The 54,828-nt window shown below is 45.2% G+C and overlaps 1 protein-coding gene and 1 long non-coding RNA gene across 2 annotated transcripts; one reads left to right on the plus strand and one right to left on the minus strand.

Annotated features, from left to right (window-relative positions):
* Positions 1–488: 488 nt before the first annotated feature.
* LOC137853927 (uncharacterized) lies at positions 489–10,958 on the minus strand. Its single transcript, XR_011094837.1, has 2 exons — positions 7,939–10,958; positions 489–6,859 (listed from the first exon to the last, which is right to left on the minus strand). It is a non-coding gene; the product is annotated as an uncharacterized lncRNA (long non-coding RNA).
* A 130-nt stretch (positions 10,959–11,088) lies between these two features.
* EGLN1 (egl-9 family hypoxia inducible factor 1) lies at positions 11,089–45,123 on the plus strand. Its single transcript, XM_068676791.1, has 5 exons — positions 11,089–12,347; positions 36,978–37,097; positions 38,773–38,909; positions 40,420–40,487; positions 42,395–45,123. Exons 1-5 carry the CDS (start codon positions 11,415–11,417, stop codon positions 42,457–42,459), a joined length of 1,323 nt encoding a protein of 440 aa, XP_068532892.1. The 5' UTR covers positions 11,089–11,414; the 3' UTR covers positions 42,460–45,123.
* The last annotated feature ends 9,705 nt before the right edge of the window (positions 45,124–54,828 follow it).

The raw sequence follows: 54,828 nt of genomic DNA on the forward strand, positions 1-54,828 counted from the left end.
GGAAGGAGTTGTTTCGATGCTGCTTTAAATGCTGGGATGTTGACTGCCGGGCGTTGGCAATGGAAAGGAGAAATCCTCTCCTCACTCACGTAGTAGTGTCCTGCGGTACGGACTGGTTTGGGTTTGAGTTAATGAGAGCAAACATCTGAATTGGTAGGTTCTCGCCTCTTCCTTCCTTCTCGAGCACTCTCAAACCAGGATGCCACACGCTCAAACCAAACCGCTTCCTTGCGAGCATCTGCGCTACAGCAGCTTATGAAATTCAGATGTGCAGAATCACTTTCTCCAGGTACCCTGGTGCACAGCAGCAAGGTACTCTGACAAGGGATCTGAGGGAATCCAGTGTTTGCTTCTTTGGACAGGCAAGAACCTTATTCTTAAATCCCGAATAAGATGATTATCAAGGGGGTGTTTGTGCCCATTCTTGTTTGGGGGGACTCTCCTTTCCCTTTGCTGCCATGACTCATTAAACTCGTTAAACCAGAGTATGCTAAGCAGGAGAAGATTTAATTACACAGCAGTTGCAGGACAGTGATGGAATTTCTGTTTGACAGGCAAGGACGGCTCGATCTCCGGAGCTGTTTAGGTGTCAGCGTAGCCAACTCCATCTGTAAGGCTGGGCAAGCTGTACCAGGCACTGAACCAGCAAGGAAGAAGGTGAAATACGTGCCAGGAACAGGCTCAGGACACCGGTGGTTTGCATAAACAGACCGAAAATGTGCCTGTCGTGGCTGCGTCTGGGTCGCCGCGAGGAAACATTATCTGGTGAACCAACAGCCTCACGCTGCACGGTGACCTAGATAGGAAATACGATGCAGGGAGGGAGCCGGTGAGCCGGTGCGCTGCTGTAACACACGTATCAGGTTATTTGCTGTTGCTTTTATCTGGCCATAAGAGTTTAATAGTCAATAAACCACTTGGAAGCAAGTCCTGGCCGCTCCCTTCCTTCTCAGGCACTCTCCTGATGACAGAGTGTGCAGCCAGACAAACTTCTGAGCAGCGCGCTGCAGCGCTGAGCAAAGCAGTAACAAAATATTCTGACAACCACGCACGGTGCACATGGCAGCTACGTGTGTACCGCTTAAAAAGTACAGCCTTAAGGTTGCTGTGAAGCTGCTCGGAGGGATTACACCAACCTGAGGGCGACTGCTCTTCTGTGCATGTAAGCAGGTTTGTTTATGTAAACTCTTCCCACTCTGGCATCTGAGATCCCAGCAGACAAGGAACCACACATCTTGAGAAAGGCAGAAAACCGGGACTCAGAGGCTGTGTCCTGGAACACCTCCTCTCACAAGACGCGTGGGCTCACCCGAACCCCTCAGTATGCATAATCCAGACGTTTGTTAAGATGTAGGCCTTCAGCAGTGCCAAGTGTTCCCAGAAAAAGCAGCCTAGCTTCAGGTAAGCAGGCTAGGGTCGTTTTGAATCAAAAAGCAAAGGGAATGGGTTTGGAGCTCATGCACACTACTACATGAAATCCCTTCCACTTTTTTGTTTTATCGCGGTGTATTTAAAAGCCACAAACACAACCAACTTTTCTGTGATCAGTTGTTTTTTTCCCTTTGTGATTTACCATTTAATTAGTATACATCATACACTCCAGCACATGTAAGATCAGATGGTTCTGCTCTCAAAACTCCACCATAAAACCTTAGCACACCGAGAGAAGTACAGTTCTCACACAGACAGCACATCTCCCATGCCTGTAGAGAAGCTGTATCTGGATGATGCTCTGAGGAAGGCAGAAGGATGACAATCTTGCAGGGCAATGGCTCAGTGCTCCTACATTACCATTTCAATTTTATAACAACAGAATAAAGATCTCCTTTAATGCTGACACTCTGCTGGCAGGAAGAAAAAAGGTTTAAAGATTGTGGATCAAAGGTTTTTGGGCTCAAATACTAATTTACCTACAGCCTAATTTGCTCAATATGCAGTCTGTGAGCAGGCAAATGATTTTTCATTTTTCATTCTTCTGTAGCCAGCACATTGTCTCCCAAATTAGCGATGTTGGTTCCAAAATATGCATTTTCTCAAAGTCAACCCTCTTTCCTACATGTATATTTTCAGATTTTCCCCCCACATAATTGAACAGATAATAGAGAATTCCTCTTTCAATTGCATAACAGAGATATTGATATTTCCATGATGCAGAGGTGTCAGAAGTCAGACTCAAGTTTTATTTTTCAATCACATTTTTAAAGTTACTTCTTTTGAAAATACTACGTGAAGCTTGACCCCAACCAATTTTTGTCCCCACTGAAGCTGTAGATAAATCTTGGAAGACGTAGTGTGACTAACTTGTGTAAGACAACACTTTTTAATCTGCTGTCCCAGTAAAGAAACCTATGTCGATGAAAACGGGTAGGACCTTTTTTTTTTTTTCTTGTTTCTGTAGCAGTCAGCTGGTAGCTTTTGATATTTACATATTTTTTAGACACAAAGCTTCAAGTGTTTTGCTCTTAGAACTTACTCTAGAGTTACATTTGTGGTTAGCCTGTCGCAGTATTATCACACACACGTGACAGTCCATCTGAGCAATTAAAAAAAATCTACATGGTAATTAACGCAGTAGGGAAAGCTACATAACTCTTGCAGCATTTATTGCTATTTTCATTGACCCCAGTGAAAGCAGTCCTCTGTTTATTCTGAATAGTGAAAGATGCCTTCTCCTCTTCAGGAGGGCTTCTTGACCACTGGATCCGTATGAGAGGAAAGGAACTGCTGGTTCTGAACTCCCCCTGCACAGGACAAGCCAGTCTTGCCCTACCTATGCCCATGGTGTAAAATTGCCTTCAGTGCCAAGAAGGTTCACACAGGGAGAAATCATCGGTGCAGCAGCTTCTGTGTAGGACCTAAGGGAATTTCTCTCCTTTTTGAAAGGCTTTTGGGAAGAGCCTTCTGATCCCAATGATTCCCAGTTCTCCTCCCCACCTGCCAGCAGACCTCATCTTTGACATGAAGAGGGCCTGCTCCCGGCGCCAGTTCCACCACAAGGCTCTGTAACACCCCGTCTGCTGCCTCCATGGGAGCGCAGCGCTGAGCCGCGGCACGGCGTTGCAAAACCTCCTTGGGGATGAAGACCTCCTCTATTTATAGACCGCTGATGAGGCTAGATGAGTGTTTCCAGAGAGCGTTCTGGAAGGGCTCCCGTCTGGCTGTGCTGAAGGCTGACCAAGGGAAACTAGTTTGCTACCTTGCTTCACAGCTTTGCCCTGCAAGGAGCATTCGCTAGACCTCTGCAGTGAAATATTCAGTGCATGAGGCAAGCATTCGGTGTTACGCATTGGCATTTATGAACCTTCAAAGATGTTTTCTTCCTTACATGCCTCTTCCGTATCTGGATCACAAATGCAAAATCGTACCCTCTAACACGACCCCACATTTGCAATTAATTTTTATTTTAGGTCTGTGATTCAGTGCTGTCTTAAGATAATATAGAGCGAGAATTTTTAGCTTCCTACTGTAGCTTTTTCTGAAAAAGATTCAGTCTCTTGAGGCTGATATTTTTAAATCAAATATAAAGTTCAATTAAAAAAAAATGCAGTGCAAAATGTTGCTCTACAAAGATATGATTTAGCGTTTCTTTTACTCGTGACATATGAAATGAGGAATATTGCTTAAAATAGGGGAGAAATGGTCACCCTAGTTAAAATAAGGTGAGGAGCAGGCTGGATGTGCAGAGCAGGCATATCCACAGACACAGAAGCCTTTGTGTGTATATGAGCTGGCCACGTTTGGCCTCCCACATTGATAAGTTGCTGTTTGTTTAAAAGAAAAAATGAAAATGAAAGCCCTTAACTACTCCTGCCCACAGCACGTGGCTTTTATTGGAGGCTCTGTTTGCACAAGGGAGGTGTTTTGCCTCCCACCCAAATTTTGACAATGCTTACGATTTGGTAAATAGGTGAGGACAGTCGCTATCTATTCTTTGCCTGTTCCCTCCAGTCCAATCTCCATCTATATCCTAGAGCGAGGAAACTGTAATCAGAGGAACCCTTCTAGGAATCTCATTTAATGAAAACTCCTAAACGAGGCCCTAGCACTGGACGTGGCCTGAAATTAAAAACAAAGCAAAACAAACTTAAAATATAAACCAACCCAACAACCAGAAGAAAGAATAATGCCTGGGAGAAAACGTAAGCCTGATAAAACAGTAAGGAAAAAAGTGAAACCTGCCCCCTGCAAAGATAAGCATTATCGTCTTCCATTGCGCTGTGGGTGGATGAAGAATGTGCAAATTGCTTGCTGACCTGTTTTTAGCTTCTGCATGAAAATAAAAGGCCATTTCTTCTACTACCAATAAATGCCACCTTATCTCCAGGTCACTAATTAGCTAGCTGGGTGAGCAAGGAACAGGTTCAGGGGTAATACTTCTGGCAGTGACAAAACAATGCAGCGTGATAGAAAGGCTCAGACGCGCCCCAGCCCTAATTACGGCTCTGTAACACACACTACTGCTCCAAGAGAAAACCCAAGATGTTAATAATTCATATTCAGCCGTGTGTTTGCAGGAACTCCTGTTAAGTTTAATGTTCCGGGACCTGGTATTTAGGTAGCACTTTGTATAAATACACACAATTTCAACGTCATGTTTTCCTAGTCACTAACAGCACCATGACCATTGACAGAGATGAAATGAATAGTGCCAATTTAGATTGTGCAGGGGGAGAGCAACATATGTTCATAGAAATATATGAATTTAAATTACTACACATCCACTGTACTCTTGTTTTAGTAAATACCTGTTCTTGTTATAAGTTAAGTTGCTCGGGAAGTACTTTAAAACATGCTGAAATTTCCTACCTTGATATTGGACTTGGAGTATGTGCACCGAGGGTTGTGCTTGTTAGCAGAGGAGACAAGGAGATGTCGAAGCACCAACATATTCAGTATTTATCAGGATCACAATTTTTAATACCGTATTTGTTCAGTTCTAAAATCTTAAGAACTATTTTAATCAACAGACAGAACCTCTCAACTGCTAAAATCTGAAGGATAACCTGTAAAATGACCTGTAAAAGTCCTTGGCACACTGTTCACAGAGCCAAAAGCACAAGGCACCTCTCCCCACATCCTCAGACAGACGAATGGGCCAATGCCAGCCATTGCCATGTCCTAGTATATCACAACACCCTGCAATTTGGGCCCGCTGATTCTCTCCGTACAGTTTGAACAGGTCACCTGGAAAGCCTTCCCTCTGTTAGGGACGGAGTGGAAATGGGTCAAGTTATATAATACGAAGTAAATAAGGGTGAAGTTTCATGACACGGCTGAGTCAGCTTACTGTTCTGACTTGGGTGGTCCTGCTTTTCCCTCCCTGACTCCTGGCCCTGCTGGTCCACACCCTCTCTTGCACCACATCAAACCACACGGTAAGCCGATCCAACTTGTTAATCCAACAGAAAACTATTCTCTTGAACTGACTCACCAAAGGGCTAGACAAGCGTGGTGCTAAAGTAAGGCAGGGTGAAGGAAGATGCTGCTGGAAGCAGCCTCTTTTGGTGGGCAGCTGCTCAACACCATGACTTAAATTTGCCCAAACTAAAGACGATGTTGCAGGAGGGCACAGGAGGAGCACTGACAGCAAATGGAATGGCAAGTCTGTGTCTTTGGAAAGGGTGGAAAGCAAGAAAAGGCATCAGTAAGCCCTTGGGATAGGGGGAACAGCGAGGAGGGCAATGTGGGAGAGCAATAGGACATCCTGACAATGCATCAGAGAGGCCCCAGGCAGTCCTGGGACAAGGGGAAACAGAGTGCAGGAGAACAAAGTCTGAGCTGTGCTGAGTTCACCTACATTGGGAGGACTCTTCAGGGTTCAGGCTCGCAATGCTCATGCACGTGAACACGTATGTAGGCAGCCCTGGCAAAGGTGAGCTCTTCAGGACAGATGTGCAAGCCTGATAGTTTTAACAAAACATCAACTATTATATCATATTCCCATTGTTCGAGACAAGGGGGAGGACACCATTGTTCACTTAGAAAACAAACAAAAATGAAGCTTGCCCCCGTTCTTCTCACTAAATTGCCTCATAAAAAGAAAAAAATCAGAACCCAAAGTCTGTTGAGGAATAACACTTCAATAGTTGGCGTTATCAGTTCAAGAACTCCCTCACTATTGTCTTTTCCTTCCTCTCTTAAATTGCCGAGGCAGGTTTCTCCTCTCAGAGCAGCAAGTGTCCTAAGCTTTTTCTTGGAATCTCTCTTGCTAGTACAACTGCCTTCACAAGAAAAAGACATCGAGGATATCAAAAATTGTGCTAGCCAGCTGGAGAAAGGGAAAAGAACCTGCATCTCCACCCAGAGATAAAATGTCCAGTCCTTTAATAAACCACATCTTTGTAGCTCCAGGGACAGTTCTTGAGGTCCTCTGTTGTGCTCTGGATAATAGTTTCTAGGCAATCTGGAGAAAAATATGGAGACTGTAATAGCAGGATATATCGTAACCCACGAGCTGAGGCTCCCTGGGTCTCCCCAGGTGCACAAAGCCAACTGCCCTTCTTGCCCACACCCCAGGGCGTCCCTGTTCCCTTTCCCAAGTACAAGGCAAGGCTCTGGCAGAAGAGAGAACTACGTGCCTGGCAGCTGGAAGAGGAGGAAAGAGAAAATATGATGTGCAATAAATCAGGTACACACACAAAATAAGCAGGGCAGGCCGCCACACCATCCAAATGCTGCTCTGCATTGTTTCCACCGTGATGATCTTTCAGCATGTCACGATGCTGAGCCGTGATGACACGGGGCCAGGAAGCACAGATCAGCTGCACAGTAAAAAGGTCATGTAATGGCTGTGGCCCTCTGAAACACCGAAGAGACTTTCTTTACCTCCGAGCCCCTTGTTCCAAGCTAGAAGACGTGTCTGTGTCAAAATAGAGAACAACTTGTGGAGCAGTTAAGATAAATATGACCTACATGAGCTCTGTTTTCAAAACAGCTTATCGCTGTATCAGAGCCTAGATTTCAAATAGCGTTTAAAAAATGTTCTTTAGAAGTAACTTTCTGTCCATAACAGGGCTTTAAGCACCCCGAGGGCCTGCTGGCTTGCTTAAGTTAGAGGCCAAAAATGTACATAATTGTCAATCTTTAGCAAGACAGGGAGTTCTTTTCTAACCAGAGCCAGAAATACTCCCTCTGGAGAAACCTCACAAACAATGTGGAAAAAGCTTTTGAACTTCTCATGGTACAAATTTTAAAATGAAGACAAGACTGGAATAAGTCAGTCTTGAGCCTTTCCTAAGCTCTGCTGCACTGCCGTAGCTTTACAGAAATAGATGTCTCGTAGCAGCATCTCCAGAAGAAAAAAAAAGAGAGAAAAGAACATTGTCTTATACTGTAACTCACTACTGTAACTCTCTTTTATTTAAATATGAATACAATTATTAAAGCAGTCAACCATCTTAATCTGCATAAATCTCTCTTGATCAACCCCAACTGTATTTTTGGTGTAATAAACAGGCTACATTCCCAGAGAAGCAAATGCATATCATTTCAGACAGATTCAGGGACAGCAAAAACAATTTCGGCTGAAGAGCCTGGAGGAATCCCGCAGCATTAAACACTGAGCTATTCAAGTTTACACAAAGTAATTGAGAATACTTCTCCTTATAATTTAGCCCAACCCTTATAATCTCAGATTATAATGAAAGGTGTTTTTTTTTCCTTTCAACATTACAACATTATGATATTCAGTGATAAACAACCAAATTATTTCATTAATTTCAGAAAAAAAAAAATAATTGAGGGAGACTCTGCGATGGTGTCAACAAGCAAAAGGCAGGGTGCAACGTGGCCCAGAGTACTGAGGATTAATCCCAGGGCTGTGAGCCCGACCTTGTGTTGTCCTAGAGGCCGTGTGCCACCTTACACGGTGCTGAGCAGCGTGTGTACGGTGCAGGACAGTGCAGGAGTACCTGGTACTCCGCGTGTAGGGGACAGTACCTGCAAGAGCAGAGCATCGAGCCCTCGGTGTATCAGAGCCTGGGTTGGCCACAGAGCGCCTTGACGTGTCCCAGCTGTCACAGAAGGAAACCAGGTGTGCTCTTCTGCAGGGGTCAGAGCCAGGCAGCAGCCTGTGTGCTCCGCATCAGCACGACTGGATGAACCCTTCCCGGCTCTGCAGAAACGGGGGCAATGTTTGAGAGGTGAATAAACCACGCTAACCCTTTGAGTGCCTCGGAAAAAGAGCGTGCGTTCAGCAGAGGAGCACCTGCATGGCCTCGTGGATGTTCTTTGTACAGCGTGTCCTGATTAGAAAGGAAGCGAGCTTAGCGGAGAATCCAACTGAGACAAACAGTTCTCTGGTTTTATTTGGAAAAGCTGCAAACCTGTTACAGTTCACTTGCTAGTATGAAAGCTAGCCTGAAAAATGCCACTGCCGAGATCAATGAATAATGGCTTACGTGGAATAAGGGCAGCCAGGCTGAAGAACACAGTGGAGTGGTCTGGGGGGGGGGAAAGAGCAAATGCTATAGGTCCACCAGTCCTAAATACGAACTGTGACACCGTCACAGCAAAACTATCTGAAAATGGGATGTATTTTACTTTATTTCTAAGCTGCTTTTGTTCTGTGAATCCAACGCCTGTAATCTTGCTGTTTTGCATTCCCCCCTTCCCCTGGGCTTCAAAGATTCTTTTTGGTTGCTTGTACAACCTTACCACTGCAGTACTCCAACTATATAAAACACATGTAAGGATAGATAAATGCACCTATTATTACTACTTAACGAAAACAGGAAAGTTATTCATTGACCAGCCTATTTTTTTTAGGCATTTCTAATAAACACATCAGATCTGTATCTAAGTGGTGATAAAAAAAAATAATAAAAAAAAACAACTCTGACCTTGCAATAAGTTTATCCCACATCCTCCTCCTCATGACTGGTACAACTTTAGAGACTTTTTATCTGCATTCTCTGTGAATCGATCATGTCTCATCACTGCCCGGTAACCCTTCAAGCTCATTTCCAGCACCCACTGGCACACACAAGAAATTAGCTCTCTTGGAAACGCCAAGCTAGGGAGCCAGTGGAGAGCAACTCACAGGAAAGAGAGGAGGCAGTACCCTCCCCCTCCGTTTTGGCAACCATCGTGTTGGTCATTTTGCTTTGTATACTGTATGTTCCTTTCTGTCATGCTCTGCCCTTATGCTGTCTTTTAAGGAACAAGCTCTCTGGCAATGAATAGAGTCTTTATATGCTTGGAAAACATTTCTAGCACGTTGTAGACACAATTGTGATATAAATAGTCATTGTTTTCAGAATTTCCCTACCACCGCTCTTTTCTTCAGTTTTGTCACTGGAGCACAACCTCTATGGAATTGTTTTGTGCCCCTGGTGAAGTGCTATAACCATAAAATACGGCAAATGTTTTGTGTATTTGAAAATGGATTTTGTTGATCTTGTTTTGTTTTTTTCTGTTGACCACGCTGGGAACACAGTAGTACATCAAGACAGCCTGAAGTAGTTCAGCACATTAGTAACCGTAAAAATTAAGACCAAGACCTTTAATTGCATCCCAAAAGACATGTGGGAAAGAGGGAAAGAACAAAGGAGTTTTTAAGTCAAATTTGCCCACGAATTAATAACTATCATTTGGTTTTAGCCAGACACCATATTCGTACCTTGGTCCTTTTCTTATTTGTTTCATGGTTGGACTACCGGGCTCTGAGCCTGTGACTTTCATCTCCATTATGTTTGCCAAAGGAGTACACAACAAACACAAATGGTTTTTAACTCTTCAGTTTCTCCCTGACATTGTTTGCATTTCTGAAGTTTTTGAAAATAACAGGCTTGACTCTTTCCTCATTTAGCCTGGTTTAACGATGCTCTACGTCCAAAGAATTCAGCTTTGAATTCAGTATTAATCTCAGCTTAAAGCACGCTAGAGGAATGCCTAGTATTTCTGACCTACCTCATATTGCTGTAGTCAGTGAACAACTGCCATTAAGCCTAGATTAAAAATCTGTCCCCTTTATGCTCTGGACTTAAAACATGGTTTTAAACTACTTCCTTCTGCCTCTACCATTATACTTTCCTCCCTTTAAGAGCCACGAACACAGAAATTACTAACCTGTGACTCTGTTTTCAGTTCCCAGCTTTTCCAGTTCCTTCAGCTTTTCTTTATTTTAACTTCAGCCTTGGCACTTGCTGATCACATTCAGGAGATTTCATGGCCATGACACGACCTTGTCCTCTCAGTCCTCCTTTTGCCTTCCTCATAATTCACCCTGTTTTTCCTTCCCTTTTTCTGTGTGTGTACCACAGGCATTTGCAGCCTTGGCACACTTTGCTTCTGCTTTGACATCCTTCACGTAGCACACGCAGTGTCCAACGCCCCTCTAAGGCCTACTGATACGTCAGCTCATTTTAAACCTGGTTCTCTATAGAGAGATGGTGAGAACGAGCCGTATCGATAGCGTGAATGTAGCCATCTTACGGGACTATATTACAGTCTTAGGCCTCACGACAGCCTGTGAGGAGGGAAAGTGTTGGTATTTCTGTTTGAGAGGTGAAGAAAGATGGATTTGTCCTAAGTCACATGAAAGCCTGTGGCAACGTAGAGGTAGAAAGCCCAAGCCACTCATCTTGGGTTACCAACCAGACGGCTAACCTCACCTTTCTCCCTCCGAATCTAGATATTGCTCATTTCTTTGACTCTTTTTGGATTTTAGGATGGATTTCTGACCAGAAAGGCGGTGTGCACCAGCTGGGGGCTGCTGCCTCTCCCCCAGGCAAACCCATGGAAGGAGCGCTTCTGGGCTGCTCACCGGCTGCCTCTGAGGGGCACCACGGCCACCCCAGCCGCCCGGGAGGCGTCGTGGCGGGCACCAGGCGGGGACACTTTGGGGCAGAGAGCTGCGACAACCCCCTCCCGTCCTAAATCCCCCCTCCTCAGAGCCGGGCTCCCCCGCCCTGCCCGGCTCCGCCCGCCCGGCCGCCGCGGCCCCGCCCGCCTGACGCGCCCGCGGCGCTGTGGGGCTGGAAGTGGCGTACGTGCGGAGCGGGCCGCGAGTGTGGCGCCTCCTCCTCGCCCCGACACAGCGCCGGGCGGCCGGAGGAGAAGGAGGAGGGAGGAGAAGGAGGAGGAGGAGGAGGAGGCGGCAGCCGGCGGGCAGCGAGCGGCGCCCCCCGCCCCGCACCGCGCCACCCGCCCGGCCGGCGATGAGGCGGCGCTAGCGGCGATCGCGCCGCACGGGAGGGAGGAGGAGGAGGAGGAGGCAGGCGCCGGGGGGGGCCCCCGCGGCAGCCCCGCGCCTCGGCCGCCCCGAAGGAGGCCGCGGGCCGGCGGGGGCCGCGGCGGCGCCGGGCGGCCATGATGCAGTGAGCGCTGCCTCCCCGCGCGGCCGGCCGGGGGCCCGCCTTAGCGCCGCGGCCGCCCGCCTCCTTACATAACCCCGAGCAGCGCAGCGCAGCGCCATGGCGAATGACAGCGGCGGCGGGGCCGGACAGGGCGGCGGCGGCGGCGGCGGCGGAGGTGGCGGCGGCGGCGAGAGCAGCAGCGGGAGCAGCAGCAGCAGCAGCAGCAGCGAGAGGGACCGGCAGTACTGCGAGCTGTGCGGGAAGATGGAGAACCTGCTGCGCTGCGGGCGCTGCCGCAGCTCCTTCTACTGCAGCAAGGAGCACCAGCGCCAGGACTGGAAGAAGCACAAGCTCATCTGCCGCGGCGGGGGCACGGCGGCGGCGGCGGCAGCAGCGGCAGCCGCAGCAGGGGGCGCTGCCGAGCCCCGCGCGGGGCTCCCCCCGCCGCAGCGGGCTCACGGCGCGGGGGGCGGCGGCCGCCCGGGGGGGGCAGCGGCGGCGGCGGCCCCCGGCAGCGAGGCTCCCGGCGAGGCCGCCCCGCTCAGCCACAACCACGTCGGCGGGGCCGCCGCTGCCGCGGGGGGGGAGGCGGAGGCGGCGTCGGCGGTGCCGGGCGGGGAGGCGGTGCTGCTGTACCGGGACAAGTCGAACCTGTACCCGGGCGGCGGGCAGGCGGGGCCCGGCGGGGCCGCGCTGCGCCCCAACGGGCAGACCAAGTCGCTGGTGCCGCAGCGGCTGGCGCTGGAGTACATCGTGCCCTGCATGAACAAGCACGGCATCTGCGTGGTGGACGACTTCCTGGGCAAGGAGCTGGGCGGGCGGGTGGCCCAGGAGGTGCGGGCGCTGCACCACACCGGCCGCTTCACCGACGGGCAGCTGGTGAGCCAGAAGAGCGACTCGTCCAAGGACATCCGCGGCGACAAGATCACCTGGGTGGAGGGCAAGGAGCCGGGCTGCCAGACCATCCGCCTGCTGATGAACAGCATGGACGATCTGATCCGCCACTGCAACGGCAAGCTGGGCAACTACCACATCAACGGCAGGACGAAAGTGAGTGGGGCGCGGGGGGCAGGGGGCCTCCCCCTGAACTGTGGGGTTGGAAAATAACACAAATAACAACACAAATAACACAAACCCGAAAGCAGCAAACCCGCAGAGTCCCGAAAACGCGGCCCAGGCGGTGCTGGAGCTGCTCTGGGTGTTCCCAAGATCTTCGCACGCTTTTCATGTTATTTCATTTTATTATTTTTTTTCCTGCCCAAATCATTTATTTTTTTTTTCTCTCTGCCGCCGTGTCTTGAGGCTTTCTCCGAAAGCCAGTCAAGCTCGCCCATTGTGCCGGGCTGATTTGCAATTCTCCCCGAGCCCTTGAAAATGAAATTCACACCCCGGGTAGAAAGGCCCGGCGATGAATATTCATCAGGAGCTTTTCACTTTTTTAAAAAAGGGGACGGGGAAAGGGAAGGGGGGGGAGAGAGAAGCCCTGCACGCTTTGCTGCTGCCCCCGGTGCAGCAGAAGGGAGGCAGTGAGCTGCCCAGCGCCGGGGCCAGCCACAGGCAGGCTGTTGTTGCTGCAGCTGCAGGACCTCAGCTGCTGGGGAGAGCCTGGCAGGGAGGAGAGAAGGAACAGCCCCGGGTTTGTGCTGGGTGCGCTAAATCCCAGCTCCTCCGATACAGAAAGTGGGTGGGAATTTCCTTTTTCTTGTGCTTTTTTTTTTTTTTTTTTTCTTCCTTTTTGAAACGAGGTCTTTGTGTACCTCTGGTTGAACCGGTACTGTGCTAAAGCTCTCAGCAGGGACGTGGTCTGGATTTTCCCCCCCACACCCGCGTTAGCTTGGATTTTTTTAAGCCAATTTATCTTGCAGACGGCTCTAAATCTCTTTAAGGCCCCAGCGCTTGAAACTTGCGCTCTAAAAATATCTGTGGCTTTACTGGGTTTCAGTTTTGTGCAGGAAAGAGGAATACAGCTTCTGTTTCCATCTGCAGCGGTATGCTTCTGTAAATGATACGTGCCAGGGCTTTACAAAAGGGCTTTTGGCATTGTAATGCCGGATCACGCGTGTGATTCCTGAGCTGCTGCATCTTGCCTTTCTCAGTGGTGACTGATGCTTTTGCTAATTGTCAAAGAATGTCTGTGGATGGGGATGAATCCCTCCGTACAGACAGCTCAGTGTTTTTCTGGGGTGACGGTAAAGTGATGAAGGTTGTTTAGCACTGCTTGGCTTTCGGACACTGCTGAAATCCCCGTGTATTTCAGGGATCAGAACAGGTGCAGTCCTTTGCTCAGCGGTACAGAAATGCTTCACTTTGTCTTCTCGTGTTCCCTTGATCTTCTCCCAGCAAAGCCAGAGCTTGTAGCATGCTGCTGGGTTTGTCAGCATCGGTTCATCAAGTCCGCAAGGACAGCAGCAGTGTGGTGGCCTTCACCTTCTCTCCTTCTGCTGTGCCTTTCCCCTGCCCTTGCTGTCACTGCACGTTTAGGCCAAGGGCTGTGGCAGGGGGCAGCAGTCTGTCAGCCCAAACTTCTTCCACGTGTCCCTTCAGAGCTCCTGGCCCTCTGTAGGGGGCTGGAGGAAGAGGAGTAAAAGTGGAGACACCTGTGGGTTACCTGAAGTCATTTTTTGTCTTTGCTTCTCACCTCACCCCTGCTTTTTCTGGATCTGGGTTTGATTGCGTTCCTGCAGGAGCTGCAGTGTACGTGGGTGTTATTCTTAGCAGTACGGAGGAGTATGCCGTGGAGATGCTGTAATAGCCACAACAGGTTACTCTGGACCTTTTCTGTTGGTGCACTTTGCGTGGTGAGCTGCTCGGTTCATTTAGCCAAATACAGCCCATTTCTAAATTTTTATGAATATGTGGGATTTTGCCACTCACAGCAACATTTTTTTTTTTAAATGAATGGTCCACGTGTAATCTTTATTCTTACTGGTGTTACTTCAAGCGATAGGACCAAAATGGACAGAAACATAGCACGCACTGACTAAGCTCTACCTAATAATTTACTGCTCCTGCACGTAAATATTGCAATAACCCTGTGGTTCACTGAGCTGGTGCGTGGAGAACTTAGCGTACTGTTTCACTGAGGGCACTAAATAAGCCAGCTGGCAGTGTCACTGGTGAGACTGGTAATTCACAAGCACCCGAACCAGCAGAAATCCAGCCCCTGGGGCCCCCCTGCTGTCTCTGAAGGCAGGGGTTAGGGCAGTAGGGGTTTGGGGGCAGCATGGTGCAAGCCCTCTGCGGTTGGGTGCCTCGTGCAATTGGGGACAGGCATTTTTTTAAGTGTAACTTTTTTTTTGTTATTATTTTATTAGAATTCTGTATGTAAAACAAACAAAACCAAAGCAAAACACGCTTGCAGCCTGCTTTTTAAAATACTTTTGTTGTGTTCACTGCAGTGTCTTGGAAAACTAGCTTTGTTTTCAGGCGTTGTGCAAAGGTTGGCATTATGACCTAGGAGTCACAAGAGTGAATCTTCAGCCTTTACCAGATCTAGTTCGAGCTCTGTAAACAAGCATACCCTATCAGAGGGAATGAATCAGAAATGCATCCACGCCACAGTGCGCTGAAATTCCTATCCTCTTTCTGGACTGAGCATTCAAAAGCATTTCTGTTAACTAAATAAACCTGTGAAGAGTTCTGTTCTCCAAGCTTCAGCTGGCAGCTGGGCACTTTCACAGGAATGGATGGATTGTTGGCCAAAGGTTTTAATGACGCTGTTGATCATGGGTTGTTTTTGACTGTGGGGGAAAAACAGCTGTGGATAAAATGCAAGAGATGATACGTAGGTTATAATTGCACCTTTAGCTAAGGCTCGACTTCTGTACCTGTGAGCATTAGGGCCTTGAACTTGCCATTGCTTATACTGATTCTAGGTATGATGTATATGAAAGGGGAAAAGAAGCAGCTCTTAGTCTACACCCTCCACTCTCAGCCTGTAAAAGTGTCTGTGGGGGGAAAAGCTACTTGTTTCAATGACATTTATTTTAGTTTAAACTGATGCACGTTTTCCAGTGCTAGTCTTGAAGGTAGAGGACACCAAGAAAGGTTAAATGTGAGAAATCTGAAATTATACATTTGCAAACATCTTGTTAGGGATTTTCTCTGGACTAACTGGGCTACCCGAAATTGGTCTGCTTCAAGGGATGTGGCTCAGCCTAGACCAGACCATCAGCAGATTACTCTCCATACCTATTGCTATGCAGATACCTTTCAGCCTGAACTACTTTTGGCATGAGTATACAGTGCAGTCGCAGGTATAACACAATGGCTAACTATTTGCTCATCTCAGAAGGCCTGATTTACTACATTCCTTGCTTTTGTTCTGCTATTCTCTTTCTTTCCAGATTGTGCAGCTTTTTTTTCCCCTAGCAGCACATGGCACGGAGCAGCATACATGAGCTGCACTGTCTTTCCCCCACTTCCTGTTATTACTGGTTTTACTTCTTCCATCTTCTCCCAAAATGTTAACTCTCTCTTTCCTTTCTCTTATCAGTTATCGCACTCGTACGTGCGCATAGTTCTGTTTCCTGCCTGTCCTGTCCTAGATAGCCACTGGAGATAGAAACCTGCTCACCAGAGTCAGGGAGTGAACTACTCCTGAATCTCTCCCAGGTGAGAAGGTTTTTCCTCCATCCCAAGCAGAGGCTGAGGAGGGAGGAAGCTTCATTATTTTATTTTTTGTTTTGTTTTGTTTTGTTACGTGTCTGTCTCCTCTCGTGTGAACTCTGCTGATTATCTAAAACTTCAAGCCTTTTATAAATCAGAAGCTTGCTTCCTTTGCTGGTGTTGCAGCAATATAGGGAGATCGTACCCACAGACAGGGACCCAGTGATCACTGTATAAGCAGGCATCTGATCCATCAACTGTCCGTGCTTCAGCTCCTCCCAACACCACGTCTCCTAACCCTACCCCATGCCTTTTACTGAGAAGAGAGCATGCAGATGGTTTGACAGTCTCTGTTACATTCCTGGAGGCTTTGTGTCATTCCCACCCCTTTGTAACTCAGCAGAAGAGCTGCAACTCAGAGGGCTCGATTTTAATGCCCTCCTGTCTCTACCTGTAGGCCACTGGCACCCACTGCTTCTCAGCCACCAGTGGCTTAAAAATTTGCTCTATAGGCTGCATGTGGTGCAAACCTGCACTCGTGCTTTTTCTTGAAATGGTTGAATTACCCAACTGCTTCTCTCCTATTCTCCCCTCTCCTCTGATCTCAAAATAAACTGACCTGATTGTAACTACCTGAACTGCTGCTTGTGATTTCCTGGGTACTAATAAATTTTCAATGTGATGCCGCATACTAGCGTGTCCTGGAGTTTTCTGAAGACCCAGAGTGCTGTGGATTTGGACTGATCTGACTGTGTCCTGTTAAATTAGCTTCTTTCAGAGTTAGTAATGCTCCTTTAGAAAATAATCCTCTAACAGTGTGCGGATTTCTCACATCCAGCAGTTAGCTTTTCTAGAAACCGTAGAGAAGAGGTTCTCTGCTCTGGACACTTGTGTAGCAGCTTTCCTACAGACACGCTGGCTTAATGTTGCCAAGGATGTAGAAATTTAACCAGGAAGAGGTAATCAGCTGGTACAGCTGAAGCTGCCAGCAGCTGGTGAAGCACTGAATAGGCACCAGGAGGCACAGCTCTGAGTTCTGCAGATGCTGTTTAAAACAGTGTACAGGAAACCCGAGCAGGACTTCTGGATGTTCTTTCCACTAGATCTTGTTCTGCAGAATATCCCAGTGAGTATCTGTGCAGTAGTAAGGCGACAGATGAAGAGGTGGAAATTGAGGGCTCTGCAACCATGCTGGTACCAAAAAGTGCTGACAGCGTGGGGTGAGGGCAGAGAGGGGCACGGGGCTTGGATGCTGCCTGCGTGAGCCCTGGGGAAGCCCAGAGCTGCAGCTGGGCTTCAGCCTGAGGAGCAGCTGTGGAGCAGAGGAGCTTCCCCTCCATTTGCCTATGGCATTTGTAGAGATCGCTCTGTACCCAGAAATAAATTCAATGCAGGAGCAATACAACTTGCTGATCTAACTGGTTCATCGGGCATGCTTGCCTGGGCTAGAGTTTGTCCCTGAGTTGCAGGAAAGAGCAGCTAGCTCTCAGTCTCATCTCTCAGTATTTGCTTGAATTGCTCGAACCAGATAGAGTTTTACAGATTAAGGATTAAGGATTTTTCCTGGCTTAAGGATTTTTCCTGACGGTGTTTTTGTTGGCAGTGGCATTTTCTTCTAGACGCTTGTGCTCTTCAGCAAAGGATTGTGTGGTGACTCACGGATACTCAGGGCGGCCCACAGATCTTACATTCCTGCTGGGGTAGAGCTCTGAGCTGAGTACAGTTTCGTTTTCCAGTCATGTACCAGTGTTTTGGGGCCCAACATGAGCAAATGATCAGCAGCAGCCTGTTATTTCTAAACACAAATGGTGTTCTGACTGAGGAGCAGAGTATCCAGAAAAGATGCTTGTTTATGGCTGGTGAAAATTAAAAGATGGGCATTTCTGAGGCTCTGGGAAGTTCCCACACTTCACTTTGGTGATTGTAACTGTGAAGCGTGGCACAAATACAATGTGTCTGAGGGGGAGGAGTGCTACCTGGGACTCCTCTCAGCGTTTCAGTATCGACATGACCTAGGCTGTAGCCCAGGGAATAATTCAGGCTGGTGCTGCCGGAGAAGTAGTCCCGCTTCTTTGCCAGTACAAGTATTTACATGGCCAGCCTGTGAACTGGTTTGGGGAACCGATCCATCTGAAAAAGTGAACTGGCAAAAGAAGTGCTCCTGGTTCAGTGCTCGGATGTTTGTGCTGGCACGGGGGACTGGCAGATGGTGAGACTTTCTTTCAGCGGCAATGCAAATTTATGCCAGCTTAAAGGATTTGCCAAACTACAGCCTTAGTTTAACACTTAGGGACTGATTATCCCAAAATTTGTTTGTGAAGATTTGAATAACAGTTAAGAAATCTTTGCTTGCTATGTATTTTTTTTTTCTTTCTTAAGCTTTCTTCTCTTTGTTCTCCCATGCTCAGCGTGAGGCTGTTTTTGCCAGCAGAGACGTGTTGTTCTGTCCTCCAGCATCTTCCTTGTGACAGTTTTATGCAGCAGCTTTGCTGGCCTACCCCATGGAACCTGCAGAAGGAAACGTATTTTCTCCACGTGATCCCCCCCCCATCTCTGCCACACACAAACACACACACACAAGGCTTCCAAGCCAGCCAACCTGCTAGCCATGCTCCTTGTGCTCAGCGTTTACCCCTCTCCTTTATCTTGGAGTTTTATTAGCACCAAGGAAGGTCCTGCTCCCTATTTCGGGACAGAGCTGGGCTGGCATCCCCTGTGCTGTGAGCACTCTGCTTCCATCAGCAGCTGCCTGGGGCCGTGCAGCTGCAGTTCGATTTTGAGTTGTTGCTGTTTCAGAGCACCTGTAGCCTTGAGGTTTGGGCACATCGGTGCTTTCCATGCACAGCATTTGTTCCTCTCAGCGGCATCGCTGTTTTCTCACAGTGCTGCTGCTTTGATGTGCCATGCTGCCCTTCCTAGCCACAAGGGGCTCGGTGCAGTTCCACCCCAAAATCAAGCAGGCTGCTCTCCATCTCAGCTCTGCAGCTCGAGAGGAAGAGCTGCCTTCCCTTGCCAGCGCCCTCTGGGGCTGGAATTCTTTGAAAGCTGTGTCCTGCCAAGCCGCGGGGCCGGCCGAGTGCAGCTCTCCTCAAACTTCTTGGTCAGTTGCGTCTGTGACCTTGACTGCGTGTCTGGGAGATGTTTTTCCATTTTCGAGCTCACGCTTAATTTCTGAATAGTTCGCCAGCTGTTTCCTGCAAATAAATCAACAGCATATTATTCTCTTTCATGGTGGTTACCTGCATTCGTGAGGCTTGTGATTAAACTGCGGTGTTTTGCAGTTAATCTCTGACAGCTTTTGGTTTAATCAGCCTAGTTGCTGCTGGAATTTGCTACTTGTTGCCCTCTACTGAGTGTCAGCATGTATATATGTACGTACTTGTATCTGCCAATGAAGCTACAGTTAACCTTACAGCTCAGAGGAAGGCTTTTCTGCTGCACTAGAAAGGAACTTGTTAGATAAAGCAAACAGGTAAGCTGTACAGAGCCATCGGCTTCTTGCTCACCCAGAAACTAGATCAAATTTTTTTTTTTCCTTAAGCTACATGGAGAGCTCTATTACAAATCAGGTTTTATTTTTTGTTTCAAAACTGGTTTTTGGATTGTCTGAGTGGGTTGGTTAGTAAGTTCTTCAGTGGGATGCTGGTGGGATCCCTTTCTCTTGTACCACTGCATTTTGTTCTTGTGTAGTAAGGGAGTGACTGCAGACGATCTAAGGACTGTGAAAATGATATTTTTTTTGGTGTGTTTTTTGTTTTTGTTTTTTGTTTGTTTGTTTTTTGAAATAAACTTATTTTGAATCTATTAATCTAAGTTTTTTAACCACTGGCATGCTTTTTCACACTGCATTAATGAGAGAACGAAAAATCAGAGAACGAAAGCAGTATTTTTAGTGAACAGAGCAGTGGGGTTTGACTTCCCAGCCACTACTAAATGCAGTAGGCATTATTTATGATATCTTTTTTGTCTTTCACACTCGTGACTTCTTCCTTCTGAATGGTGTAAGAAATACCAGCGCTGATCTTTGTGGCCTTTTTCAAAAGTCAGTTGGTGCTCTTTAAATCCTTGTAAACTGTTTCCAGAGATTATTGGTTAGCCATGGCTGATCAAGCACATTTTCAGTGCAGGCTTGTGCCAGAGCTGGTTGGTAAGCTGCAGTCATAAGCGTCAGGTTGAAAGCTAATTCACTCGCTGTTCCAGAACAGCGTCTGTCAAAAATAGAGCAATGCTTTCATGCACGTAACAGCTGCTTGCACTTGAAGACTTTCTTGTTCTTTGGTATTTAACTTGAAATTACTCAAGAGTATTTTTGTTCGTGTATAATGTTATAAATAGGAATTGGGTAGGAATGCGAGTGCCTGCCTGTCTGTATGGTCATTGTGTGTGAATGCAGGGCAGTGATGGATGTGCTGTGTGCACAGCACCCTAACACATACACAAACGCCATACCTGTCGGGTAATTAATGGGGTCTTACAAAAAAAAAAAAAGATTAATTTCTACCCAAGGATTAATTTTACACATTAATTTAGTGTTGGGCCAGCTTGGAGCACACAGTTTGACCATGAGGACCTTCTGAACTCTACAGATGACTTAGTATTTTGAGGAGACGGTGCCACGAGGCCCCAGTGCACTGTGTGAACCTGGAACTGCCTTGCCTTGTTGCAGCAAAACCAGGCGTCATGTTGAAAAGAATACAAAGGTGAATGCACTGAGAGGGTTCAGGAAGCTGGTCTCTGTTTTGGTTGTAATAGGGTGGAGGAATTGGTGATATGATTGTCAGACGACTGTATGAGGTTTTAAGATGCAATGGACCAGCTGAAGGTTTGATATTTTTCTTAATGTTGTTGTGGTTGTTCTTGTTGTTTGTTTGCTTTTCTTCTCATATGAATACATTTAAAATCTCTTTACAGGAAGAGTTTGTATGGTCAATTCACATCATTTTGTTGGTAGCCCTGAAGTCTTGGTGAAGTGTCAGGATGGAGGCTTCTCTGTTGGGCATACTCTTCCTGTAACTTGCTGACCTTGTGGTGTGCTACAGTCTGTTATCTTTGTGCTTACATCATCCAGAAAGCAGCAGATAGGTATCTAGAATCGTCCTGAAGTTACTGATCAAATTAAACCAAAAAATTATAATAATAGAATAACCTGAGTGGTACGGTAATGTGGACTTTAAATTGCTGTAGATCAAAAACTTGGTCCATACCCAGTTTGAGGCAGAAATCCTCATATATTAAAGTTCTCTGCAGCTGTGCACTGTGGAAAAGACAAAGTGATGTAGCACACGAAAGGATTTCAGAGCAGTTTTTAGTTGACTAATAAGGTACTTTTCCTGTCGCTGCTTTCTGTCCTGTTCAGACATCTGCTCAGCGAACTTTTGCCTGTGGGCTCCAGCCTGTGCGAATGGCTTCTGCCGTGTGTGAGGGGCGCTCAGTCGGCGCTCAGCTGAAGGCGTCAGGCCCTCCTGGTTGCTGCTGGTTGCTGCATTGTTGTTCGAGCAGCTGGCACGCAGCCTTGCCACTGTGAGAAAGGAAACTGCGGCCGGTTGATAAGGGCATCTCAAACTGGTTCAGTTTCAGCAGGCATGTGATATGATACGATGCCCCGCGAAACTGATGTTGGCTAATCGTGCCTCTTTGGGGCTTAAACTTGTTAGTGACTCCTTTAGTGAGCATCATCCAGTCAAAAGTACTTTTCTTTGTGATAGTGGGATCACTTTTTCAGGTCATACGGAGAGAGGCTGAGAGAGCTGGGGTGAAGAGAAGTCTCAGGGGGACCAAATCAGTGTGTATAGGTACCTGAGGTGGCCAATATAGAAGATGGAGCCCGGCTCTTCTCAGTTGCGCCCAGTGACAGGGCAAGAGGAAAAGGGCACACGCTGACATGCAAGAAATTACGGTTGTATACAAGAAACTTATTCAATGGGAGCGTGATCCAACAGAGAGATGGACTCCAGTGAGGTTGTGGAGTCTCCTTCCTTGGAGGCCTTCAAAACCCAGGACGACCTGCCCCAGTGACCTGCTCCAAGCAGGGGCTGAACCAGGCCACCTCTGCTGGAGTGAAGTGTCCAGGAGCCCGTCTTCCTGCTGTCATTTGCTTCTTAAAGAAACGTTGCTGGATGTCCAAGTAGAGTATCAGTCTGCAATATTCCTGACTTGGATCCTTTTAGTTATGGAGTTGACCACTTGTGCTGTAGCCTCTACTGCTGCTTCTTTGTGGTTTTCTCTGTGTTAACACTGCTTCATAGCCACCGTAAGCTACAGTCCTCCGCCCTTCCCCCTTGTAACTTCTAGCCAGTTTTTGGCCTCCTGTATTCCCCACGCATGCTGCTGCTGCCCGTGATCCCCTCGAGGCCCAGGGCAGCCAGGATGGAGCCCCTGCCTGGTGAACGGGTAGAGAAGGAGCAGGTGCCGAGAGCGGGGCTGCCCAGCGCGGGTGCAGAGGACGAGGCTGTGCTCAGTTCCTGGGCTCTGCTGGGTGTTCAGCAGTTGCAGACACCCTGCCAGCTGTCCTCCACAAGGACTGCATCGGGGAGATAAGGGCTGCGTGCCTCTCGTGAGGTGCCACTTGACCATCCGTGTCCTATCTCTATCCGTAAATTGAAGCCAGATGGAGTTGTGCTCATCTGAAGGAACTGTTTATATGCAGTCGATGCTAGACCGTCCCTGAGCTGTAGGTTGAAGCTATGAAATTTCCTGTGAAGTGGTTAAAAACAGCCGTTGTTAGCGTTCAGATGCTGGCAGTCCCTTCTGCTCAGATCTTACCCCCTCTCGCGGGCTGAGTAATCTCGTTTCAGGTTCTAGTGCCTTCTCGTGTTCTTCCTTATCAGATGTCTCCTTTCCACACAAGTATGTGAGCTCATCGTACCATTATGCATTTATTGTAATTAATCAGTAATCAGCCTGTAGATAAAGCTTCAAAACACTGACAAAACGATGCTCCTATATATGTCCAGTTTCCAGCAATTCAGGAACTTTCTGAGCCAGAGGTTGCATCTGGACCACTGCTCTTAGTGCGCACAGATGGATGGACATACTTGCTCTGAATTTATGTAATCTTGTTTTAAGAGCCATTTGTACTTTTGGCCTCTGCGACATCCTGTAACAATGAGTCCCACCGTTTGATTAGATGGGGAAGGAACTTCCTTTTGTTTAAAGCCTACAGCCTGATGATTTCCATGTCCTAGAGATTCTTTATTGTGAGAACTCGTTTCCCAGTCGTTTTGTCTTTCATGGCTTTAAGAAGTCTGACACTTGCTTCCATACATTTTTCAGCTGACACTTTTTCCCTCCTAAACTGAAGAATTGTAGGATTCTTTTTAGGATTTCTTCACTTGGGTACTGCTTCGTGCAGTCTGAATGTTGCTATTGCTCTTTTATGCAGCTTTTCTGGTTCTGCTAATCCCCTCTTAAGGTAAGGCAACCAAGATTGCATTGTTAATGTACAAATAAAGCATGAATTTGCATAGTAGCATAATAATGTATTCTGTTTTGTGACACTAGTTGCCTCTGCCGCTGTGCTGAGGTTATATTCTGCCCATATTTACTACATTTTTTTCTAAAGTGATAGTATCCAGCTTACAAGATAACACTGTGTATAAGGCTTTTTTTTTTTTTTTTTTTCCCTTCTGGGGGCATTGACTTGCACTTACTCTTTACTGAATGTTACCTGCCATTTTGTCATCCTGGAGCTTGGTGTCATTCTGTTCTGTGCACCTTTCTGCAGTCGGTGGTAGAAAGGACTCTGCAATGTATTTTCTTTTCTGTATTGCATGTGAACACTGTCAGCCCGCCACTCGCCCCCCTCTTCCCAGGTCATGTGAACAGTACAGACCCCTTAGGGATCCTGGTGGCAGCTGTCATTTTTTTCACTTAATGGAGGTTAGTTTGCTGTGATGAAATTGCTACTGCAATTTACTGTTTTATTGCTATTTGCCTGTTCCAGTATTTTGGAACGCCTTGGGAGTAAGAGCCATACTTAAAGTGCTTTATAACTAAAATTTTCTAATTTTTGCATTAAAGCTAATGCCTTGAGTAAATCTCCATTATAGCTTGGGGAAAATGACAAGTAGTGACTCCCCGAGGCCTCCTAACGCTTGGCACCGGCTCAAGAACAACACAGGAGTTCCTAGACTGGAGTCCTGACTTTGTCATTTTCCTCGGAGAAAACAGAAAACAGGAGTGGTAATTTCTCATGAGCCAAAGGCTAGGCCCAAATTGCATTGTAAGTTATGTCGGTATTAACGAGTTAAGATGGTTTTATTGTTATTTTTTACCCATCTAGAGCTATAATTTTATAAGGGAGCCTTGCAAACCCGGGAAATAAATGCACTTCTGCAGGTCAAGAAGTGTAGATGAAGATACCATCAACTGGCTTTATTTTCAGCTTAATCTTATCCCATCTCCACAGGAATGTTGCAGATGTGCTGTTTCTGGGTTTTACTTTTTGCTGTGTCTTTTTCTCTTTCTGAACACACATCCTGCTACTTGGAAGATACACCCACGGCAAGACAATGCTAGAAACACACGGCCCTTCCTCGGCATTAAGGCTTCAGCTCCTCCAGTTCAATTAGTAATAGCTGCATGGTAAAAACGCCAGAGGAAAAAATAGCCTTTGAGGGAGTGAAAAATCCGAAGCACATTTTTTTCTCAGTTTGGGTACAGCTTTCCAGAGGAAGTGATGGAATTCTTCAGGGACTCAGCGGGGAACAGAATTGGCCGGTGATAGGAAGATGCAGTCCCTGGGAGATTTTCCCCCTTGAAAAAATCCGATACTTCCTTCCCCACCCTCCAGTCTCCTCGATTTCCAGGAAAGGGTTATCTTGGCGTTGGAACCCTAAATTGAGGTTGTCTTTACAGAGGAAGAAAATCCTTGTTTTCTGGAGCAACTTTTAGCAGTCTTTCTGGTAACTGCGTAGCACTGCTTGCTGGTTCTGGGAACAAAATACAATGCTGCCCTTCCCCGCTGCCATGGCTGCTGCTGGCTCCTGGTCAGCACCCTGGGCTGTGTCATTTTCACATGGCATCCCAAGCTCTGTTTTCCTACTTGAGAATTTAGTTTTAGCCATGCTAACTGGTTTCTAAAAACCATTTTATGTGTTACTGCCTATAGGCCTGAATCCAATTTTGCTTATTTTGCCCTACAAAAGCGACGGCTTCCCTGAAGAATTTGTAATTCAGTGTTAGTTCAGTCTTTACATACAGCAGTTCTGTGTGTACCCAGCCTCCAGCAAGAGCTAATTAATTATTTAGAACATGAAGCAAGTCAGCTTCAGCTACAACTAATGGAAGAGGTTTGTTAGGAACACTGCAGTTATCTGCTGTTACAGCACCTGCCACTTGAATTGATTTTTCTTGTTTCTAGTTAGCTTTCTGCAAGGCCACTCTGTGCGAACATTTTATCTGGGAGACAGGTTATGTGAACAGCCTTCTGCATGCAGGGGGTGGGTATGAGCATGACAGCGACTTGCTGTGTGTGTGGTGCCTTTTTTTCTTTTTCCTTTTTTCATTCGCATTTCTGTATGTTAATAGTAACCTCCAGCATCCAAGATGAGTTGTAGTGCCATTGATTAAGGGGCTGGGGGACACAGCGAAGCAATGACAGCTGAGGCTTTCTGGGGTATCTCAGTGGTTAGTGGCAACTCGATTTCATGGGGTTAGTAGCAGGGCAGTCACAATTAAACCCCGTGCTTTGGAAGTTGCTCCCCTTCGTTATCTCAGCGCATGTTTGGCAAGCGCCACCGCGTTCCACGAGTTCTTGCCCCGCTCCTCCTTCTCCTCCTCGTCTTTCCCTTCCGTCATGCTCTAGTTTCAAAATTGCTTTTGCTCTTCTTTGGTTGTATACCCTGGATCAAACAAAGACCTGTAGAGGATGCAAAGTGACGTTCTGGGAGCTGTATTACCGTTGTTATAAAAATATGGGGCCATCGCTACATGTTACCAAAGTTAGTAAATGACCTGGCTGTCTGCAGGAGATTTCCTGAAGTGTTTTCTCCTACTCAGAAACTACTAATCACCAGTGGTGCAAAATAATAGGTGCACGTTTTTAAAGAGCTGTTGCTCGTTTTCAGTAATGATGGAGAAATTTCCTTGTCAAATATGCTCTGTGGCTGAAAGGTTCACTTCTTCCAACCCCGAAATCTGTGTTGGTTGCCTGCTGACTTGGACAGGAAATTTGTTTCTTGTATAGAAATCTGGAGTCCAGTATTCTGCAGAACTGATTGTTGTTTCACTTGTTCCTTAGCTCCTGTGGTACTCAGCATTATTTTCACCCTTCTGGTAATGCTTGTGGCAGTGCTGCTGTTACTTCTGGTAGCTCTTTCTTCATCTTTTTGCTTCATTGTGCACCTTTACAGCAGTAATTTCCACTGCTGTTGCTTAAGATGATGGGGGGTTTGGGATTTATTTCAAGATGTTTCCAGATTTATATTCTTAAATACAGCTTTAGTTTCTTTTCTTGGTTACAACTTAAAGTTGGGAAGAGGCTTTGAAAAATAAAACTTGTGTTTTGCAGATCTAGCGTTTAGGTTGCATAAATACATCTTACAGATCAGTTCTGGTGGGCTGACGTGATACCTCTATCTAGGCTATTACTGCTAGTCCCTGTAATCTTTCCCCAGCAAGTACAGGATATTGTAAAACCATAATTCTCACTTGGTTAACCAAAAAGTTTATTATCACTCGTAGGATTTTTGGAGACATACACGAAAACTTTTCTGCAGAAGCACACATATTGAAAGGATAGAGGTGTGTGTTCTGTCTTGAATCTATAATTTCTGGGTGCAACCTGGAACAATGTTTTTCCCCTTTTTTAGTAAATACAGCGCTTTTAAGGAGCATAAAGTAAGCATTGGCTATGTGCTAACTCAGCCAGGTGTTAGCTTTTCTAACATTTTGTATGGTAATGTGGGGCAGAAAGGGAGAGGGGTTCTGGTTCTGGATTCTTCTGAATGCCTTGAAAAAGGGGAAAAAAATCTGAGGGATAACTTGTTTTAGGGAGGCTTTTTGTTGTTCCTGTCAGGTTTGGGTTTTGTGCACCATAGCTTTACTTCTTACATTGCCATTCATGTAGAGTTTCAGTTCGGCTGCCTTCTGAGCATGAGAGTGGAAAATGCAGTCTGAGTTTGAGGTTAGCACCCTGCTTCTGCCCACGGTGCTTGTGGAGATCCAGTCAGAGCAATGGTGATTGACAGGAACCTTGACAGAATCAGCAGGGGTTTTTTTAGCTGTTGTTTACAGACAGATCTGTGGAGGAGTCTTCTTGCCTTTCAGGGAGGACAAATAACTCTGATGATGATATAAAATATTATTTTCATTATCATTATAGCGGGAAGGAGGAAAGTTGTCTTTTTTTTTTTTTAATGGATTTTTTTTTTCCTAGCAGTTTCACAGTGCTATCTATAAATGGACAAAGAACAAGCCAGATGGGTTCCTTCTAATCAATGGATAGTGGGCAATACAACACGTTTTGTTTCTCCCAAGGCACGAGGGTGATGTGTTTTTCCACCACGCTGCTTGTTTGCTCTCTTGGGGCAGAAGTGGTTGTGGCGGCTGGGGAGGTGACTTTCAGGGGGACTGGGAAATCCTGTCCAAGCAGCACCAGTTCCTAAAGTAGAGATGTTATTGTTGCTGTGAACTTAAATTTACTGTAGAGTCAGCTGAATTGGCGTTTAAGGAAATGGTGGGGCTTTTGTATCACCCAGGCCAGGGCAGGCAATTCTCTCAAGTTTTTCTGGCTGCCTGGAGTCGGTGCTTGGTACATTCAGATCTTTCTCGTGCACACGGACACGTACTCGTAAAGCAAATAAATCACATTCCTGAGACAGTCTTGTCCGGGAGTTGCATTGTGCCTGCCTAACTTTCTCGTCGCAGCACACGCTTGCGTGGACTTGGTGGTAGGGCAGCAAGCAAACGCCATGAATGAACATGAGGCCTGGGGTGGCTTCACGGCATTTGGCTCCATGTCCGAAACTGGCACTGAAAAACAAGTTGCGTGTCTTGGTGTCTGTGGCCGGTGTGTTTCTACCTTTTGTTTTGATTTCTCATGGGGAAATCATCTCTCAGGTAGTCAGGGCTGGGTTTACTACCGCAGAGTGCTTCTTGAAGCTGAAATAATGACTTGTGTGTCAACATCAGAAGTCCTGCTCGTGGCGTTTGTATCAGCCTTTAATTCTGTTTGGCCATGCCTATTTCTCAAGACTCTCCACTGGCACTAGTAGGAGTTGAGCACAAATGGGTCTGTGTGATGCCTGCTTGTGTTTGAGCTGCATACGCTGGGTCATCTGGTTAAAACCAAAAAAACCCTAAGTGTTGTTTATACCAGTTGTGAGAGAGGCCCTCTTACACTGTGGTGCTGGGACTGTAAAGAAGAGCTTGGGTAAAGACAGTTTGTGTGTGAAAGCCCATAAAAACCAGTATGGACAGAGTCAGCATTTCTTGGGTTTCAATTGTAGGTGGTTTGAGAGCATGCTACGGGCTGTTTGTTGTTATTTGGCTGTAAACCTCAGTAAGGCTTCTACTGAAGGTTAATACGAATTAAAGCAGCACTTTGTCTATTAGCATTTCACTGCATAGCTATTTTGTTTGTTTGTTTGCTTTTAATAAATAATTTATAAGAATAAGTCAGAACTCTTCAAGGTAGAAGTGAATGCTTTAGGGTACTTTGTCAAGTTGGGATGCTGTGGGTGTTGCTGAATACTGTATGGCTCCTTGCAAGTGTCACTGAAAAAAATTTTTTAAATCATTTTTCATCAACATATATAAAGAAATCTTTCATACAAGCCGAGTTCCTGTTCCATGGTTATTTTTCTCCTTAAAGTGGAAACAAATTGATAGTTTCAAGTAAGACATGAAGTCATCAGTGTGTCTGCTGGTGTCATGTGGTTAGATCTGAAAATCTGGTCTGCACAAAACTCTGCAAGAATATATTTTAAGTGATGTAGCTGAATGAGACAACCTCTTTCTATTTTAGTGCACTATCATAATTGGTTTTAGTGTTGTGTTATTTTTAGTTCATAAAGATGCTGCTTTCCTGCACTTTTTCTGAATGGTTAGTGATGAATTAAGTTGACTGGAGTCATGCAAGAGCAGAACGTTCTGCCTCTTCTTGGAAAAAAAAGTGGTTTCAAAAGTTTCTTTCTCTTTTTTTTTGGATGGTATTATTCTTTTCAAAGCAATTATGATGTTAAATTAAAAGCAGACTCTTAACATTTGTGTTGATTGACTTACTTCTCTGTCAAATTTTTACATAGCGCCAAAACACTGACTCACTAGTCTGCTTCTCTTGGAGAGAATGGGGAGTTATCCATGGAGGCCAGCCAACTGAAGAAACACATTTTACATTTTTCACCAGCTGTTTGAATCTGAACTCTGTTGGTCAACTTATTTAACCATATTGTAAAGAGATTCAGGCTACTACCATTCAGAGTATGCTTTAAACACCTTTCTCAGCTGCAAAGTAGAGTGTTGTGTTTGAGCCTAGGATGTTAAAGAGAACATTCTGCCCTTGGTGACAGCAATTTTCGTCTACCTTCTTTGGGAAGCTTCAATTAGTTTTTCTTTGTCTGTTCTAGGTTGTTGAATTTTAAGTTTGTAGTAGACCAGTATTAAAACTCAAAATGTGTATGGTGAACATCAAGGAAACTACTAGTGTTTTGAAGCACATCAGTAAATAACAACTCAGATGTATTATTTTATTTAAGGGGATATGGGCATTTTAAGCTTGAAGACATTGTTTATGTTCAGAGTTGCATTAGATAAACATTTTTATTTTATTTTTTTAAAATCCTGTTTAAGTCAATGCACAATTATTAGTAGACTTTCTTAATTAGATTTGAACCCAGTTTTATTTTTCCAATAAGGAGTTAGATTAAGCTAATGGAAGCCAGATCTTAATCAAATTGAAGGACTGCAGGGGTATTTGCATTCATTTCACTGATTTGGTTTTAAAGCAACGCCTTTTGGTTAAACTGGCATAACTTGGAGAAAAGGCAACTCTTACCTAACTTGGCTAGCAGCCTGGAAAATGCCAGCGTGTTAACTATTAAGGAAGATACCATCTGTATTTTTTCCCCTGAAGCTTGTAAGCTGGCTTGGTGATCTCTTCTCTTTGCATTTGGAGATCTGAGACTAGTAACTTTACGAGCTCAGGTGTGCGAGAGCAGAGAGAACCTTGTTAATGTTTAAATGCTGTTATCTCAGTGAAGGAGTGGACTAGTTGGCGGCTGTAAAACATTACAATTCTTGTCTGGGAGGTAGGAAGCGTATTTTAGGTCTTCCTGTTATTTCTGTCTATAACGTGGGTTTCAGTCGCTTATCGGTTCGCCTTTGGAGATATGTTTCTCTGATTGCCCTGCTTTCCTCAGGGCTCCATCCAAGTGCTCTCTGTCCAAGCTTCCAAGCACCTTCAAGATCTCCCCCAGGTTAATGTCCCCTGCTTGATTCTTTTAAGGGAGCTTCTCTTTTCTAGGTATGCTTTTTTATTATTATTCATTTTAGATTTATTTGTTAAAATGGGAGCTCATCCCATGTTCACAGTCGGCTCCTGAATATCAGACTTCAGCAGCATCGGTTCTTCCTGTGCCGTTTGGAAAAAATGCTGAGTTATACAAATTTGTATGGAAATTTATTCATCAGTTTAAGAGCCAATGAAAGTTTCTTAGAGCCTGTATACAGGCATGAATGAAAGGGATGATGTTTGGAAATCAGCTTTGTGTGATTTGAATTGAATGGTGAAGAGGGGGTACCACTGACCTTCATGAAGCTACCCCAAAGGATGCCTGAGCCTGTTTGCTGAGCAGCATCTTGGTTACATTGAAGGCGTTTGGTGTAAATTCAGAGTAGATGGGGGGTTGAACATGGCCAGTTAAGCAGCATGAACATTTCTAGGATGGGTGAAGTGGATGTTTTTGAGTTAACTTGAGGAGAAACTGAGGAGTCTGCGGCTGAAGAGACACACTGCTAACCGGACAAAGCTTTCTCTGAGCTGAGAAATCATATGATTCCTCATGTGTCTTTGTAATATGACTAGAAAGCGAGAAAGAAGTGAAGTGGTAAAATCACTTAGCTGCTGTGCCAAAGTTACTTACAAGCTTGCTTCTGTCAGAGCGCTTAGAAAGCTTGCAGTGGGCGTTGCACCGAAAGAGGCCTGGGGAAGGGTGAGACAGGTCGGCTTGCCATTACTTTCTGGACTGCCTGGAAGTTCATGGAAAATATAAACCTCCCACATAGCTGTGTGCTCGACTCTATTTATAGAGCAAGAAGCTATTTCAGCTCTTGTTTTCCCTCTCTCCCCACCTATCTGAGTTTGTTTTTCAACTTTGTTCTCCGTTCGGTTTGCCTTCGGTGTGCCAGCTGGAGGGCTGGCAGCTTTTCCGAGCCTGCTTTCCTGATAAAACTGCTGCCGCCGCCGCCTTCTGCAGCCACCCGAGAGCCATCCCTGTGGCCTGGGGTGACCCCTGCTTCTCATCCTTACCCTCAGCTGGTTTTTCCTAGAAGAGCAGCTTGCTCTGCGCTTGCCAGAGTAGCATCCAGATAGCTGGTGGTTTAGGCAGTGAGGGCTTCAGAGCTGCTGCAGTGGGCGAGTCTCCTGTTTTTGTTAGTTTCTAACTCAAACTTAGAGATTCCCATTCTCACTTGTGGATATATGAACCACCATTATTTATTTTTTAAGCCCGTAACAAGTAAGGTTGCTTTCTTCTTTCAGGTTCTTCGGCTGACAGTGATTGAAAGGTGTAGATCTTTACTGAGGGAATCATTGCCAATGTTGATATTTCTCTCCGGCTTTTCTAGTTTCACAGTTCTGACTTCTGTAAATGCCTGGTGCCCCGGCCTTGCTTGCCAGGAGTACATGCTATACATGGAGTATATCAGCATAAAGTCTTATTCGGATGAAAGTCAGTATTGAAATACTTGGATTAGCTGTGACCCAAAGAGTTTACTTTACCACTTTTGACTTCCTCTGTTTTGGGTAGAACTGGTAGGAGTTTCTCTCCAGTTGATAATTGTCTTTTTTGAAAGCTTCCGTGTCTGATTGTGAAGAACCTGCAGTAGAAGACACATGAATTCAAGCCAATTTGTACCACACTAGCATGCTAAAACAGTAATCTTGACTGTGCTAACACCAGGTAGTACCAATGCAGTCTTTTTTCTTTCAGTCAGTTGTTATTTTGAACACCTTGTGAAAAATCTCAGACTGACCAGTGCTCAAACTGAAATGTCTTTCTTTGGGACTGCTGTTTGTCCAGGATGAACATGTACTTGAACTAGAGATGCATTAGATCGACCGCAAAGAGACAAGTCAGATGTTTTATTCTTTACTTTGGTTCTTCATTCCAGTGGTGTTTTGGTTTTTTTCTTCGAATAATCTGTCAAATTACCCACGCCAAGGATTTCCAGCGAAGTCTTTGTGAGAGCGTCTGATAAATTTTGCTAGGAAGTCATCGGTCTTGCATTTAGACATCTTGTTTTGCTCACTGGGATTTGCAGTTCCTCCAGCAAACAGCAAAAGTGACATCTCCTTGACTGATGCAGCTTTCTTTAATCTGAGCTAAACAATAAAGTTATTTTATATTAATAAATTAATGTGACATAACAGACATCCTCTCTCCATTTTATTGTGGGTTATTTTGTTGTTGTTGTTATTTGTTTGTTTGTTTTCCTGGAAGAGGTTTATGTCGTCATGTAAATGGTATTTTCCTCCTTTTCCTAAGAATTTGATACTGTTCCTTAATAGAAGGAAGGAATAGCAAGTATCTAAACTTGTCAGTGTCCAGCTGTGAGAGGAATGGGAGAGGAGAGAGAAAAAGCTTCATTTTGTTTACCTGCAGCTCTTCCTTCTTTATTTTATGGGTTAGGCTCTCATTCTTCTCTGTGAAGGTGGTTGAGACTGCTTCCCCTTGAACTCAGCCTCATATTTCTTTCATTTTTTCATCACAGCTCTGCTGAATTGATGTGCTGTGCCTGCCAGCTCGAGTGTCTTAGCTGATTGATGCCTCTTCATGTAGTGAACAAAAACTGTATGGACTGTGGGGTTATTCCCTCTGTTACCTTCATTTAATCCCTAATTACAATAAGGGTTGACACAGTAAGGATGAAGATGCTTTGCAAAAAAAAATAATCTGTGGTTTCAATTAATTCTGCTAGTAACAGCAACTTCGTGTTGCTTGTTTGGGGTAAAAACCTAAAGTTAATTTTCCAGAGCTGAACAGTTGGAAGCAGAACGTGTGTGAATGAGCGATCAGCAGCTGCTTAAGTGTGTGATTAATTTCGTTTGACAGACCCAAGTTGTGCTGATTGCAGAGCAGCTAGGGCGCTTTCATACTTTTTCAATTACTCATGAATTCCAGAGGGTATCTTAGGACAGCGCTCATGTGCTAGGCATGAGTGCTCGGGCAGAGGGAGTGCTGCTGCTGGATTAAAGAAGGTTAACACTGGAAGTGTTTTGCAGAGGGTGAACAAATCCAGTGTGTGACTTAAACACATTCTGCGCTGAAGTTAGGATTGCTGAACGATTAAAAGCTGCAATGCCTGAGAAGCACAAAAGGGGAGACCTTGTCAATTATAAAAATGGAAGTAATGTCTTAAGTTAAATTTGCTAATTATTTTTATGGGAGAACGGATGAGACAGGTAGCTTTGTTTCGGAGAGCTAACAACTCTATTGTTCGTAGTCTGAAATGTTAAGGAATTTTGGACATTCTGGTCTCAGATGCCTGTTTCTTTTGGCTGCCATTAATAAAGTCTTTTTTAAAAAAGGCCACAAAACCAAAATTTTCTCCCTGCCTGACATACATATTTGCACGCTTATGTGTATTGTAAAATGGTTTTAAAAAAATATGTCATTATTTACATGGGTAACTTTTCTGTGCTTTCCCACAGAGCAGAAACGTGACTAATCTTGCAGTCCGTGACAGTTTGACACAAGCTCAGTTTGCATCATTCCCCAAAGCAGTGTGTTTCTCATGTCCTGCAAATTGTTAAGCTTGTAGCTTCTGTTATCACAGTTCAACTGGGGAAAGGCAGTTGCCACGCTAGCTGGAGAACGCCGTGTATATTGTGCTGCGCTGCCTGATGTGCAAATGTGTTTTGCTTTCCAGTTTCTGGCTAAAGGCTGAGTCATTGTTACTGTTATAACAAACACATATAGTTAACTTATCGCGGCAACACTGCTTCTCCGCTCTTGCAGTTCACGATAGCAGAAGTTTCAGGCTCCAAAGTCAAAAACAAATGGTCTTTTTTTTTTTTTTCTTTTTTTTTTTTTCCTTCCAGTGACTGTATTTTAGACTCAAATGGCACGAAACGTTTCTAACACCGACCTTTGTGGCTGATCTTGATGTTAAGCTGACAGCAGCTGACGTAGCCCCAAACTTTCTGACACGAGCTGCTTCTCCTCTCCCTTCAGCAGGTTTGAGGTTAAAGGATCCTCTTTTGCTTTCCCGGGCAGAGCTCAGCGTTGGGGGTGCAGGTGGGGACTTCCCTTAAGTGAAGAAAACAGTGCCTTGCTTGGAAAGGAGATGAGAAAAACAGGATGCAAATTTATGCTCAACTAGCTGCAAAATTAACTTTCTTGAGAAACAGAAGGCAGGCAATCGTGCCCTTTGGAAAAAATACGGTGTCGAGTAGGGTGACCTGGGAACAGTGCTTCCTAAACTTGTAACTGTAGGGTCTTTTAACGCGCGGACAGATATTGAGGTCGCTTACATGCCTGGAGATGTTTTCATATCTGAGTCTAACTCGTGATGTCAGTGAAAGCTGAAGTTGCTGTGGCTGCTTGGCCTCAATCTTTCCCTTGTTCTGAAGGAGAGTTAGCAGCAGCTTCATGTGGGTGCTGAGGAGCAGTGAATGTCAGGGTTTCGTTTTCATGATACTTCACAGCAGAACTTCTAAATTTAAGTTTTCACGTTACTGGGAATGCTGGTACAGGCTTGGATCCAGCAAAGCTCAGGATCTGTGTTCTGCACTGCATACGTGCCATGGGAGCCCGGCACGGGCTCTGCGGTACATGGGCCTTTCTTCAAGAGGTTTGGCTTACAGTGGAAACCAAATATCTTCCTCTTCCACGCCAGCTTCGCTTTTGTTTTCTTCCCTTTTTCTCCCTAAGAAAGGAAATTACAGAACCCTTATTACATTATTTGGTATCTTTAATTCGCTGTTTTGATTTTTGTGGGTTTATCTTCCTGCGAAACTGATAAGTAGTAGATTTGCCAAATATTAGGTCACATTATTTGATCTATGTAATATGTTTACATAATGGGAGACCTGTAATGATGACTGCACTATGATTACAGTAAAGGGGCTTGGAAGCTGAAATGCCTAATCTCAAAATTACAAGTATATTTCGATTTTATACTTTTGAGTAATTTTTGTGCAAGGCCCAATCAGGGTAGTTATTTCCATTTCATGTGAATAGTTTGGCTTTTTTTTTTTTTTACTGTTATTTATAGCCACTATGCTGTTCTTTAGAAAAAAACATGTTCTCATAGATCCTAGAAGGATTTAGTAAAAAATTGCTTCTTGCCTTACTAGAGTATATCTGGAAATAAAGATTATAGAGGTTTACTGCTATAGCAAAATACATTCTACTTCCATATCATATACAGATATTTTCCTGATTGAAACACAAGTACTTTAAACTATTTCTCAGCTTGCTCAAAGAAGTTTCTTGCAAGTATGAGAAACACTGGAAAGCTTCACTTATTATAATTTTTTAAAAGGGGAAAAAAAAAAGTAAAATTATCGGTATAAAGAAGCAAAAAATGCACTGAAACATTTTATTTGAGATGATTTTAATCTGGTGTGTTACATTTTCACAGTTAACATTCTAACGGGAAAATTATTTTTGATATTTTATGTAAGAGTGGTGTGGCTGAATTTGAACATCTGGGGGTCTGACTTCAAATTCTAAGTTAACCAGGCCAAATTTGTACTGTAATGATTGTGCTAAAACTTACTTTTGGCAACAGACATTCATTGAGGTTTGTAGTATATTGGATTGTTGGTAGAAACCCACTTTTTTTGTTTGTTTTTTTTTGCGTTTCTCTGAAATTCATGTTACGACTTTTTGCAGAACTTGCATTGTCTCTGTAGACATTTGGGTATTGTGGCAGTGAAATAACATGAAGAATAATACATGAAATAACTTGGCTTGGAAAATTTTGTTCTGATCTCTTTCAAAAGCCTGAAATGATTACTTTTTCCAGGAAATGTATAAAGATGTGCAGATGTGCTGTTCACAACTGGCCATGCTCGTGAAGTGGCAGCTAATCACGCTAATCAGACCATGAGTGAGCAAGATGGCCAGATCTTTACACATGCACATCTGCGTGTCTGAGTCCTAACGAACTAAACCGGGGTCTTTTAATTGGCTTGGATAAGTGCAGCATAGGAAGTTAAATGTACTACTGTACTGAAAACGGTTTGATGTTCTAAGGTTATTGGATATTACTGTTCAGTGTCTATTTTCAGTTTCTCACTTGACTGTAAAATATGTTTTTGTTGTACATGTAGACTTGTTCCAACAAAGGTTCAAAGACCTCCTATGTACAGAAGGCAAGCCAAAGAACGCACTTGGAGTGATTGAGTATGAAGGGCTAATTGTGTTGTCTAACAAGTCACCTACAATAAAATTTGACACTACTTTTTGAAGAGGAACTCTTTATATTGGAAACAGGGAAGAAAAAGAAAAGAAAAACATGAAAAGGATAGCTGTGAACTTGAGTCTGGAGAACTAGTACCTCTACCACAAGAAGCGTGTGCTACTAAATTATAAACAAGATGTTTTTCTTCTCCTATATCTCAGTCAAGGGAGGGAAGTCTGAGCAACATGGAGGCAGCCTCACCTTCAATACCTTAACAGTGTTCCTCACAGTGTGTTTCACGCCTTTGTTGTAGACATCTGCTCGTGTTCAAAAGCTATTCTTAACTACAAAGAAAACTTCATTAGAAATAGCGGTAAAATATTTTTAATCTAAATTTTGTGTTGCTTATGTATGGATTATGTAGGTGCCAATGCAGATAAATTATAGACTTTTCCACCAACACAGGAAAAGTAATTATCACTTTTGCTTCCTTGACTCTAGGCTATGGTGGCTTGTTATCCAGGCAATGGAACAGGATATGTGCGCCATGTTGATAACCCAAATGGAGATGGAAGATGTGTTACATGTATATATTATCTTAATAAAGACTGGGATGCCAAGGTATGCAACTTCTTCCTATACTTTTTTACATCTACTTGCTAGTGCATCTTTGCTGTAGGTTATTGTTCATGTCCTTCCCAACATCTGTGCTTAGTTCTGTTCGTACATTATGATATTTGTGGATGTCCTTTGCCTTGTTGATTGAGCAGTTAGTGAGGCACTCTATAGATGAGGCATTTATTTTCAAGGTATCAGTATAATCCAAATCAGCATAAGTCTTAATATTATTATGGGTGCGAGGTGTAGAATAGATGAGCATTTATAACAGTTAAGAGTGGCCTAAGAATCTACTGCCATCGGTTTAAAACTCCCCATAGATGTGATGACTAACTTTTTAATAAGGATTATCCTTGCAATCCAGTGGTTTAGATAGATTTGAAGAAGGGATATAATTAACTGGGTGTGTTGATAGCATGAGAGCGTAATGCACAGACAGCTTTGTTTATTCTGTGACTCCCATGCAGTCAGCTGTACAGAAGTTTATTCTCATTGTATATGGAGAAAAAAAGATAAAACAAGTGATATTTCTGTCATGATACTTAAGAAACAGAAAGTGGAAGAGCACTTGAGCAGTCAGTTTTTGTGTAAATCAGGGGCGCCAAATATAGGTAAGTCGCAGCTAGGAGGTTTTCTTTTTTTCCTTATGGGTACAGTCGATTTCTTACAAGAGTTGGATGAGACAACGAGACCACATCCATGCTCACGCAAAACTTGCCGATCAGAAAGCTGAGTGAGAAATGGGTGCACTTGAATCTTTCTGACTGCTCTTTGAAATGTTAAATTCATCCTTCAATTAGGAAATAAATTATTAACCTTCCTTGCTACGACAGCATCTTGACGTGTACTTCCCCTGTACACTTCACAAGTGTACTGGCTGGACAGAACAGCTTAACATGCATGGATTACAATTTCTCTCCTGGAACAATTGGATGCATTTCAAACTCTAGAATTAAAACAGATTGCATTTTCCCAATAACTTTAAAAATTTACTAGCTGGTTATTTAATTTATGAACAAAGGTATGTGATTTCCTGCAAAACCTCTTTTTCATTTAACGATATCAGTACTGTCAGTAGGAAGAAGTTAATGTGACTTAAAAACAACCTGATCTCATGATACTTTCTAGGTGTGTATAGGTAGCTCCAACAGTTCTTCAAAGCCTGTAAGGGATCTAAATTGGAGCAATACAGGTTTTAGCTTTAAATTGTAGTTCCCTAGTCTTTCCTCGTCTTATTTAAAGAAATATGACATCAAACTATTGCTTCTGCTGTTAAATGAATCGATCCCATTAATGGGAACAGGTGATACTCGGATGTGAAATACATTTCTGTACTGTATGGGCATATTTTTAGCCACCAGTTTTGTTCATTTATTTTTTGCAGGTAGGTGATACAACTAAAATCCAACCAATCTAAAACCACGCCTTTTATTTAAACATGAATGGAGGTTTAATATTTGCAAGCATTTTGAAATTACTTGTTGAAAAATATGTAAAACTTGCTACATGAAGTGTGTTTACAGAAGAGCCACAGAATCATTATTTCTGTAGCATGTATAAAGATAAAGGCTTTTAGTTCAGCTCAATGCATCAATGTATTTTTAAATATGATATTCAGTACTTTGAAAATACTATTTCATTATATTTAATGCACTGTTTTTAAATACTTAACTTGTAGGTAAGTGGAGGCATCCTCCGGATATTTCCAGAAGGTAAAGCCCAATTTGCAGATATTGAACCCAAATTTGATAGACTGCTATTCTTCTGGTCTGATCGCCGCAACCCTCATGAAGTACAGCCAGCATTTGCTACAAGGTAGGACTCATGGACTCAGATACATTGCATGATGCTTCTTTTATCAAAAGGTGAGGGATTCCTAACAAGAAATGAATTAAACTGTGAATTATGAACCTGATCCTAGGTCTTTCCATCCCAAATTCCAGTTACACTATGGCAAAGGGTTTGGTTTGGTTTTGTTTTCCTGATGGTTGGATAGGCTTCAGCTGTGCTGCTGAGTTGGTACCAATGTCTGACTGCTTATTTTGGAGAGAATATTCTCTCAGCCAGGATGGGTAGGGTGAGGTACGTGAATCCTCAGAAATTCCTGAGAGTGTACTTCACAGAGCTGGAAGGCACCACTCACAGCCTTAAGCAGGCCCCAACCACAGCCAAAAGGTATTGATTACATTGTTGCTGTGTAATGGCTTTATACTGTGGTCCCTTCCCATTGTCATTAGCACAGTTTTGTGTTTTGTAAAGATTGACCAGGTGCTTCAGTTTTATGCTTGCTTTCATTGGGAGGAAGGGAGTTGTTAGCCAATAGTTACGTTCACTCTCCCTTTTCTTTGCTCTACAGGTGACTTAGTTTGGGAACTGGGAGAGGGCTGTGGGGTGGTAATGACCATTGATAAACAAAACTCTTCTTTTTCTTTGGGGTATTGCAAGAGCTCGTTCCAGTCTGAGTCACAGATGGAACCTGAAACCTCTTTTGTCCCTGTTTTGGGGAGAGGATGATGCTAAATGTGAATGCATTCACTGCCTGACATTTTAAGTAATGCTACCAGATAGTGTTAATGGGTAAATCATTGGAGTCGTTAATCCAAACTTCCTGTTGCACATGTTGCAACACGTTTTGATGCTCAGAGCATTGAACATTAACTGGGGCTGTGAGATAACACAAGTACCTTTGCAAGAAGTAATTTGAAACTGCAGTCAGCACTCAGAGCCTTTTCCCAAGGCTGCCCCACTCTCCCTTCCCCCTTGCATGCTCTGGGCAGAGTCAGAGGGTGAAATGCCATTTACTAAAGCTCCTTAAAGTCTTTTCTCAATAGCTGGCATTTCATATTTAAATCCTCTGTGGACCATGGAAAACCAGAGGAGCTGTGTAAGACGGGGGTAGTTAATTTTCCCTTATGGCAAATGTCCAAAAAAGCTTTGTGTGACTCACTGATGGACTTGACAAAGTAACGTAAAAGCTGAGGTAAAGCAAAAGTTGCGTAAAATCAAAGGTCATAAGGCAGAGACTGTATTACAGTTCCTGAGCAAGAACCATAATGACAACTCACTGGGGAAAAAAAAAAAAAAAACAAAAAACAAAAAACACTGTATACTTAAAGCATCAGTGTCACCTTTTCAGTGACTGGTCAGACAATGCCTATGAGTAGGAAAAAAAAAATTGCTTGCTTTATGAAAGCTTTCATCTGTTGTATCTGTTGAACTGCAGAAATCTTGTCTCATTTAGTCTGAATTGTATGTCAAGTGCTTCACAGTAGTATGTTTGCTTTCCTTCCTAGTTCAGGAGTTCTTTTTTCATCCCCTTCCCTAGGTACGCAATAACAGTGTGGTATTTTGATGCAGATGAAAGAGCACGAGCTAAAGTAAAATATCTAACAGGTAATCTCTCGTTAATATCTCCTTTTTTTTTTATTTTTTATTTTTTTTCCTGGAATAATAGCACTCCAACCTCATCTCCCTTATGCAAAAAAAAGCAGGAGGAAAAAGCAAGACTTAACTCATATAGGCTTTACAGGGAAGGTGATCCATTGGTTAAGCTGCTAGCCCGTGACTTGGGAAATCCAGGTCAACTCCTTGTTCTGCACACACTTCCTGTGGGACCTGAGGCTTCTCAGGCTTTTCTTATGGGGGATACAGCTTCTCCTTACTCGTGTCTCTCTAGTAGGTGTGGAACACAACAAATACACCAGAGATTGTGAGGCACTGCAGAACTGAGAGCCATGTAAATACTTGTGGTAGGATACAGTGATCTGACAAGTGAATGCAGCCGAACTTGACTAGAATCTCTGCACTGGAAAAACAAAAGCCTAAAATTAAAGTCTGGAATCAAAGAATGGAGTGACTTCCTCTATTTCCAATTCCACATATCTAGCATCTGTTTTCCTTTTCTGGCTTCTCCCTCAAGAGGAAGTTGATCTAATTTTCCTGTTCAAATTAGCATTATAAGTAGAAATGGTCTGGGACTTCTGTCATACTTGTAAATGCATCATGATTTTGCATTTGCTGCGATAGTTTAAAATAAACCACAATCAGGTGTACTGCAGGTGCACATGCACACACGGCCAGTTTCTCGACAGTTTCATCAAATGTTCTGAAAATGATGATTTGGGACACATTAGGCAGGTCGCTTCCAAATCGGATTCCTGTTCGTGGCTTTTTGGTGCCTAAAGTGCTTTGTTAGCGAGCCCCTGGCCCCGAGGCCTGCGTGCGTTTGGGGTGGCAGTGGCACTTTGCAGGCCATGGGGAATGCCGGGTGACGCCTACCTGGCCCCACGGGAAGTGTGTCGGCGTTTCTAAGTGAGGCTTCGTGTCACCCGCGTGTGACCCTGCAGCTTTTTGAGCCAGCTGGAGCACCACGGCCGGAGCTGTTTTGGTCATCTCCACGTAGCTTCAGCTGCTACTGTTGAGAAATACAGAGAAATGGCTCGGGGGAGCTGGTATCTGCTGCTCCCCTCCCTCTCCAGTGTTCCCTGCACTGCAGGCACTTCAGGAAGGAGGAAGAAATATAAGTTTTTGTACTGTTTGCTCTGTAACTGATACCTATTATCAATATTTTTGTGATTCCAGTATCATTGGCAATTAAAATTACGTTCTTTACTCTGTGTCCGTAGCAAGAATCTTTTTATTTTCTACTGATAGGGAAGGATAAAGTCATAAAATAAAAAATTGAAAGCTATTAATTTTCTGGCTTAGTGTCAGTCTTGCCAAGGCCATGCATAGCACATCTGAATTTTTCATGGATATGGAATATTGTCTGTTAATGTTTTGATAGCTGAACTTTTTTGTGTGTACCTGAAGTTATTAAGGTTAATTGTTAGGAAAAAATGGACAGAAGAGGTGTATTTTTTCTTTAGCAGCAAGTCAAATGCTACTTTGCAATTTAAAAATCCCTCAGAGTTTCTTTAAAAGGATAAATACCCAGAAACTCTGGATGTGGTGATCCAGAATAATCGACCAAATCCTCAGATTCTCACATGGCTGTTCTTAAAGTTCACCTTTGTAATGGTTGAGATAGTGAATTCTGAACTGCACATAAGATGTGACGTATCCAGCTTTCTATTTGGGCATCCAAATAAATGCCTATTTTCAGAGGTGATGAGTAATCACAGGCCATTGAGCATACAGAGCATATGTACAAAAACATGTATCTGGATAGATCATGTGTGCTAGATCAACCTTGAAGATAATTTTGTAGAACTAATCTGGAAAGTGGTGTAGCAATTCTGTAGACTGTACTTTGATAAATGCTGAAAAATAATGCTGATTTCCTTTTCATGTTTCTGCAGGTGAAAAAGGTGTGAGGGTTGAACTTAATAAACCTTCTGACTCGGTTGGGAAAGACGTTTTATAAGCCTTTGATTTAGCAACTCCCCTTGCTATTCTCCCTGATAAATCTTGATGCTATCTATTAACTTTTGAATGTGAATAACAAGACAAAGGAAAATCAACAACAAACCAACATTTTAATAAAGAAGCAAACAGTGTTTCAATGTTGCATCAAATAGAAGATTTTTTGACTGCTGAAGCATTGTACTATGTGATTGTGACTCCAGGCCTGTGACTGCTTATGTGAAGAAGATAAGCAATCAGTATGAAACAGCATATGCATCTGGACATAAACAAGTGCCCTACATAGAATTTGTTCATCCTTATATTTTGCCAGACCTGTCATCCAGCTGAATCCAATTCATCTCTCCCTTTTTTTATATGGTAAAAGTTTGAATTTTGGGTAATTTTTGTATGACCAGGTACAGTTTATCAAAATTGAGTCTTAAAGAAAAAAAAAAAGAAAAAAAAGAAAAATGGGGAAAAAAAAGAAAAAAAAAATTACAGTATTCTCCAAAATAACATGAATCTATTTTTGTAAAACTGTTCATACTGTTCTCCTCTGCCATGAAAGACCTAATTTAATATAAGGGTTGCCAGTAACTGATAATCACTTTAATTTTCTTTACACCTTAAGTCAGAAAAGGAGCACTTTAATTACCAGCTAAAAACCTGATTGTTTTATATCATATCTCACACTAATCTTAACTTTTAAAAATTGCTGCTGTATTGTTTTTTGACTTATGTCCTCTTGAACCTTATTAACAGAAGCAAATCAGTATCTTGCTATTAGTAACATTCAGTTTGTGGTTTTGTATGTTGAATCCACAGAGGGGAAGTTTCAGTCTCTGTTTTTTTGGTTTTGTTTTGTTGTTGTTGGGTTGGGGTTTTTGGGTTTTATTTTTAAGTGACTGGCACTAAGTGAACTTGACACTATCGGTTGCTGTCATTGGCTTTGGGGACCTGGTAAATACCATCAAGTTACAAGAACATACAAGGGCTTTCCTAGGCTATTAGAGGTACCCAGAACCTCCTTATGTACTTGACAGAAAACTTTGAGCTTTCTCCCTTTTCTAAAGAATGCTTGCCATCCCCTTTTCCTTTGTATATAAGTTAATAGAATATCTAAAGTTTGCTTTTTAAAAAATTTCCTTTCCAAATGTTGGTGTCCCGTGCAGTCTTTGACACCTTGATCTATTATATAGTATCAAGGAAATGGTTGGCACACTGAAGCTGAAGTGCATCACTGTAGGCTCCTTGTGCAATACACCTTTAGATTTTCACTGTGCTGAAGGATTTCCCCTAAAAGGCACTGGCCTTTGATCAATACTGAGATATATATTTAGTAAGAAAACCTTTACTTTCTTTTACATTGTTTTCATTCTTTTGAAGGAGAAGGGGACATCACAGAATAAAAATGACGTGAGAAACTTTGATACTTTTAATTTTAAGAAATAGATATTTTGGACACTGTTTTTTTTCTTCTTTTCCTGAGCTTTAAAAGCTTCAGAAAACAAAAGCAAACCTATAAAAGACAGCATTCATATTTACAGGAGTTTGGGGGTTCATCAACTTACCCACTGCAGTTTTCTATCTGTCCCTTATTTCCTTACTTAGCCAAAACAATGTGAGTGTACAGAAATATTTCTGTATATATTACAACTTGTGACAATTTTAGCATCTGTATAGTTTGTATTCAATTAGAGACCTTTTCTATGGAAAGCTCAGTAATTTTTTATTAAAAAGATTACTATTGTTCATGTAAAACATGAAAAAGCTAATTGTTTAATAACAAACTGACAGAAAGGGGAAAAATTCAGTATTGGTATATCATTTAGGAGAACCAACAGAAATCCCAGTTTTGTTTTGATTTTGCTTTTCCTTTTCTTTAATAAGTTCTTGCCCTTTACAGTACTCTTCCTCTTTCCTCATTTCTTCCCAGAGAGAGAGAAAAAAAAAAAAAAGAAAAAAAAAAAAGACAGGATTCCTTTACTGTAAGTGCCTCTGCCAACCTGGCCAAGGAGTGCAAATCTTCGTTACTGTCTTGTCTGCCGTGCATTTAGGCTATCAATGAGACAAGCAAAAAAGTCACCTCTTCTACTTCATCTTCTTTAATACTACTTCAATGGAGGTTTGGTTGGTTTTGATTTAGAAATGTACAGCATAAGCCTTTAAACTCTTTTCAGTCCCTCTGTAATTCAAACTTTTGCAGTTACACAACGTATCAAATTCTAATCACACTGTAGGTTTGTGCTTGCCAGACAGGTTTAAAAAGTGCTTAACTTTTCACTCCATGTAAGTCATTGCAATAGGGTCAACGAATCAGGTCAGCCATTTCTTCAATGTCCTTTAGGAACTGTTCATTTCATGTCGGTTGAATATTCAGTCTTGAGCATCACCAAGCAGGTCCTTGTTTTAAAAATATTTTTTAAACTGTCTTATGATCTGTATGTGTCTAGTCCTGGTTAAAGATAAAGCTTCATAATGCTATTTTTATTCATGATGTTAGCCAGCTGTAAAATATGAGACCTTTATCTATAGCAGGCAAAGAAATTCAGGATTCATTTACAGGTTGCCTATAAAGTTGTGTAATTTGAAAAGCAGTGTTCATTATGAAAGAGCTCTCAAGTTGCTTGTAAAGCTAATCTAATTAAAAAAAAAGATGATGTATAAAGGTTCTTGAAAACAATGTGGTTATTTGTGATCTATGTGACTTTTAAAAACTGCTCCATAGTAACTAATTTATAACTGCCCCTGAGAAAGGGGGCAGGTGGATTTTTGTGCTTTACATCAGAGCTGGTTTTACTCTAGAGGAGGGTCTGTTTCTTTTTGAACTGTCCTAATTATGTGGGTGTGGTGATCATTTTTCATGTGATGGACTTTCTCCATCAAAAACAGTATCAGGTTTTGACTGGCTGGAGTAATGACCTACACAGAGGCAGTTCTTGGTTTTCATCACTTTCTGATGTGTGCAAGAGGTACGAAATGAAAGTCCCCTTCAGATAGGCTTTAGTAAGGTTTAATCAGGTTTACGTGGCTCCTAGTGAATAGTGAGCCCTCTGAGGATGGCTGGAGAGCAGTAGTGTGCAGAAGGCAGCCCATACAGGATGCCACACCATTTCCCTACAGTTTTCTATTGAGTCTCAAAGGGCTGTCAGATAATCAAGGAAGCATCTGAGTGGAGTGCCATTGCTCCAGCTCCTGTAAAGCACTCCTACGTGCCCTTGTTTGTCTTTGCAGGCCCAGGAAGAGCTGCCTGGATCTCTGGGTGAGTCTGCCAGCCGTAGTGCACCTTTTGGGACGCCAATCGATACCTGCTGGGCTCGGCTCTGCTCTAAGGTGGTGGTTTTTGTCAGAGTGCTAGGCTCATGCCTGAGTGCAGTAGCACTCAGTTGGTCCAGCGTGGATTGAGGCTTTTCCATGCTTCAGTGACATAGCTTAGGTTCTCTTGAAATACTCTCTTCCCCGTCTTTCTCTTATGTTGAACAAGTTACAAGTCTAATAGCACTCACAACCATCCCGTGTAGGCGCGATTTTTAATTACCACATTGTTGTGCACAGCGTGCAGGGGGATCAGTTTGCATCGCAAAGTCCAACGCCGCACCAGGGAACGATGAAGTCAGTCTTTTGGCTGTTGCTCTAAAGAAAGCCACTTGCAAATCTGACAGGAAGCTAGCTGACAGCCCAAGCACGGGAGGCAAGTATCGTATGTAAAACATCTGGCTGTGCTGGCCACTCTTAAGGTCAGGAGTGGAAAGACCACATCTCTAAGTCATGCTGATAAGTATAATCAGCCTGGAAAGTACCGCTTTTGTGCCGGCTGAATCCTTTGAAGAAGAGGGGAGATTGCTAAATGACAAAAGCAAACTCAAAATCTGAAAAATCCGGAAGTCTAGCACATGTACTTTGCCTGTAGGCATGCAGATAGCTGCATGGACTTGCAAACGCGTAGTGGGAATTTATGAGTACTCAGCAGCAAAGACTTTGAAGACATTCATGGGACTTGCTTGGATTTGGATCTCATCTGCATTTTTGGGAGGTGGGTACGCATCTGCAGAAACTTTGGGGCTCTGACAATCGGCTTTCATATGAAATAACAATTTAGCCTTTTTTTTCATGAATGTGAAGTAAAACTTCAATGCGAATGATTGCTGCAAATGCACTGAAGCCTGTTTGTGCTATTACACTGCTGCAGGAGCTCTGTGAGGTGCCTGCTCAATCAGACCTGTCAGATGGGAGCGGACAGCAGCTGAGAGAATGGGGTTCAAGGTCCTCTGCCCTACCAGACAAAACCAGTTCCAGAGAATTTGCTCTGCTGACTTTTGCAACCACTTACTCCGTTCCATCGAGCTTTTCCCCGTAGCTTTGAAGATGACTGAATGTAAGCACATTTATCCATTTCCTAAAAAAAGACAAGAAAGGAAAAAAAAAAAAAAAAGCCCATAGCTCCCCTCCCCCCCCCCCCCCCCCCCCATGGAAGTGGAAGTAAAAAAAAGTGGAAGGAGCACATGAGATGCAAATCACCAACCCACTGGGGATAAACTGAAGTCCTTACTTAGCATGACAGGGAGGAAGGAAGAGTTTAATAGAAATAGTAAAGTAGGACAGGAAGAGACTGATGCCTGAGCCCAAAATAAGAGGCACGTGGAGTGGGTGAGAGGAATATGGAACACAACCAAGCACAAATGTTATATTTGGACTGGTAACAGTTTGTGCATTTTTCAGGAAGGATTAATATAACTATCTTGTGAACAACATGGCAATAAATGCTGGAAAAGGTGACCAGGTAGTTTAGTTTATAAGCCAGCATCTTTGTGTGGCTGAAGATTTGAAGGGCACAGCTCTCACCTGGGTGCTGAGGGTTGTAAAATACACAGGTGGGCTGCTCTGGGGCAGAGCCCAAACTGGAAACCCATTTTTGTCTTCAAATTTGGTTGGACATGGGAAACAAAATTTCATCTCAGAATGTGAGATGAAATGAGGTGAGAAAAAATTAAAGAAAAAAAAAAAAACTCAAAACTAGCATAAATCCTGTGTGTTATAAATATATCTTGTTTGCATTAGTATATGTAAGCAAGCTTTAAAAATAATGAAGTTTTAAAAGTAATAAGGATTACATTGTAGTAGATGTAGATGACATGGTGAAACATAAGGCTAAAAATGTAAGAAAACTAGAATTTTGGACCCTGATTAATTGCTGCTGCAATCTAGAGAAGGTTTTTCATTTAAAAAAATGAACAAACAAAAAACACTAGTTTTAGAACAAACTAAACACAACCAGCCCCAAACCTGACAAATACAATCTCAACTGTTGGTGACTGCAGTGCCTTGAGTTCCTGGAGCTGAAAGATGTTTCAGAACTGTTTTTGTTTGAGCACTTGGCAGCATCTTCGGACATCAAGGAGTAACCATTTCTCCAAGGAAAATGTGGTTCTGGAAACCACTAACATTTGGTAAAGAGACACAGGGCCACGTGTAATAACTGGATCTGTTTTCTGAGATGAGAACCCAGCTGACACTGCTCCTTTCAGCGAAGATGGTGTGCCAACAACAAAACACAAAAAGTTTCAGCTGCCAGCATGGGCATATTTACTTTCCCTTTACTTCCCCTTCCCCAGCCGCAATATAATAATGGGCACACATTCTGCACAGTCACATTTTAAAGCACAAGCAAGAAGTGTAGTAGTAGCTTAACTCTCTTTGGACCTGAAGTTTTGTTCTATGTAGAACTCTAAAGGGACGTAGGTAACAATTTCTAAACTTCTTACGTTAATTTTTTTTCCTCATGCACTGTGAGAATATATATATTTTTTCTTTTTAAAGCTTTATTTTAAATAGCACGAGTAGGAAGCAACTTTACGTAGCTAAGAGCCACAATTTTGTATGAAATAATCTGCAAGGGAGTGTATTTACAGTAAAAATTAGGCTTCTACAAAACCAAGAGAGCACATAGTGCTCATTTTTTTTTCTGTTTGGCTCTTTTTTTTTTCTTTTTTTTCTTTTTTTTTTTTTTTTTTTTGCGTGATAATTTTCACTTATGACTCAGCAAACCTGCCCGCATTAGCTGCTATCTGTAGGGCACGTAGCAGGAATGCAGGAACACGTCGGGAACCTCAGAGCGAGCCGGAGCGAAGCAACAGCGAGCAGCGGGGTCCCCCTAGTGCTGCCACCGGCACGAGTTTGGGCTGGGAGGCTTTTGTTGTTGCAAGCTCTTCTTTAGGTCCTTGTGAGGCTGCTTCACCTTGATGTCACCTGCAGCCTTACATCCACTGCGGCTGGGGATGAAGGAGCAGGGAGCAGAGGAGGCAGTGGTTGCACCTCCAGCACTACCAGGAGGCATGAAAGTTTGTTCCAGCATCCTTGGGCAAGAGTGCATGGAAAAGCAGCTCTGCCCAGTGTGCCCGGTGCCATTTCTGCCTGTGCACCTGCCTGGGGGGCTCTGCACACTTTTGGATCCTTGTCTTTGTCCAAGGAGAGCCCTGGTTTCCAGGCGGCGTTGAGTCCCGAAGCTTTGTCCCAAGCACTGTCAGCTGACCTGCAGGCGTTTCCACTCTACCCTCATGTGGGCAGTGGATTGAATCATAAAATACTTGGCTGAGGGAAATATTTGAGGTTGCTGGGTGATTCCAGGAGGTCAAGTGGTAGCTAAGCCCTTGAACGAGGAGAACACAAAATGCCTAGAGAAGAGCCCGTGACAAGTCCCAGCCAGGAGCGTTGCCTCCTGCTGCCGCTGCTCCCCACGTCCCTGCTGTTGGACACCCAGGAGCCATTTGACATGAAGCTTGGGTAGAGACCGACTCCAGGAGACTGGAAACTGGTGCAGGATCCACAAGCAGAGCATCTAGCTGCAAATCTGAAAATGACAACACTTCAACACAGAAACAAGTGCCTGTGCCCACATGTCCCAGCGTGGGCTGGAATCGACACATCATACAACAACCCAGTGCTGGGGATGCTTGCCCAACAGCAGAGACTTCGGCTCCCTCTGCCCTTTCTGAAGAAGTTAATGCCCATTTCTCTCGGTTTCTGCTCCAGGGTGGGCACAGACTGACCGTGACCCTACAAATGGTTCAGTGCCTGCACTGCTAGCAGTGCAAAGCCTTACTTTTAGTGGGGGAGAGCTCAGCTACAGCAGAGTCCTGAGGGACTTCTGTTGATTCCCTGAGGAAATTCAACATTTCTAGAGCATGTAAAGGAATGAGGAGGAAGTCTGGATTAAGGCCATTGTAGGCATCTTCCTCCAACCTCAGGTGTCCTCGTTGTTTCTGGAGAATGCTGGCATCCAAAATGCCTTGCAAAAAGCTCCAATGCCATTACTTACTACTTGGGACATGTGTCTGCTTTGACAAAACTGCATTTCAAGAAGCAAGTGCCTGCACAAACGTTAGCAGTAAAACCTCTTGGGTGGTGTCCTCTTAACTCTGCGAAATTGCCGGGGAAATGCTGCCAGATAGCTTGAATAGTCTTTTGGGGATTTGCAGTGCCTGAAGGCCCTCCCACTTCCTGCCATCAGATGCTTTTCCTGCCTCCTAAATCTCCTCTAGGTACATTCCAAGTTGGTTACATCTAAGCTTTAATTCACGTCATCTGAAGCACCGATAATCCTGGCTCCCCCTCCACGGCTCACTGAAGAAGCAACAATTAAAAATTTGCCTTTCCAGCCAGGCAGTAAGGAGCAGTGACGCAGCTGCCCCACTCCTTTGCCAGGCTTGGCAGGGCACAGCTTCCTTTCACCTTTTTTTTCCTGCGTGACATGCCACGTGCCTGGCTCCTCCTGAGGTCTCTGATGCTCAGGCTGGAGTTTTGTCCCTCCTGGATGTGGCCAGGGTGGGGGCGGTGAGGAGAGCTGCCTGTGCTGAACCTTGCAGTCAGAGGAAAAAAGCAGCAAAACAAAAGCAGCAGCTGGAAAAAAGCCGATGGCTGGAGATGGTGTGAGCACTGCTAGGCTGTTCCACTGTGAGGGCAAGATGGATCTCAACTGCATTCAGCTGTGATTTCCGTCCATCCTGAAGTGCTCATGGGGTTGTAAGGCAGAATATCAGGACTGTGAAGGTGGGAAGTGGCTCCTGGAGAAGGTCTGGTACAGATCCCTACTCCTGAGCAGTCACCCTGACCCAGCTGCTCAGTCAGGGTTTGTCTTCAAGGAGGGAGACTCCAACACCTCTGGGCAAACTCAGAATCAGAATCATTAAGGTTGGAAAAGCCCTACAAGATCACAAGGTCCAACCATCCTCCTACAGGGACGATCACCTCCCTGGTCCTGCTGGCTACACCATTCCTGACACAAGGAATGTTCCTCTGCAGGTGTGTTCTCTACACCCCCCACACAGCAGCCCTCACTTGCCCCACTGCCTCCCATGTGGCTGCTGCCCCAAGCCCCTTGGTACCAAAAGGACGGACGCAGGTTCTGTAGGGATGATCTTTATTGAGCTGGGAGAAGTGGTCTGCTACCAACAGAAATTTTCCGGAGTCTCCCAGCCAGCTCTGCTGCACACGCGTGCTCCTGCTGTCCTCTGTGGAGCAACAAAGCAGAGCCACGTCCTCTGGGATGCCAGCGGTCCCAGCGGCACCTCAGGGAGGATGGAAAAGGAGACTCCTCCTCAGAGGTCCTCATGAGATGAATGGCGAGTCCCCGCTGGCTGTTGTTCTGGCTGGGCGTGGGCAGCCCACCAGGGGACAGCTGGCATTGTCGGTGGGGCCCATGCAGGGAGGAGGTGTTCAGGGCGATGTTGGCATCCAGTTGTCAGGGGAGATGCCTTCAGCGCAGCGAGAGCCTTCGGAGGGCTGAGGTGTGTCCTGCCTCACCGGCTCGCTGTCAATCTGAAGAGAATTGACTGTCAGGTGGCTGAAAATGCTGTGCCACAATTACTAGCCAGGCGCTTCCTTCCACCTGCCCCTTTTCCCAGCGCGATGCCTACCCTTTCATGGGCCTGAAGGTCCTAAGCCCAAGGGCTACCCCAACAGGTCGTGGGCATTCCCTGGCCACTGCCATCTTACAGGGCCGTGGGTGGTGGCCGGGCCACGCGCCCCTTTCCCTGGGTCATGGGCTCCTCCTATGGGGCAACCCCCAGCCACGGGTTCCGAGCTCCTCTCCCCCCTTCTCCTGGAGCATCAGCCTCCCCAAACCCATGGCCAGCAGCACTCACTCGCCGCGCTCCCTTTCCTGTCACCGGTGCACGGGATGCACGCTCTAGATGAATTTGCGGAGGGGGCACACGAGGGCTGTTCTTTTCCCGTGCTTGTTTTGTGCCTTCTTCCTCCGACATGGCAGCCCAAGCTGTTGCAGGCGGAGCTGGTAGAGGTGCTTCAGGCACCTCACCATGATGGCAGCGTTGGCCTCCGTCCGTCCGAGCAAGGCGCCATCATCCAGAGCGTCCTTTCCCCGGCGGTCTGTCCAAAAGGAAGCTGAGGCCCGCCGGCCCGTGCCCTGGAAGCAACAAGAGAAGCGGCACAGTGAAGGGCAGGGACGAGGGCTCACGAGGTGGCGAATTGTCCTGCTGGGCTCGGCTTCCTCCAGAGCTTCCAGCCTCGTAGGACTGCTCCGGGCAGCCGTGGGGGCTCACAACAGCTGGCCCTTTCCTGCACGCGGCGTCTCCAGCACTCACCTGTCTGAGGCGTCTCTTTACTCTTCTCCAGAGGCTGTGGGCAAGCAGCCCCACGCCAAGGGAGCAGATGGTGTCCCAGTGAGTGCACAGCAGCCAGACTCTCCCGCCCAGGGCAAGGTATTCCCCGAAGTGGAGTAGCGGGTAGGGCAGGTCGGAGGGCTGGCGCTCGGTGCCGACGGGACGTAGCTTTGGGCCCTCTGAAGGGTCCACGGAGTTCAGCCTGAGCCGGATTCGGCTGGGGCAGCTGGAAAGCCCGAGGCTGCAGGGCCAGTTGGAGACCTGGTGCTTGGCGCCTAGGCTCCGGCTGACCCTGACCCTTTCCCAGCAGTGGTGGCCGCAGAGGCCAAGGCCACATGCCTGGAACACAGCCACGGCCAGAGCCGTGACCAGGAGGAGAGCCAGGATGAACTTCATCCTGCTCTCTCCTGGTGAACACAAATCGACGCTGGGATGGCTGTCACGCTGAGCAGAGCTCCAGCAGTGACCACCAGCGCTAGCGGCAGTGACCAACAGCACTAGAGGCAGTGACTACCAGCACTAGAGGCAGTGACCAACAGTACTAGAGGCAGTCACCAGCAGCACTAGCGGCAGTGACCAGCAGCACTAGCGGCGGTGCCCAGCCGCAGCCTGCTTTTATACCCAGGTCTGAGGTCACAGGGCCTGTTGCCAGGAGATGGGCAGGCAACAAAGGCGAGGCTGGGGAGGACGCGGGCAGCTGGGCTTCGAAGCCTGCTGCTGCCACTGCAGTCTGCAGAGGGGGTCTGTCTGACCAGCGGGGCGGTGGGCCTGAGGCCCCCGTGTTTGGGACTGTGCCCTGGATTTCTCAGTGAGAGGGAGCCGTGGCCAGAGCCACATCCAAGCGGGGCAGCCGTGGCACGGTTCTCCTCAAAACCCTCCTGGGGGCAGAGCAGAAGCCCCTATCAAGAGGAAAGACCCAAAATGGCTGTTGGTTGAATAAAATTGTAGAATCATTAAAGTTGGAAAATGTCTCCAAGATCACCTGCTCCAACGACCCCCTACTACCACTGTCACCCACTAAATCATGTCCTTAAGCACCACATCCAATTTTTCCTTAAAACCCCCCAGAGGGTTCGTGACACCACCACCTCTGTGGGCAACCTGTCCCAGTGCCTGACTGCTCTTTCTGAGCAGAAATGTCTCCTCACTTCCAACCTGAACCTCCCCTGGCACAGCTTGAGGCCATTCCCTCTAGTCCTGTCACTAGTTATCTGTGAGAAGAGGCCGGTCCCCAGCTCCTCACACCTTCCTTTCAGGCAGTTGCAGAGAGCAATGAGGTCTTCCCTGAGCCTCCTCTTCTCCAGACTAAACAACCCCAGTTCCCTCAGCTGCTCTTCACAGGACTTGTGTTCCAGGCCCTTCACCAGCTTCGTAGCCCTTCTCTGGACACGCTCCAGGGCCTCAATGCCCTTCTTGTAGTGAGGGGCCCAAAGCTGAACAGAGCACTCGAGGTGCGGCCTCACCAGAGCAGAGCACAGGGGGACGATCACCTCCCTGCTCCTGCTGGCTACACCGTTCCTGATACAAGCCAGGCATGCTGGATGTCTTTCTGGCTACCTGGGCTCACTGCCGGCTCATGTTCAGATGAGTATCTACCAACGCCCCTGGAGCCTTGTCCTCTGCTCAGCTTTCGAGTCACTCTGTCCCAAGCCTGTAGCACTGCATGGGGTTGTTGTGGCCAAAGCAGAGGTCCTGGCCCTCAGCCATGTTGAACCTCACGCCCTTGGCCTCTGCCATTGATCCAAACTGACCAGGTCCCTATGCAGAGCCTCCAAATGTAAAGTGTTGTGAAGTAGGAGTGGAGTTAGTATGGAACTAGTCCCCAGGGCCATGACTCTTGGGGTCCTGGGCACTCACTAGCCACTGGCACCTCCCAGGGCCATGGGCACCCCCAGGAAACCTCAGTGGGACACGGGCACCCTGCCAGGATGTGGTCTCTCCTTCTGGGGCATGGGCGCCTGGGCGGCACCTCGCAGCTCTTCTCTCCCGGCCCAGCTCCCTTGTTCCTCTGCAGGTGTGTTCTCTACACCCCCCACACAGCAGCCCTCACTTGCCCCACTGCCTCCCACGTGACTGCTGCCCCAAGCCCCTTGGTACCAAAAGGACGGACGCAGGTTCTGTAGGGATGATCTTTATTGAGCTGGGAGAAGTGGTCTGCTACCAACAGAAGTTTTCCGGAGTCTCCCAGCCAGCTCTGCTGCACACGCGTGCTCCTGCTGTCCTCTGTGGAGCAACAAAGCAGAGCCACGTCCTTTGGGATGCCAGCGGTCCCAGCGGCACCTCAGGGAGGATGGAAAAGGAGACTTCTCCTCAGAGGTCCTCATGAGATGAATGGCGAGTCCCTGCTGGCTGTTGTTCTGGCTGGGCGTGGGCAGCCCACCAGGGGACAGCTGGCATTGTCGGTGGGGCCCACGCAGGGAGGAGGTGTTCAGGGCGATGTTGGCATCCAGTTGTCAGGGGAGATGCCTTCAGCGCAGCGAGAGCCTTCGGAGGGCTGAGGTGTGTCCTGCCTCACCGGCTCGCTGTCAATCTGAAGAGAATTGACTGTCAAGTGGCTGAAAATGCTGTGCCACAATTACTAGCCAGGCGCTTCCTTCCACCTGCCCCTTTTCCCAGTGCGATGCCTACCCTCTCAGGGGCCTGAAGGTCCTAAGCCCAAGGGCTACCCCAACAGGTCGTGGGCATTCCCTGGCCACTGCCATCTTACAGGGCCGTGGGTGGTGGCCGGGCCACGTGCCCCTTTCCCTGGGTCATGGGCTCCTCCTATGGGG

This window comes from Anas acuta, chromosome 3 (genome assembly GCF_963932015.1).
Source record: "Anas acuta chromosome 3, bAnaAcu1.1, whole genome shotgun sequence".
NCBI classification, from domain to species: Eukaryota; Metazoa; Chordata; class Aves; order Anseriformes; family Anatidae; genus Anas; species Anas acuta.

What these genes read in the sequence shown, in the direction of transcription:
- EGLN1 (XM_068676791.1), top strand. Translation starts at nt 11,415, where the DNA reads ATGGCGAATGACAGCGGCGGCGGGGCCGGACAGGGCGGCGGCGGCGGC. An exon ending in ACATCAACGGCAGGACGAAA is followed by an intron (nt 12,348 to 36,977) that starts GTGAGTGGGGCG and finishes CCTTGACTCTAG; the next exon opens with GCTATGGTGGCTTGTTATCC. An exon ending in CAGCCAGCATTTGCTACAAG is followed by an intron (nt 38,910 to 40,419) that starts GTAGGACTCATG and finishes CCCCTTCCCTAG; the next exon opens with GTACGCAATAACAGTGTGGT.